Genomic DNA, 72089 nt, shown 5'->3' with positions numbered 1-72089 from the left:
GGCTAAATACGATGTTACTTTTAATGAATAATTAAATTTTATTTATATAATTACCCATTAAACATGAGATAATTATAATAAAAAAAATTCAAAAGAAAGAAAAACGGTCTTTGGCAAAAAGAATTCATGTCTATTGTATTATTATCCAAACTAGTATTACTTTTCATTAGATAAATTTCTGAATATATAATATCGAGTTAAAATTGAATTCTGAATTAAAAATAATTAAATAGTCTTGATAATTATAAGTTTATATATTAGCTATGTTTTGATAAACATAATTGATGATCTTGATGATTAATAAAAAAATTAAAATTTAGAAATAAAAACACAATCAAAATTGTATATAAAGAGATTTTTACAATGTGAAAGACTGGATCATATAAAAATAGTTTTATGTTAAATTTGTTATTGATTTTTGTAAGTGAATGACAGTAAATTATTTTGTTAGTCTTTAAATTAATAATATATTAATGGGTCAACGACTTATTTTCCCACGAGAACTATTATATAGCATCAGATCCCCACCAAACTATTATCTCGTGCCAGATTTCTCCAAATTTAAAATTGTAAACTTATTTCTCCATGAATCAATAGTTCAAAACTTATTTGCCCATAATCTATGGTTTAATCGGTTTAATGTTAATTAACCATTTTTAAACCAACTAAACCAAATAAAATCCCAATTTCTATCTCAAGATAGGATTCATCAACAAAAAAAAATTGATTCCCAAACAAAAAAAGATCCATTCTTTTCTATCTCAATGAAGCTTACATATCCTTTCCCAAGTAATCTTCGCTACTCTCTTTAACAATGCTTCACTGATTTTTGTGTGAATGAGAGTGATTTAAGATGAGCTAGAATCAACCTTTGCTTGCCTGAATTTGGAAATTACTGGTTTCAGAGTTGTCAGTTTTAATAATTGTTGCTCCGGTTTGCCTCGGGGAAGAAGAAGGGAGAAGTTAGATTGTCAATGGACCCAAAGCCATGGGAGTTGGAGTTTCCGCGGCAGCGACTACAGCTTTAACGGCTGTGATGAGCAACCAGACAATGGCGTTGGTGGATGAGAGAATGTCCACAGAAGGAAGAGGATTACCATTTGGGCTGAGCAACAACCTCTGTTTAGCTTCTCCTTCACCATCTTCGCAAGAGGGAAGTGCTCATCTGTTTAAGATGGTGTTTCTGGGCCGCCGCATCCGTTTATTCTGTTGGATCTGATGGCGGAAGGAGTGAAGTTTTCAAGCTCTAAAGCGTGAAAGAGATTCCTTTACTTACCAGAAGATTAACAATGGCTACAATCCCATGACCGGGGACAAATGATCGATGATGAATCTTTTTTTTTGTTTGGGAATCAATTTTTGTTTAATTTTTTTTTTGCTGATAAATCATTTCTTTTAGATAAAAACTGGGTTTTTATTTGGTTTAGCTGGTTTAAAAATTGTTAATTAACATTAAACCGATTAAACCATATATTATGGGCAATTGAATTTCAAACTATTAATTTGTGGAGAAATAAGTCTGTAACTTTAAATTCAGGGAGATCTGGCACGAGGTCATAGTTCGGTGGAGATCTGATGCTATATAATAGTTTTCGTGGGAAAACAGATCGTCGACCCTATATTAATTAATAAATATTAGTAAGATAATTATGTCTACATGACGGGCGAATCACTAGTGTATACAGTATTTATAAAATGATTTGGACATATGTCATCACCACATTTTTTTCACTAAAAAAGATTAGATGGCTTAAGAGAATTATGACATGGCAACACTTGATGATGACATTTATAATTTCTTTGTATAAGTGTTTATTTTTTTGGCAAGATTTTTTATATAAGGTAACAACAAAAAACTTATATATCAACCATTATATATAATTTAAACTAGATCTCAACCCGCACAACCGTGCTGGTGTTATCTTTACTTTTTATGTTTGATAATTATGATTTGTTTTAATTTTTTGTAAAATAAATTTGTTGACAACATGTGTTATTAATGTTAAGAACTAAAGTGGTATGTTAGATAAATCATTTGTTTTTTTGAATATTTATTATTTCTAAACTTACCATTTTAAAGTTTATTTATTTCCAAATCATACAATTTCTATGATTTGTATATATTAATATATATATATGTGTGCTGATAAAAAAACAAATTTTTCATTTTTTTGGTTTTTATATGCTTTCATTTATATATGTTGTAATTTATTTTATATCTTGTTTGGTTATAACACTTCTAATATTTGACTAATTTATTTTTCTAGGATAAGTCCAGCTTAAAAATCACACATGAATTAACATTGTGACTTCTATTTTCTTTTTTAATAGAATATATTATTATTTTTTTTTAAGATAGTATAGTATTTACCGTGATTCTGTTTCGAAAATATAGGAAAACATTTTAAAAGGTCACGACAACAATAAATATGTGAGCTTCATCTCCAAGCTTTAAAATAAATATGTAGGATATCCTATATTTTAGTAAAGACACGAAAATAATATATTCTCCAAAAGTAGATATTCGGTTGATTAGTTATAAGGGAATAAGTTAATAATCTTTAATTCATTTGAATTTAAATAGAATAGATGTAGATAATTCTGTTGCAACTGAATGTAGATATTCTCAAATTGTTAACGACGTAAACAGTGCACTAACTTCATCTTCTCCAAATGCATGTGTTCTGTAAATTATTAATATATTTTCAGAGCTTGCAATCAAATAAGAATATCATGGGAAATACGTATATGAATGCCAAACTTGACACATACGAAAACTGAAATAATCAAATAATATGGGAAAGACGTAAATGAATGCCAAACTTGACATGAACTTCATATTTATTACATATCAGAAACTGGCATAGGAGTTATAGAGCTATATGTCTTTCACTGAAAAACAAAAGTACTCTTGATTATTTCATATCTTTTCGTAGGCAATGTTATATATGTGAAGATGATATTAGTTCATTTGGATTTAGATTAGATATATAGTACACGTCGATCTGTATATTTAATTTTGTCTTTTATTTAATATACCCATTATTAAGTATTGAAAATGTAATGTGACCAACTCTAGTAAGTAGGTCATTTTTTAAAAAATCACACATGAAAGAGAAGTTATGACTTCTCTTTTAATAGAATAGACTAGGATAGTACCCGCGCTTAAAAGCGCGGAATTACGTTTTTTAATTTTTGGTTTGGTTCTAGTTCGGTTCTGGTTTTTGATTTCAGTTCAAAAATATAGGAACCATTCACATAACTTTGTGAGAAACCTAATAAAATTTTGAGTTCAATTTAAATGCGTGAATCTAAACAGTGTATGGAATTTTCGATTTTGATTTTTGATTAGGTTGCTATATTTTCAATAGTTTGAAAAAGTATTTACACACTTATATGGGCGATATTTGGTTTTGTATTTTCTTGGTGTTTTGTCGGCCTCAGAAAAGGGGTTAGTCGAATTTGTATGATAGCATTATTATCTTGCCTAGACAAATAAGTTATCTTTCTTTTTGAACAACGCCCAGACAAATAACTAGTATAAGATCAAGATTTATAAAAATAGAGTTAGTTCTAAAGATATAGTTTTTGGCTCCTGATAAAAAATATTACAAAACCAAATTGTGTTAGAACTCAATGATAACACAAGTAAACACTACAAAACGTAAGAACCGAAGCAAGTGTAGTTAATGAGGTGTTGGTTTGGAAAAGAAACATACGCGGTGGTTTCTTGACCAACACCTTGAGACCCTGGTGCTCTAAAATATTCTGGCTGGCTTACCAGCAAGTTGTTGAGTCCTCCTGAGGCCACCAGTTGCACCTAAGAATGCCTTGAATTGAGCAGCCATCATACTGAACCTTGTTGGGAAGCCAAAGACAAACGCATCAGCCTCGGCAAGGTCGTTGGAGGTGATAAGAGGAGCATCACTCTTTGGCGGTGCACTCATTTTAGAGAGCAGATCTTCTTGGAGCGTCCCTGGTACCTGTCAAGAACAAACTCTTAGCTCGATGCTTCTGTATGAGTGTCTTCTTGTTTCTTTGAGAGGATGCAACTTAAATTTAAGATAGCTGAAAACATGAATCTGAGATGATAAGTGTTATATTACTCAAAAGATTATCACATAGCCTAAAGAATGGTGGCAGATAAAGACATTCACAAGTAAATAAAAATATAGAGATATATTTCCTCTTTCATTCAGACATAAGAACTTATTTCTAACTTCGACACCTATTCTGTTTCAATGATTTCATTATCAGTTTATGTGTCTCATTGTAGCCTAGATTGTCAGATATGCTCCATAGAAAAGCCAGTAAGAGAGTACTGACTGACCTGCCATAGTTTGGCAACGACACCATATCAACAGAAGCAGCACCTTTCCTAATCTCTTGTGCTAGTTTCTCCACATGTCTGTACATTTAGTAGTACCTGTTACACTCCACCACACTTGTTAACAATGGATGAATGGATCTCCAGTTCAAATCAAAACTCAATCACATTTCTCCACACGTCCGTACATTGAGTAGTACATGTTACATATATTCAATAATGTAGGCATTACATGTACACTCTACAGCCATTTACCCAATCATATTTTTAAAGAATCTAATTGTCTTCCTTGTTAGATATTGAACACTGGAGAAATTCTAGGCTTTGAACCTACAAAACCAAAACCAAATCAGAAGACATCAGGGCTGTCTCCACAAATTTAAGAAATATAAAAGAAAAAACGTAAAGTGTTAATGGACTAACTCATGATGGTTGTTGAAAAGGAGATTATCATGCTATTTCTCAGAGTTTCATCTCGAGGCACAAAGACTCTTCCACTTTCTCAGCCATTATAGAAGCACTACAAGAAAACAGGCGGCTGACAAAATCGTCAGAAGTTCGTCGGAATAGGCGGATACTGACGAATTTCTGACAACAGTGGTCGTGGGTATCATTTCGTCGGAAAAAAAAATTCGTCGGAATTTCGTCAGAGTTTCCGACGACTTTCTGACGAATACCGATAAACCACATTCTGACGAACTTCCGACGACACTCCGATAACATATTCCGAGAACAGAATTCATCGGAAACACTATATTCCGACGAATTAGGTCGTCATAATATACTGACGAATTAGAGTCGTCAGAATATAGCGACAAGTAGGTTCGTCGGAATATTCCGACGACACTAATTGGTCAGTATATTCTGACGACCTGTACTCGTCGGTATATTCCGACGACTATGATTCGTCAGTATATTTCGACGAACCGGTTTGTCGGTATATTCTGACGACTCTGATTCGTCAGAATATACCATTTTTAAATATGAATAAATTTTGCATTTATAAATATTTTTTATATTAAAAATTAATATATACACAAAATCTGAAATTTGAAACTAATAATATTATAGAATTTAAATTCATAGAAACTTAAATAGAAAAAAAAACATTCATCAAGTTTTAAAATTCATAAAAAACTAAGAACCCTAAGGCAACAAACGATCTAGCTTTTCCAATATCTCGGCGTTGGTCTTCTTTTGGGATTCCAGCTGAGCAAGGATAGTGGCATTCTCAGAAAGAATAGTGGTGTTCTGCTCCTCCAATGCCACAATCCGTTCATCTTTGTTCTGTAGCTGCTCTAGAATCATGGGATCGGTATACGGAACTTGCGAAGAAGACGCCGGATACGAAGAAGCACGGCGGGCCAACCCAACTAAGCGTCCTCCTTTCCTTTTAGGAACCGCCTACAAAAATATTTAAAGTTAGTAAACTACTTTTTGAAATAAATATATTAATAAAAAATTATCTTTTCGACCATCTCATTTATTTGCAATCGGAACATGTTGGTTGAAGCTCCCGTAGAATCGCCGTCATCAGAGAGAGGCTGAGAAGATAGAAGATCTTCTTTTTGAGTTTCCACCAAGTCAACGACGGATCTGATCACGGCGTCCTGAATTTGACCCATCTTCTTGTTAGTGTGAGCCTCCTTAATAAGTTGAAGATGATCAACAGGATTACCGTCATTTGCTTCAATCTAAAAAACAGTCATTAGCCAAAGAATATATAAAAATATTTATTTAAATAAATATAAAGATAAAAAAAAATAGAACTTACAAGTTGATCCTCCTTAGAAGACATAGAGCAAGCGTCGAGGTTGTGCACATACATATCTTTCCCGCCATGTTCTTGGAGTTCTTAAGAGACGTCGCTGCAGTGTCGTCCTTCTCCCAATGGACTATCAACTGCTCCCACACCGTCCCGTTGATGTACCGTGGCCTCTTGTTCTTCTGCCATACTGTCTTCAAAGCGTTGATCTGCTTCGTATAAGAGTCCATGGCCTTTTCGTTGAATTTCTGACGGACTGTTTCTGTGAGACCAGACTCCCAATTGAACTCTTGCTACAAAACACACATAATTTAATTAGTAGATATATATAAAAAAATTTGGAAAATGCTTTAAAAAAAACTGAAGAGTTACCGCAAACTGACGAAACCACAACTCCCGGTCCTCGCCAGGAATCACACTCCACTTCGAATATCCGGTATGGAGCATGGTATACATCATATTGTTGATGCTCCCGCTAATGCCATTGCTCGACTTGTTGAACCTTTTAAAAAAATGCATGTTAGAAAGTTAATTAATGGAAAAACACTACAAATAAAATAAAAATATTAACCAAGTTGTATGTCCCGGTCGTGGGTTGGGATGGTGAACCAAGAGATGCTCTCGACCTGGTTGTTGAACCAATTGTTGAACTGACATGACCCCCGGATCCTCCTGAGCAGCTGGAGCGGGAGCGGGAGCGGGAGCGGGAGCGGGAGCGGGAGCGGGAGCGGGAGCGGGAGCGGGAGCGGGAGCGGGAACCGAGTTTTGTTCGTGAGATGATCCCGATGGACGGGAACTGCTCGCCGAACTACCTCGGCCGCCACGGGGTGCAGAACGACGGGATGCGGAATGGCGTGCTTCCTCGGACCTAAAAAATAAATGTTAATACATCAAAAGATTGTTAAATATATTAAAAAATGATTTTCTATTTAAAATGTTTTAATTTATATATTTAAATCTAAAAATGATTTATATATATATGTATGTATAAAAAAATTATAAATGTTTAAAAAAATATATAAATATAGAAATGGTTGTTAAATATATTAAAAATTATTTTTACATCTAAAAATGATTTATATATATATATATGTATGTATAAAAAAAATTATAAATGTTTTTAAAAATGTTTATAAATATAGAACTGGTTGTTAAATATATAAAAATATATATATACGTTTTTATCAATATAAACAAATATAAAATCTTTTTATCTAAAAAAAAATTTATAAAATGTTTATAAATATAGAAAAGGTTGCTAAATATAAATAAAACTTTTAAAAAACGTTTTATTATATATAATATATTACTGGAAACCCCAAAAACAATTTTAAAAATACAAAAACGTTTTCAATCCAAAAAAAATTAAAACAACAATCCAAACAACAATCCTAACTAATAGATCCTAAACTATCCATTCAATCTTAAAGCTTTCAATCAAACAACCTTAAACCCTAAGATCTAACTTCCTAAACCATAAAAAAATTTAAATACACAAAGGTTTTATAGAATCTTACATGATTTGTGGAGTGGGGGAAGAGATCTGACGGTGGGAAGAGGAATCGCCAGAGATGGGAGCTCGCAAATCGCCGGAGTCGCCGTCAAAGAGAGAGAAATCGGAGAGAGTTTAGAAAGAGAGGCGGAAATGACGAAGAAGGAAACGTCCAGGGTTTTTATCTTTAATGATTCCGACGGACACGTATCAGTCGGAATTTCGTCGGAATCATTAAATATATGTTAGCGAAAATTTTCACGCGGTTTTTTTTTCCCGGGTAATTTGATATTCCGACGGATTTCCGACGGAATTAGTAATGTCGTCGGATATTAAATCCGTCGGAATGTCGTCGGTATTTTCTGACGGATTACTGACGAGTTTTTCCTACGGAATTCCGACGACGTAGTGATTAGGGGTTGAACACAAGTTTCTAAATGCAAAATCCAAATCTTTGATAAAATATATAGTATTTGCATAAAGATTTAACTATAAAAATGTTTACATAACACGATTTTTCACAAAAACATTTTTGTAGTATAAGATCAGATGAATATGATTGTATAAGTATATGAGTGTTATGATGAGATGTTATGAAAACCATGATATACATACATAAATATTTTAATGAGTTGTTATATTTGAACGGTTACGATCTAATACTATACTAAACACTTATTATGTGTTATTTTCATAGTTTTGGTATCCAAATTTATATATATTTTGATATGAAATTTTTTTAAAACATAAGTCCTCGGAAATACCTCGGAATATACCGAGGACATTCCGACAAATTTAACGAGTTCGTCGGAATGTCCTCGGTATATTCCGAGGTATTTCCGAGGAACTTGTCCACTTAGAATGAAACCATTTTTCGTCGCTATGTCGTCGGTATATAGTGACGGAATACCGACGGACTTGGTTAAAAAAAAAAACAACTTATGTAATTACAACAACTAGTAAATAGAAGTCAAATAATAAGAATTCCTAATCAGAATTATCAGAATCTTCAGAATCTTCAGAATCTTCATCAAACTCCCCAACCTCTGCTTCGTCCTCTGAATGTACAACAGCATCAAGTCCAAACTCGGTAAAATTCTCAACGAGTTCAACATCTGCCAAATCTTCAACTGCACTCAAGTTGCTGGTAGAGTCTGGTTGTAATGGTTCATTAACAGAAGTTTCATCCACTCGTCCTCTTGGGTTGATTTGCGTTACAGTGACCCATGGATCGTCTTTGTACGTCACCCGAGGGTAACTGATGTAGCACACCTATCAATTATACAAGGTATTAGTAAAATATAAACCATTAATTATGAATAAATTGACATACCTGATCAGCTTGTGAAGCAAGAATGAAGGGATCATAATATTGAAGTTTCCACCGCGAATGAACCGATGTAACACCAAACGCATCAGTCTTCACTCCTCTATGTGGGGTGGTGTCATACCAATCACAATATAATACTACACACCGCAATCCAACCATACCAGGAAACTGGATTTCCAATATTTCTTCTATGTTGCCGTAGTAGACATCGTCACCAGAACAAGACGAAACACCATCATCATATGTTGTCCTAGAATGACCTTTCCTGTGAATGCATATCCTCCCGTACAATATTTTGGATATGATTTGACCACATAGTTTGGTCCCCGCACAAATTCGCGTATCCAATCATCGAACACAAAACCTCTGGCCAAACCATCATTCACCTATAAATTACAAACATATATATATGAGTGAAAAGTTCATTACTTTATATTAAATATAAACTAATCATATACATAGGGTAATATAATATATGACTCACATAACTAAGAAGCCATGCAGCAAATCCGTTATGTCTGAGTTGTTGAAGCTCATCTTCTGTCGCATGCCTGTGAGTCATACGCAGCTCTGCCATATAAACACTATATAAAAACATATTATCAATATAAAATAAAATTATTTTCTATTAATCAAAATTTTTTTAATGAATAACTATTTTTACCTCTCGTATTGTAGAACATCTTCACAGTTGGTGAGTAAATATGTTTGCAAATGAGCGTGCTCAGTCTCCGTAAGTCTCCGCTTCGTGGGTTTTCCACTAAGTCATCCTATTTCCATGAACATGCTTGGGACAGTAACATGATATGTTGCCCTCTCCCCTCTGTCATCATGCCGAGCAGGTCTTCGGTTTTTTGTATGCACTTCTGATGGAAAATAGTTTTCAGCAAAGATTGCAGTTTCTTCATTGATCACCTGGGCGACTATAGATCCTTCCACCTTGCTTAAATTTTTGACCTTCTTCTTCAGATGATGCATATAACGCTCAAAAAGATACATCCATCGGTACTGCACAGGACCACCAAGTTCCAGTTCTCTTGCGAGATGAATAGCAAGATGTTCCATTACATCAAAGAATGATGGAGGAAATATCTTCTCGAGGTTGCACATGCTGACTGGTATGTTTGCCTTCAGATTACTAATACCCTCTGCAGTCACTGCTCTGGTGCATAAATCGCGAAAAAACACTTATACCTGCAATTGCTTCATGAACATTACGTGGCAATAGTGCGGAAAAAGCAAACGGAAGGAGGCGCTACATAATTACATGACAATCATGACTCTTCAAGCCAGTAAACTTTCCTTCGCTTCTATCAACGCAGTTTCGCAAATTTGATGAATAACCGTCTGGAAATTTTACTCTATCTGTAATCCAATCAAAGAATTCTTCTTTTCCAGCACCATCTAGCCGATAAATGGGAAAAGAGGCCGTACCGTTCTCATCAACGTGAAGTTCAGAACGATCATAGATATCGACTAAATCCAACCTTGACTTCAAATTATCCTTCGTTTTACCTTGGATGTTAAGGATTGTGTTCATCAGATTGTCAAAAAATTTATTCTCGATATGCATGATATCTAAATTATGCCGCAATAGATGATCCTCCCAATATGGCAGATCCCAGAAAATACTCTTTTTGTGCCAGTTATGTAGCTCTCCAACCGCATCGACTCGAATGTTTTCATGTCCACCTACGTCTGGCGTCCTACCTGCACCAAAATCCCTCAACTGCTTCCACAATGTTCCCCACTAACTTCCTCAGGTGGACCATCAAACACCTGCTTGTTCTTCTTAAACAAAGTCTTACTCCTACGGTATGGATGATCAGGTGGTAGAAATCTTCTGTGAGAGTCAAACCAACACGTCTTCCTTCCGTGCTTAAGTTAGAAAGCATCTGTGTCATCTTGACAATATGGACATGATAGTCTCCCATGTGTTGTCCATCCGGATAACATACCATATGCTGGAAAGTCACTTATTGTCCACATAAGTATTGCCCGCATATAAAAGTTTTCTTTGCACGAAACATCGTATGTCTCAAAACCATGCGCCCATAGTTGTTGCAACTCATATACCATTGATTGAAGAAACACATCTAGTGATCTCTTAGGATGCTCTGGCCCGGGGACGAGAATTGAGAGGAACAAAAACTCTCGTCGCATGCACAAGCTTGGCGGTAAGTTGTACGGTGTCACAATAACTGGTCATAGAGAATACTGTCTTCCACTCTTTCCAAATGGGCTGAAACCATCAGTACATAATCCAAGATAAACATTTCTTCTCTCTTCCGCAAATTCTGGATATGTTGACTGGAAATGTTTCCAAGCCTTCGCATCTGAAGGATGTCTAATCTCACCATTTGTGGAATGCTCTGCATGCCATCTCACTGCTTTTGCTGTGCGCTAACACTGATACAACCTCTGCAATCTTTCCGTCAAAGACAAATACCACATCCTATTGAACGGGATCAGAACTCTTCCCCTCGTCTCCTGATAACGAGGTTTACTACAAAATTTGCAGTTATCCCGTTCTTTATCCGCTCCCCAGTAGATCATGCAGTTGTCAATACATACATCAATCACTTCGTACGATAGTTGAAGATCCGTAACAAGTTTCTGAATCTCGTAGTATGAACCCGGTGCAAGATTATCCTCAGGTAGAATACCTTTGACAAAATCAGTAATCGCATCCACACATTCTTCAGCCAAATTATAGTATGTCTTAATACCCATCAATCTAGTTGCAGATGATAAGGGTGAATGACCATCTCTACAAACTTTATACAAAGGTTGTTTTCCGGCATCCAACATGTCAAAAAATCTCTTAGATTCGGGATTTGGTTATTCCCCTCTATAATGATCATGTATCATCTGCACAGTACCTACACCATAATCTATATCCGATCTAGGTTCTTCTAACCTAATATCAGGCTGAGGTTCGCTAACAGGCTTAGGTTCGCTAGTACTACCATATTCATAACCAGTTTCCCCATGAAGATACCAAACTTTATAATTACGTGAAAATCCTCTCATATACAAATGAGTCCAAACATCAAATTCTCTTATAATCCTATTATTATTGCAAGTAGAGCAAGGACATCTTAACATACCAGTTTTTGCATCCGGTTGTTGTTCAACAAGCTTCATGAATTCTCCAATCCCTTGACCGTATTCTTCCGTAAGTAAATTGGTGTTGGGATCCATATGAGGTTTATCCATCCACGAACGATAATAAACTCCTGAAGACATGATTTTCTCGGAATTGTTGTGATTAGAGAGAGTGAAGAGAGAATGAGGAGTGAATGAGTTGAATGAGGAGAGGTTGTATTTATAGGAAATTGTTACAGCAGTCCGACGGAATTCCGACGACCCTAACGGTCATATCCGTCGGAATTCCGTCGGTATTTTCCTATCTCAACGGCTATAAAGCGGTCATATGTATTTGTTGGCAACGGTCAAAAGGTTCATCAGAAATTCGTCGGTATATGCCGACGAACTTCCGACGACAGCGACGGTTATATTATTGATCGCAAGGTCGTCGGAAAGTCGTCGGTATATACCGACGAATTTCGGACGAACGTAATGGTTATATATTAAATCGGAATGTCGTCGGAATTGTGTCGGTATATGCCGACACTCACTCTTTGGTCGGAAAGTCGTCGGTATATTCCAACGAATTTCTGATGAAGTTGTATTTTTTGGTTTCGTCGGAATGCCGTCGGAAAATCGTCAAATTCGTCCGACGACTTTGTTGTCCGTCAGAACGTCCGTCGGAATATAGCGTGTTTTCTTGTAGTGAAGCTCTAAGCTGTTGCCACTGCCTCTGCTGAATCCTGCAATAGATCACTAAAAATCCTAAGTCAACTTTCGTTGAAAAATGGAAGGCAAACAATATCCTAATATAAAGTTAAAACTACTATACTGAGAACTTCAAATTATTAATCAAACTGAAGAAACCCAGATCGAAAAATCGAAACATTACACGATGTTAAGTACTTTGTAAGTTTCTGAATATCATCAACTGATGTGAGCTTGTTGTTTGAGACTTCTGGTACCCGTAATTTAACCAACGTTAAATCACGGTATTAAACGTTTAAAAATACACTGGCCAATCAGAAAATTGGAATCAAGACTTCCATTAATGATTGATTCGTAAGAGGTTAACGATAGAAAACTATCATCATTTTTCAGGGATGAACTGTCACTACGGAGCTGCGTATGATGGAAAGCTTGTATTTGTGACTCGTCGCTCTATACTTTCCGGTTGCTGGGGTTAAAGCGAAATTCTTGATGAAACACCACTAACCAATCTGCATGTGTTTCTTGGCACGGGGAGTGAAGACTCGCTTACAGGTGCAGTGTATCTTATCGCCCTACGTTAAGCATATAAACATAGTTAAAGAGTGGTATTAATCAATTATAAGAACACAATAATTAGCAAATATTTTGAACACTTTCCGTTGCATCTGCGAGAATGAATTCAGGAGTGTCTCCACCACCATACGATGAGTGCTGAGTCCATGAGTGCAGTGCTTTGATTTCAACCTTCCATCCGGCCGGTTTTGAATGGCTTGACAGCTCTCAAGAGAGTAGTTCCATTACCATTAGTCGATACCATTGCTATTTGAGTGTTTGATGTTTTTCGAGGTGTGGATTGTATTATGGGGCTGAAGGTTTATTTATAGTGTAGCATAAGATTTTTAGGATCACTAGGTATATTCTTTTTTTTTTTTGCATCGACTAATCTAATCGTAAGTCAATTGTAGTTAGTTAAGATATGAAAATTTAAAATATAGCAAGGAATTTGTTAAATACCTAAATCGGAATATCAGGGATAGAATAATAGAGTAGTTAACAGATTTAAGTTGCAAATCTAAAAAGATATATACGAATAAATATTGAAAAGTTTGTATAGATTTGATCTAATCTTTACTCCTAATGGTTAGAATATTCCGGTTATCTAATTTACAAAATAGGTAATTTATATGTGCATTCTATCCTGTATTTTTATTTAATATTTTATATGATTCAAGAACAACTATAGTTATAGTCGACATTATTGATGTATTGAGGTTGCATGAATATTGAAATGAAGTAAAAATAAATTTATTTGAATATGAAATTCTTCAATCATAGTGATATATAACTGCATGAAATGGTTTATTGTACAGAATTCAGCAAATAGGTCATGCAATTTTAAGGAACGGTGAAAGTGTAGGGTAAAAACTGGAATGTGTTGGTATTGCAAGTGCAGAATGTGGTAACCAAATTAAAATAAATTTTTAACGTTGGTTTTGTCTAAGTTGGGTATGAAGTTATAACTTGTCTATTGAGACTTGGTATGGAAGTTGGTATTAAAGATAACCGAAGTAATGTGTATTTCTATGTTGGTTTAAATTAAGTTGTATTCAAGGAACCAAACACATTTACATGTCCAAACACGTGCTATTCTAAAGGAAGTCCAAAAATAAATGAGAACTTGTAAATGGTAGATAAATTTTAAGACCCTAAATTAATAGAGTAGATTCTTCTACATATAACTTGATATTCTTATCAGATATAATTTAAATTCTATCGAAGTTTAAATAAAATAAAATAAAAAATAATTAAACCAAACCAAATCAAAAGATACAAGACTACATATAATTAAATTTACTCTTTTATTTTTCCACATCTACAAAATTTAAATTAAAAATAATAATGTTCAAATATAAATCAAATATTATTTTTTAATTAAAATACATTATAATTAAATTATAAGTTCTGATGAAAAAAATGAGAGATGTCAAACTAAATCACACATCGGAAGTTTAGAAAATAATGAGAGATGTCAAACTAAGACCATCTGCAACCCAAATCTATCTTTCTCTATAACTCCCACTAAAATAGAGTAACTCTATTATAGAGTATTTTTTTCTCCAATGGTTCACTCTATAATACATTTACTCTATTATAGAGAAAAAATAGAAGGATTTCACTTTTTCACTTTATATTTGGTGGGAATTATAGACAAAATTTACTCTATAATAGAGTTACTCTATTTTAGTGGGAATTATAGAGGAAAAAATTGGTTTAGATTGGAGATGCCTTAAGTCACACATCGGAAGTTTAAACAATGAGAGATTGTCAAAAAAAAACACAATGAGAGATGTCAAACTAAGTCACACATCGGAAGTTTATAATTAAATACTAATATATTATAAGTAATCCAACTCTGATTAGTATGATGCATTTTGCGGAAGAAATCCAAAAGTAAATTTATGTGGACTTGACTCTTAGGCCCAAAATAGACAATATCAAACCGATCGACCAACAAAAAGTTGGACATGAGCTGAATAAACCCCAACAATTGGTATCAAAGCGAGATGACGAAATCTGCAAGAAGACAAAAATATTATTCGAGTAGTAATAGGAGGTATGTGGCAGAGATCGTGGAAGTTCAATTGTGGGAGGATGCCAAGATGATTCACTAGAGAAAAGGACAAAAGATAAGTGCGTCATTGGGTTGAGGGGGAAAATGAGAAATGCCAATTTAAGTCACATTGAAAATTTGGACAAATAATATCTAATATATAATAAGAAATCCAACTATGATTAGTATGATATATTTTGGAAAGGAAACCCAAAAGTAAATTCACGTGAATATGTCCTAAACTAATGGGCCGAATATAACCCAACAAACAACATGGATGTACCTTAAATTCAAAACAGTGCTTTTTATACGTCACCAACCTCTCAGCCCAACTTGATCTCAGCCCAACTTTTCTATTTTCTTATTCGGAGGATTGTTGTTATCCTCAAACAAGTCGTTATATCTTCTCTATTAAAAGAGAAGTACCATTTTTATCTACTATTTAGAAGTCTACTAGGACCATTTCATTAATCACATAATATGATATAATAATTAATAGGAATATTAATAATAAATTAATTTTAACTATAGATTTGAATTTTATTTTCAGTTATAACAAAATCTGTTGAGAAAAATCTAACAAAATCCTACTAAATTTTTAAATAATTTTATTTAATATTTGTTTAATTAATTTCGTAATTAAATAATAGAATGCTTTCATTTAAATAAATTATCATCTACCACTAAAACGGGTTCAAATTTGTTAATCATGTCAGATTTGTTTTATACAAATGAAGTTATTAACATATGTTAAAAATTTATTTCTACAGCTATATATTTTCAAAAATCATATGTTGAAGAATATTTTTTATTTGATGATTTCAAATTATGAAAACTCGAAAACGTAATAAAAAAGGTAAAATGTATAAAACAAACCCCTATATTAATAAAATAATAAGAAACTTAAACAATAAAATTAAAAAGTTATAAAATACTAAACACTAAAATATAAATTGTATATTTAAATTTATATAATAATATTAAAATTAAATATTTATAAAATGAAAATATACCCGCACTATGTGCGGGATAAACTCTAGTAGGATTTAAACTAATAATGATTCTTTTTTTTTTTTTTTTTTTTTTTGATAATCCAAGTATCCGGACCTTAGTCCGACTATCCCACCGTGTCCAACCGGAACTGGCGGGTCCTGGCGGCCAAACGAAAACCATGTAAATCTGTTGTGGCCGGGTCTCGAACTCGTGATGGCGGGCACCTCAGCCGAGGTTCCTATACCACCAGACCACGAGGCCCGGTTCTACTAATAAAGATTCTTGGTGCGACAGAATAAATATATTGAAGCATGAAAATGTGAAACATTGAGAGAACTCAATTCAAGTCCCGAAGTTTAGGCAAGAAGTGTTTAATAAATAAATAAATGTCTAACTCTAATTATTACCAGCATTTTTTGAAATGAATCCAAAAATAAATCCATGGGCTTGTCTCTTAGGCACAAAGTGGACAATATCGTAATAAACAAATTTTAAAGAGTTGGACATGAACTAAATAAATTCCAACAATTGGTATCATAGCGGAATGTCGAAAATCTGCAAGAAGACCAAAATACCATTCGAGTATAAATGAAACCTTTTAAGATGGAAACGAGGTACATGGCAAAGACTAGTCAAAAGATCCTGGAAGTTTAGTTGGGGGAAGAACATCCTCAAAGTAACCCTGCACAAAATCTGCAAAAGGACCAAAATACCTTTCGAGTAAGAATGTGACATTTTAAGATGGAAAATGAGGTACATGGCAGAGACTAGTCAGAAGATCATAGAAGTTTAGTTACGGGAAGAACATCCTCAAAGTAACCTTGTGATTGGGTGCCAAATGTCGAAGACGCGACAAGATAGGCTCTAAGGAATTTCGCTGAAGGAAAAGACACAAGATGAGTGTGGTTCTTGATTTGAAGAGGAGAATGAGAGATGTCAATTCAAGTCCCATATCGGAAGTTTAGACACGAAGTGTCTAATATATAAAGAGATGTTCAACTCTAATTAGTACGAGACTTTTTGGGAAGGAATCCAAAAATAAATCCATACGGACTTATCTCTTAGACCAAGGTAGATACTATTGTACTAAACGGACGTTAGAAAGTTGGACATGAGCTAAATAAATTCCAACAAACGTACGTATAGACAACTTTAATGGATAATGCATCCAAAGACTATTTTTTCATATGACATTTAATAAACGAGTTTGACGTAAACCTTTAAATACGTTTTAAAGAGAACTAAATTTTGACCCAAGCGCGGGTTCTTTTTTTGGATTTTAGACAATGTGTATGAATATATTTTGGATATTTGTTGGATCTTCGGATATTTTCAAGTTTCAAATTATTTTTCAGGTTTTCGGGTACTTCTAATCTTTTCAGATGTTAAATACTGAACCGACTTAGACCTATTACGTATCCAAATATTACAACTATTTTACATGTATTTGAATTATAATTCCGAACCGACCCAGATATGAAAGCAACCGGCCTAAAACGAACCAAAAATTTTCAAATATCGATTTGGGTCCAAATGTTTAGAACTCAAAGCCAAATAGAAAGGAATCGACATGAATACTGATGTCAGGAGTTTTGAGGGCTCCTAAGACAAATGTTGTAGTATAGTGATTGTCGAACCAGTTCTAAGGGATATCAAAGCAATGAGAATGCAAGTACTCACTTAATCTAAGTGCAACCGATAATTTAAGAGGTTTTTAAACTAATGATTAATGATAAATGAAATGACTTTCTTTACTAAGGGAAAAGAGAACTCATGGGCATAGGGATTAGACCTCGGGTGATCAAGTTTCGAACTAAGGATGGCAAACGATCAATCAAACTATCAACCTTAAGCCTAGACACAATTCTAAGCAAGCTCTATGTCTAGATGAATGCTCATTTGCTAACATATCTCAAACATCAAATGTCTTTGGTTGAATAATATGAAAGCAATCATTACTAACAAGTCTATTAACTATTTTAGCACCTTTAACAACAAATGTCTCTGGCAAAGTATACTAAAAGCCTAGGAGAGTTGTCTCAGGCATTTCATCAAACACCTTTTGGGTGGGAAATGTCTATTGATCAACTTTTGAGTGGCCAACTCAGAAGATGCATTATGAATACTCTACTAGCAAGGAACAAGAATGATCTACACTAAAACATCCTAGAACTAACCTAATCACCTTTGATCTCCCTAACCCATGAATTCAAAAGGTGATTACTCACTAATCTCCATGATTCCTCTTAAACTCATATTGGATTTCAGATTAATCATGTAGAGAAATAGATAAGAAATCAACAATAACACAAGAACATAACAATCAAAATTCAAGAGATGAACTTCTCAAGAGAGTTTTTGTGTATTTCTCAATAGATCAAAAGATAATCTGCCTGGTGGCTACCAAAGATGTTTAAAACATAGGTTTTAGAAATGTAAAACGTGCATAATGAAATGACCAAAAAGGCCTTAAATAAAATAGAAATCGACCCAACAATAGACGCGGAGCGACCTCGGCATGTCACTCCGACAAGTCGCTCCGGCCTTCGGGAGCGACCTCAGTGGGTCGCTCCGGGCTTCGCTTCGTGTCGTCTCGCCATAGAGACGCGAGCGACCTCGGGGTGTCGCTTTGGGAGGTCGCTCCGAGAGGGGTGTGAGATGCGAGCGACCTCGGTGCGTCGCTCTGGGAAAGTCGCTCTGGGCTTCCAACGGGATGAATATGGCGAGCGACTTCACGGGGTCGCTCCAGCTAGGTCGCTCTGAGAGGTGCTTTGGAGCAACCTCATGACGTCGCTGCGGAACCTCGCTCCCATCCTCTGCTCGTCCAATGATCACCTATTTCACCTCCTTTGAGCTCCAAATGCATCTAAATGTCCCAAAGAACTCCATGTGGCACTCCAACACCTGATAAAGACTCATGTATGCAAAATGTAACCTAAACATGGCTAAATCCTAGTCTATATGATCAAAATGCACATGGACGAATGGATAAGATAATGGAAATATGCAAGATATCAACTCCCCCAAACTTGTTCTTTTACTTGTCCACAAGTGAACTTTCTAGAACTCATAGGGAGAGAAGTTTGAAGGTGAGAGCTCATAGCCAAAAGAAACACACAAAGCACTCAAATCAACATCTAAATTCAGCATTAGTACACCCTCTCTTATTATACTCTAGCTTCTCTAGGCCTATTCAACTCTTTTCATCCCTACACTCATCATCATGCATTCACACATGCAAATCAGCCAACTCTCAAGTTCATTAAGCATAGCATCAAGTGAATTCTTGCAAATGGTCAATTGGTCCAAATCATTTGGTTGAGTAAGAGAAAGCTTTTATTCAAGTGGGTCAAAAGGTTCAAAATCCATGATCTTTTAAAGTGGTTTACTCTCAAAACAAGTAGCCTTGACATTGCACATAATATATCTAAGAAATGGATCAACTCATGCATACAATGCTAAATCTCCATTGTTCTACCATTTTCCCAATCATACAATTACACAATCATTCTCAAATGTCAAACCCAACTCACATCTCTCACCAAAAGATCCTGAGAACTTTAACTCCTTCTCTTTAAAATCTACAAGGGATTTTCCACAACCTCAAAACATTACTTAGCTCCTAACAACTTTGCTAGCCCCATTTTTCTTTCTTTTTCTTTTCTTTTTATATTTTATTTCATTTTTTTTTTTTTTTTTTTGGATGGGGTCCAAGATTTTTCATAACTTGAGCTAGAGGTATTTCTAGTTATCCCAATAAGACAATTCACTTAAACACAAAGAGTCATTTCTTTTCCTTTTTCATTGCTCCCAAATCATAATCACAACTCTCACCCCCCACCTATAGCTAGACAATAGAGTGCCCAATCTAGCAAGAATGAAGATAAAGCATTGTCGTTCCTGATACTCTCAACATTATGCACATGTAAGACTTTCCGAATAAGGCCTCACTCATCAAACAATGAAAGCTTAAAAGAAGGGAAAGGTTTTGGGAGTGGTCTACCACTAGAGTTTGTCAAAATAAGATTGGCATAAAGGATGTGACAACTCAAGTGTGTATAGCCATGACTCAGTACACAAGGGACCATGAGCAAGAAGCATTAAGTTCGTTTAGTTCAAATAAGGTTGTAGTTGGCTTCAAAGACTGAGTTTCAGCAATCAACAAGTTTCAGGAAGAGTCTTCAAGGCTCGAAGCATACAAGTGTTTTTGAGAGGTGCATAAGCTATTCAGGTGCAAAGTAATAATCTTTACAAGGCATTTCAAATCATTGCTCCCAATGCAAGTAAATGCAACCTATATGCTCTAGACTCTCCTAGAAATGCCAATGATGCAAACTAAATGATTTTTTTTTTAATGCAAATATATATGTTAATGCAATGCATGAGACTCAAAATCATCAAAGCAAACGTGATCAAATACTTGGTACCTCCCCCAAACTTAAATGACACAGTCTCTGTGTTGTCAAGGAGAGAGAGATACCCCAAAAGAGAAAACTAATATGCAAAAACGAAATGGTATATACAAGGGAAAGTAGTGGGTTACCTTCTATGGAGAATGAGTAGAGGGAGATGCTCCCTCCTCGCCGACCTCAGGTGGTAACTCTTCAAGGTGCTCATCAGTAAGAGTGCCCATCTATTCAATGTAGAAGGCTTGCCCGAACACTGTTGATTTCTTCATTTTCTCCTTGATGTCAAAGTGGAGAACATGCCCTTTACCCAAATGGAGATCAATCGTGCCCTCTTTCACCTTAACAATTGCTCCTGCAGTAGCTAAGAATGGCCTTCCAAGAATCAATGGGTCCTGAGCCTCCTCACCCATCTCAAGCACCAAAAAATCTGTAGGTATCTCATACCTTCCAATCTTCACAGGTAGGTCCTCTAAGATGCCCACAGGGTACTTCACTGAATGATCAGCTAACACCAGAGAGAGTTTAAACTTCTTGTACTGAGTGAATCCAAGCTTCTTTGCAACAGACAAAGGCATCACGCTGACACTATCTCCCAAATCGCAGAGACATTTCTCAAATACCATAGGTTCAAGAGCACAAGGTAGTGTAAAGCATCCTGGATCCTCTAACTTCTCTGGAACATCAAGCCTTTGGATGATGGCACTGCACTCATGGGTAAGAATCATCATGCTTTCCATTTCCTTCTTCTTTGCAGCTACAACATCTTTCAGGAACTTGTTGTATTGAGGAATCAACATGAAAGCATCGATGATGGGCATTGCAACCTGAGCTTCACTCATTTGCTTCTCAAACAAAGCCTTGTACTTCTCTAGCAGCTGCCTCTTGAATCTACCAGGGAATGGTAGTTTGGGTTCATAGGGAGGAGGAACAAAAGAATTTTCACTTGCTGGAGCAAAAACTTCACCATCTTTCATTGTTTTCTTCGCTTCCCCAACCTTTCCTTTACCCTTGGCTTCAACAATCTTCTCCAAGATTTCATCATTGATTTTCTCATCAACAATCACCACTTCATCATCTAAGTTGATGGCCACCTCCTCACCTAGTTTCTCAGCATCCATAGTGAGGGTTGTAGGAGGTAACTGTTTACCACTCCTAAGAGTGATAGTTTTGGCCTCCTTGGGGTTTTGGTCAGATTTTCCAGGTAGAGATCCTTGCTGGCGAGTCTGGTGAGTGTTCATGGAAGCAAACTGATTCTCTAAATTCTTGACTGTAGAAGCAAGATGTGAGAACTTGTTGTTGAGCTCATTGTAGCTCCCATCAATCTTGGAATGAAGGTTCTTCAACTCATAACCAACATGCTTCTCACTTCTAGTCTGAGACTCCAAGATTTGTTTCAGCAGGGTGTCAGTGCTGCTCTCTTGAGGAGCAGAGGAACCAGATGAGGGGTTTTGGTGAGGTTGATAGCTGCCTTGCTGGTTGTGTCGAGGCGGATAACCACTCTGTTGGTTGTTGGGATAGGATTTCTGTTGGTAGTTGTTGTACTGAAAGTTGGGCTCTTTTTTGTACCAACTACCATTGTTGTTGATGAAACACAGCTCTTCCTGACCTTCCAAACCCTCAACCTCATGGACAACAAGTGGTGTCTCTTGGCTTGGGTTACCAACAAAGTGTAGCTGCTCTTGAGTGGCTTTATCAGCAAGGAGGATGTCTATCTTATCATGTAGAGCTTTCAACTCTTTCCTCGTCTGCTTATCATCTGTTCGACTGCCTCTGTCGTGGTCTCCACTGTAGACTGCATCACTCTTTACCATGTTGTCAACCAGCTCCTCTGCATCTTCCTCAGTTCTCCCCAAGAAGAACTCATTGCTAGCTGTATCCAGTCTGGCCCTGTACTTAGGAAGAGCACCACGGTAGAATGTGCTCAGCAAGCTCTCCTTAGAAAAACCATGGTGTGAGCATTGAGCTTGGTAGCCCTTGAATCTCTCCCAGGCTTCACTGAAGCCTTCCAAGTTCTTCTGTTGAAAGCTGGAAATCTCATTTCTCAGCTTAGCAGTTCCTGAAGTAGAGAAGAACTTCTCCAAGAATGCTCTCTTACAATCATCCCAAGTGGTGATAGAGTCGCTGGGTAGAGACTTCTCCCACTGACGTGCCTTATCCCCCAAAGAGAAAGGGAATAACTTCAGCTTCAAGGCGTCCTCAGACACACCATTGGTTTTTGACAACCCACAGTAGCTGTCGAACCTATCCAAGTGATCAAATGGGTCCTCTAGAGCCAAGCCATGATACTTATTGTTCTCAATCACGTTGAGGAGTCCTGACTTGACCTCAAAGTTGTTGGCTGCCACAGCTGGTGCTCGGATTCCAAATCTATGACCATGTATGTTGGGGAGGTCGTAAGTGCCAATGGGTCGAGCTGCTCGCTGTTGGTTGTGTGGGACGTTGTTGGCATCATTTTAAGGTATTTCTCCCATATCAGTATCCAATCTCTGCAAGTGAGACTGTTGCTCTTCTTCTCGTCTCTTTCTAGCACTCTCTCTCTCTAAAGCTCTGATGTCTGCGGCTCTTGGAACTAGGTTTGATGGACCCTTGCTCCTCAAGTTCATACACCTGTAAAGTAAAGGGAGGTGAAGAAGGAGAATCAGTAACAAAAGAAAATAAAAATGACTTAGTCTCAAACAAGTGACTAAATCTCAATGTTTAAATCTACTCAGATTTAGCAACGGCGCCAATTTGATGTCAGGAGTTTTGAGGGTTCCTAAGACAAATGTTGTAGTATAGTGATTGTTGAACCAGTTCTGAGGGATATCAAAGCAATGAGAATGCAAGTACTCACTTAATCTAAGTGCAACCGATAATTTAAGAGGTTTCTAAACTAATGATTAATGATAAATGAAATGACTTTCTTTACTAAGGGAAAAGAGAACTCATGGGCATAGGGATTAGACCTCGGGTGAACAAGTTTCGAACTAAGGATGGCAAACGATCAATCAAACTATCGACTTTAAGCCTAGACACAATTCTAAGCAAGCTCTATGTCTAGATGAATGTTCATTTGCTAACATATCTCAAACATCAAATGTCTTTGGTTGAATAATATGAAAGCAATCATTACTAACAAGTCTATTAACTATTTTAGCACCTTTAACAACAAATGTCTTTGGCAAAGTATACTAAAAGCCTAGGATAGTTGTCTCAGGCATTTCATCAAACACCTTTTGGGTGGGAAATGTCTATTGATCAACTTTTGAGTGGCCAACTCAGAAGATGCATTTTGAATACTCTACTAGCAAGGAACAAGAATGATCTACACTAAAACATCCTAGAACTAACCTAATCACCCTTGATCTCCCTAACCCATGAATTCAAAAGGTGATTACTCACTAATCTCCATGATTCCTCTTAAACCCATATTGGATTTCAGATTAATCATGTAGAGAAATAGATAAGAAATCAACAATAACACAAGAACATAACAATCAAAATTCAAGAGATGAACTTCTCAAGAGAGTTTTTGTGTATTTCTCAATAGATCAAAAGATAATCTGCCTGGTGGCTACTAAAGATGTTTAAAACATAGGTTTTAGAAATGTAAAACGTGCATAATGAAATGACCAAAAGGGCCTTAAGTAAAATAGAAATCGACCCAACAATAGACGCGGAGCGACCTCGGCATGTCGCTCCGACAAGTCGCTCCGGCCCTCGGGAGCGACCTTAGTGGGTCGCTCTGAGAGGTCGCTCCGGGCTTCGCTTCGTGTCGTCTCGCCATAGAGACACGAACGACCTCGGGGTGTCGCTTTGGGAGGTCGCTCCGAGAGGGGTGTGAGATGCGAGCGACCTCGGTGCGTCGCTCTGGGCAAGTCGCTCTGGGCTTCCAACGGGATGAATATGGCGAGCGACTTCACGGGGTCGCTCCAGCTAGGTCGCTCTGAGAGGTGCTTTGGAGCGACCTCATGACGTCGCTGCGGAACCTCGCTCCCATCCTCTGCTCGTCCAATGATCACCTATTTCACCTCCTTTGAGCTCCAAATGCATCCAAATGTCCCCAAGAACTCCATGTGGCACTCCAACACCTGATAAAGACTCATGTATGCAAAATGTAACCTAAACATGGCTAAATCCTAGTCTATATGATCAAAATGCACATGGACGAATGGATAAGATAATGGAAATATGCAAGATATCAAATACCCAAACTTACTCTGGCCCAGATATGAAAGCAACCGACCTAAAACGAACCAAAAATCTTCAAATATCGATTTGGGTCCAAATGTTTAGAACTCAAAGCCAAATAGAAAGGAATCGACATGAATACCCAAACTTACTCTCTCATTATATTTTGTTTTTATCTTATAAGAGTAACATTTTTTAAATTGATATGACCAAAGATTAAATTTAAATTGGTAGATTTAATTTTGTAAATATTTGAAACTATATAATGTAAGATGACATGGTAAAATATGTTAGATTACTCATTTTAATAATTAATATATGAATATTATAGATCATGAACATAACATTATTGCTTAACAATAATTAAGTTGAGAGATATAATTAACTCAGAAAAACGTGTATCACATAAAATGAAGAGTAATAACAGAATTTTTTTTAAATAAGATTTTGAACCATGTTTTTAACTGGATGATTAATTGTATTATTAGGGGGTTCATCATGAAAATATTATATATATTTTATTAAGTCGGGTATGGAGTTCGTTTTAATCAAGAAGTATAAACAATAAAGAATTAAATAGTGTATATGGACGGGTTGCATGCTTAGGAATACACATGAGGGACCAAGTTCCAAGAAATAATAATTAGTTAATGAATAGGTCTAACAATTTTGTTTAAGTAGATTTTTCAAAATGATTCCCTTTAAACAGTAAATAGATACAATTATTGGATCATATCGAGCGGAAACCCTAATATTTGAATCTGATTTGTAAAGAAATCACTAATGTGGGTCATGGCCCATCGGCTTTTCCTTAAGCGCCCATGTAGAAGAAGTCTACGGTTCGATATCCCATACTGCATTTTCGGATTTTTTTATTTTTTTAATAAACCTAAAAAGACAATAATGTCCTCATCTTCTTCCCTGGTTATGTCGAGTAGAAACCCTAATTTTCGATTTTTTTTACTATTCTTAGCCGTTTTCACTCGTTTTCTTAGGTTTTCGCTCATTCATAATAGATTTTGAACTTAAGACATAATTTTAAACATGTAAATCAAGAACGTTTTCACTCGTTTTCTTAGCTTTTCGCTCATTCATAATAGATTTTGAACTTAAGACATAATTTTAAACATGTAAATCAAGAAAAAGTTGATTTTTTTGTAAGAAATCCATTTTTGGGCGATTTAGTGCAAAACATCACTGTTCCTTACCGATTAGCGTTTGTACGGCGAGTTAACGTCCAAATCGGCCGCATTTTAGAACCTGGGCATTATCAACTTGATGTTGGCCTTCTCTGATTAAAAATGATTGCTGTAAAACTTACGTACCATTAGTTGTAGAGTTATTCTTGGGTTCACCCCCTAGGGTGAACCTAGAGGTTCACCAGCCAATAGGAGTTCATTATTTCAAATTCGATATCTTTTAAAAAAGGAAACAAAATATTATCAAGTTATATTATGTTTTTAAAATAAAAAAAAAAAAAAAATAGCAGCTACAGAAAAAAAGAATTAAAAAAATCTTTTTAACGTCGTCAGCAAAACACTAAACCCTAAATCCTAATCCCTAAACCCTAAATCCTAAACCCTAAACCCTTGCGTAAACCTAAACCCTTGGGTAAACCCTAAACCCTTGGGTAAACTTTAAACCCTTGGGTAAATCCTAAAATCTAAATAAAAACACTAAACCCTAAAACTCTAAACCCTAAATCCTAAACCCTAAACCCTTGAGTGTTTTAGTGTTTAGTGATTTTGATTTAAAGTTTAAGATTTATCCTAGAGTTTAAGATTTATCCTAGAGTTTAGGGTTTACCCAAGGGTTTAGGGTTTAGGGTTTAGGATTTAGGGTTTAATGTTTTGCTGATGACGTTAAAAATATTTTTTTTTGTAATTACTACTATTTTTTATTTATTTTTCTTTACCTTTTAATTTTAAAAAGATAATATAAATTGACAATATTTTGTTTCCTTTTTTAAAAGATATCGAATATAAAATAACACAATCCTATTGGTTGGTGAACCTAGAGGTTTAACCTAGGGGGTGAACCCAAGAATAAGTCTTAGTTGTAACCATTAACTTTTTTTATTAGTCAAGCATATATGGTATACATTTTTTTGTCAACCGGGTTATGTTGTATAATAAATAAGGAGATTGACTAAACCATTAAATTTGATATGTGTATCAAATTACCTTGTATTGTTAAATAAATATTAAGTAAGACCAAAATATAATAAAAGCAAAGAGTCCAGATTTTTTAGGACTTCTTCCCTTTTAAATTTTTAATAGTATTGATACGTATTGACAAATTTGCTATGTATTATCTGTAATATCTGCTTCTCCCCTCTGTTTTTCTTTATCTCAAATCAGTTGTGTTCTCACAGCATGTAAAATTCAGAAAATGGTATGAATTTTAACATTTAGAACAAAAAAAAAACGATTATCACCAACTCATATATGATAACGAGTTCACGTAAATCACTATCCTACTACCGTAGTTTCGCATTAGCATAAATATCAGATCATTATAGTTTATTATATAAATGTTTACTCTTTAGGGAAGTCAGAACGCAGTTTACCCGGAGTTTCTAATGTTTCGGCGAAGGTTATAAATAGTTAACCCGGAGACGGTGTATTGGATAACCTGTAGCTGTACTCTAGATGGCCTCTTTTCAGATGAAATCAAAGCTTCGTTATTAACAAACCGTTTGTACATGATCAAGAGAGGATCAATTTGTGGAACGATTAGAGAACATAACCAAAATGCTTCTTTAAAAAGTTTCGGTTACAAAAGAAACATGAAAGGAAATAGATTGATTGCTAATAAAACCAGCAATAGGAACAAAGAGAAATAGAAAGAGGGTTTCGGTGTTGGATAGAAGACATTGATCGAAAGGATTGAGTGAAGAGATCAATTTTATCAAACAAAACCCTAAGCCCGTTTCTATCATGATTGGGAACAACAGAACAATCAATTGTGATTTTCTTTTTGTTAAATATCTTGCACGTTTTAAGAAGCTTAACTTCTTTATTTTTTACTCAGGAGGCCCAATAGTATATTGGTCACATATCCATTGAGGATTGATGTTAAAAAAATGGTTCTCTTAATCCCTGTATATAAATCCTCGAGCATTACAACATATTTTCGTACTCTCATGTCATCATTAGAATGATTCTTAGAATCATTAGAAAAATAAGTTGGTCTACATAAATATATATTATATTTTTTATTAAACTAACTATCAAATTGATTAGTAGTATAAAAAAGAATATTCTCAATTCTTTCTTTAAATAAAAACTACGGAATTACCTAATATGATTAACATATATATGATAATTAATGATTATGAATAATACATATTTAATAACAATTTTTGTATCCTCTCTCTCTCTTTTGTTTAGTTTTATATTATTAAAAAAAATTAAACAATCATTTAGATTTTTTTATTATATGTTTTATTTTGACATTTTTAAAATGACTATAAATTAGTAAAAAAGGTAAAAGTCCCACATTGAGAATTTTGTGGTCAATGGTTTAATTTTTTTTTCTTCGAACAAAATACAAATGATCATAAATTGTATGAATATGAAGACTCATTAATAAATATTCATATTATTTATATATATATATGTATATATATATATATATATCATTTAAAGTGAATTATATACTATATCTAAATATATAAATATGTTAATTTAAAAATTAGCATCGAAAATTTATTGAGATCTTAATATTTTAATTTTGAAATTTGTATTGAAAAATCTCACATTAAAAGTTTTGTGATTAACTGTTTAAATTTTTGTTACATCAAATATACAAATGTTAATAAAATCATATGAATATGAAGTGTCAATAATAAATATTTATATTAAAATATAATATATATATATATAAATATCACTAAAGTTTAATAATATACCATATAAAGTAAGTAAAATGATTATTTTGATTTATTTACCAAAAACAAATTGTAAATAAACAAAAGATATTGGTTTTAATTTATGTGTTTATTCTAAAGTATATACTTTTATGTATACAAATTATTTTTAAGTATGTGGTTTTATTTGATCCTGAAAATCCTAGAAAAACATTTTTCAAATCGAAGTGATTTTTAATATTGGAAGCACTATATATATATATATAATATTTCATTCAGATTAAATAATTTGGTCTTGATTTTTATTCGTAAAAAGATTTTAAAGAAATATCATGACAAGATTTCAATCATCTCCTTTTGAGTTTGTTCGAAAAATGAGAGATTTGATCATTCGTCTAATATTTGTTTCTCCCTAATACTCTATTTAGCTATTATAACTGGAAGAAGGAAAATTTGCCAAAACTAACTCACAACTTGATTTTAACCTTAAACCTATACCCAAACTTGAATCAAATGCAAAACTAACCTAAAAGCCTTGTGAAATTACAGTCCAGCCCCTTGTGACCAAACAAAAAAACAGAAGCTTTTTTTTACGAATATAGTCCCAGTAAGTCGTCTGAGTCATCTGAGATGTTGGAAGTCGTCCAGACGACTTCAAAGTAAGTCTTCTAGTGTAGCTGATCTTAAAACTAATTTTTAAATTTTTAAAAAATATTTTGATAAGCGAAAAATTAAAATCATGTAATTATAAACAGTTTTAAGTGATATAAATTAAAATATAACAAAATTGAATTGTTTTCAACATAAATGAGTGTAGGTAGTGAATCATGGTATTCTTTGGTCTAGGGTTTGGCAACATATGTTGTAGTATTGTATGTATTCTTAGGGTTAGATTTTGGAAAGCTTGAGTGTTTTAAATTTTTACCTATACGTGTTTATTTTTGTGTATAGTAAACACTTTTGAAGTTTAATTTGATTTTATTAAGTGTTTATTTAGTGAATTAAGTTTAGGAGTTATGCTTAGAGTCTGGACGACTTACATTTCAGTCGTCTGGTGAAGAAATTAAAACAGACGACTTACATGTAAGTCGTCCAAATATTTCCGCCTAAAATTTTTTTAAAAATTATTTTTCCGCTTAAATAATTTAAACCAGATGACTTATTTGTAAGTCTCTGGGAAGTCTTCTATTTTAGTTTCCCGCTAAAAATATTTTAATTTCCCGCTAAAATATTAAAGTCTTCTGGACGACTTAAGTCGCCTAGGAAGTCGTCTGAATAAAAAATATTTAACCTAATAGGATTTTTTGTCTCCCTATATAAAGAAAATTTTACACATTCTCTCTCTTTATCTCAAATGGCTGCAACAAAAAAGTAATGTTCATCATTCTAAAACTCTTCAACCTCTCTCTAATCTCTTTGACTTGAAAACACCAAACTTTATATGAATTTTTCAGTTTTGTCTCATGTTTTTCTTACTAATCTATCTTTTTTTGCAGGTTTTTAATCAGATGGTACACATCTTCCACTCATTTAAAGGCAGATCTATTTATTTTAGATATGTATTTTTGTGTATTCTATAAAGGTAGATTTATCTAATCTTCCACTCATTTTCTCTGTTTTTAAGCCATTTGAACGTTTTTGGATATGCAGGTTTTTCAGATATGGATTTGATATGCAGGTTTTTCAGATCTGGAAGACTTCTGGGACGACTTACCTGTTAGTCGTCTAAAATATAATGCACTAGAAGACTTCCAGGAAGTCTTCCAGACGACTTCCATTTCAGTCGTCTGGACTTCCTGGAAGTCTTTAGACGAAGTCTCCCTTTCATAATAGATCTGAGTGTTTTGGTAAGTTTTTATGTCTGATTTTTCTTCATTTGGTAACTTCTTGTTGTATAAAGTTCTTATTTTTTTCTCAAACTAAAACTCTCCAAACCCACTCTAATCTCTTTGACTTGAAAACACCAAACTTTATATGAATTTTTCAGTTTTGTCTCATTTCTTTCTTACTAATCTATCTTTTTTGCAGGTTTTTAATCAGATGGTACTCATCTTCCACTATTTTAAAGGTAGATCTATTAATTTTAGATATGTATTTCTGTGTATTTAATAAAGGTAGATTTATCTAATCTTCCACTTATTTTTTCTGTTTTTAAGCCATTTGAACGTTTTTGGATATGCAGATTTTTCAGATCTGGATTTGATATGCAGGTTTTTCAGATCTGGAAGACTTCTGGGACGACTTACATGTTAGTCGTCTAAAATATAATGCACTAGAAGACTTCCATTTCAGTCATCTGGACTTCCTGGAAGTCGTTTGGAAGTCATCTGAACTTCCTGGAAGTCGTCTGGACTTCCTGGAAGTCGTCTGGACTTCCTGGAAGTCTTCTAACGAAGGTTTCTTCCATATCAAGTGGAATCCAAGCTTGTCTTTATAGAGGAATGATCTATAATAGTTTTCTTTGTGGTCTGTTTTGTGATTTGCATGTCTACTCTTTTAGTTGTGAATTTTTTGTAAAATCAGTAATAATGTTTCCCAAGATGTAATACATGTGCTAACAATGTGTTTACACATTTACAAATCAATGAAATAATAGACTTCAATAGCTTTTTTCTTATCTTTGAATCTCTCATATGCAATAATAAACTCCAGTGGCCTTTTTATCATCTTAATAAACAAGAATGTTAGTAGCTTCATATTGATACAACATTTTAAGAAGCATTTTAACCATTCTTCCAACTCATAACAATAATCATCATTAGTGTCTATAAAAATAATACTTAAGAGATGGAAACAAACAATAGTAACTAGTCAAAGCATATCATATTTTTTATAAGTTTGTGTTGAAAAACTTAGTCAAATTTAGTAAAACTAAGGGAGAAAACATATTTTGAAAATATGAGTTTTACATATCTTGAAGTTACTTATCACTCTTAAAAATACAAGTTATTCAAAAACTAGCGTAGAAGACTTAAAAACTAGCGTAGAAGACTTTTACGGAAGTCTTCTCGGATCAGTTAGAAACTTTAGTTAATGTGAATGTTGGTAACCTCATAAATATCACCAATTAAGTTATAAATTTCATTCAGTAGCCCACATATTCATTAATAAACATGAATTAACAAGAAAATATTAAAAAATCTTTATAGTTTTAGAGAAAATGCAAGTTTATTAAACATTGACGCAGACGACATCCAAGGATGTCGTCTAGTAGACTTCCAGAGAAGTCGTCCATTTAGGTCGACGCAGACGACTTCAATCTAAGTCTTCAGACGACCAAAATATAAGTCGTCTGGTCAACGCAGAGGTTATTTTTGCAATTGACTATGAAATCTGTTATCTGAGACGGCTGAAAAATAAATCGTCTACTTTTGTTTGGTATAAAAAAACTCCAAAAAAGCTAGATGACTTACATTTCAGTCGTCATAGGTTAGTTTTTCATTTGACTGGATTATTTCACAAGTTTGACTTTCCTGGACGACTTACATTTCAGTCCTCTGGTGAAAAATTGAAATATCAATAATTTATTAAAACTCGACGACTTACAATTAAGTCATCATAGGTTAGTTTTGCAATTGAAAAATAAAACTTCAATATTTAATTATACCCAGACAACTTACAATTCAGTCGTCCGCCCGACGACTTACATGTAAGTCGTCCAGAATTTTATTCTGAGATTCTGGTCAAGCCTCGTAAATCCTGGACGACTTACATGTAAGTCGTCGGGCGGACGACTGAATTGTAAGTTGTATGGGTATAATTAAATATTAAAGTTTTTTTTTCAATTGCAAAACTAACATACGACGACTTACATGTAGGTCGTCGGGTTTTAATAAAATATTTATATTTCAATTTTTCACCAGATGACTGAAATGTAAGCCGTCCAGGAAAGTCAAACTTGTGAAATAATCCAGTCAAATGCAAAACTAACCTATGACGACTTACATGTAAGTTGTCTAGGTTCTTTGGAGATTATTTTGTAACCAAACAAAAGCAGATGACTTATATTTCAGTCGTCTCAGAAAACAGATTTCAAAGTCAATTGCAAAAATAACCTCTGCATTGACCAGACGACTTCAAGGTAAGTCGTCTACAGCCAGACGACTTACCTGTAAGTCGTCTGGACGAACATATCTGAAAAAAAAAACTCGATTTTATACCTTAAATTGGTGAGATAACTTCCTTAGCACACATAAGGCTTCTCCAAGAACACAAAATCTCAAACGAAAGTGACCCACCCAGAATAGTTAGCCTCTATGACTCTATGAACCGTAAAAAATGTAGAATCAAAATCTTGGGTTTTTTTATCTTAATGTGGAGAGAAAGTGAGAGAGATGTTGTGTTTAGTTCAAAAGAATGGAGAAAGAAGAAGGGTAAATCGATTTTGGGAGCATTAAGAGCTTCAAATTGGTTGTTCATGGTGGTTAGGATATTGATGACAATGACAATCTTGTAATTACTTGAAGATGATGAGGGTGAGAGAGTAAAAATGTTATTTTCGAAAAATAAAAAATAAAAAAAAATTGATGGCATTTTCGTGAATTATATGAACTTGTGGGGCAAAAAAAATGAGGTTAGTTTTGTGTTTGACTTTGAGTTGTAGGTCAATTTTGCAAAAAACCTTTGTAAGAATGAGATATTTGAACTATTTATTATAATTTTTCTGGTTTATTGTTTTGTAAATCAAAGAATTCTTAGTTTATAGTTTACATATACTAAAATGGTAAAGTATTATATATATATATTTATTTATTTTTTATGGGTATACTCTTAAGTAACTAAACCTGAAAAGCGTAGGTTAATAAAATAAGTAATTTTTTGTTGTTCTAGAATTAGATGATTTTTAGACCAAAATTGTGAGTGTATACTAGACAAACATTTATATTTCGAGTATGTACTTATATTCTATAACAGCTTGATATAAATGATTTGGACACCAACTTGTGAATAGGATGATCCTTAGAATCCTTAAAAAATAGCATGGTTCAACTAAGCATATATTATATTTTTTATTAAACTAACTATAAAATTGATTAGTAGGAATGTACACTACAAAAAAAGAAGTAGATTGTATCACTTAAATTGAATCACAAAAATAAGTGATTTTATTTTAAATTACTTATTTACAAATGATACAAAAATATATAACTTAAAATCAATTATTATAATTGATGTTATTATTAGCTGATTTAACATCATTTCATTAAAATGATATACTTTTTATTATTTTGTATCATTTTGACAGAAATGATATTATTATATACATTTATATCAATTATATAATTGATACAACTATATTTGTGGTTAACACCATTTATTAAATTGATACAAAACTTACATCAATAATAAACTGATACTAACAAAAAAATATGTAACTAAACTTTTTTTTTGCATTAATTTAATAAAAGCGATATTATTTTATTTTAATTTGCTTCGTTTAAACAGTTTTTTAATATCAAATTTATCTTAAAAATCACCCTATATTTACGAGATGTAGTTTCTATTTTTGTGGCTTTAACTTCTTCTTTTTGTGGTTTTAATTAAGTTTGCCCATGATCTTTTGTAACTGTTTTATATTAACATGTTAAGAGCGTATTATTCTCTACCAAATTTTTCATTCTTCCGTCCATCTTCCTCTCAGTTTTTTTTTTTTTTTTTTTTGTATCTGATCTTCCTCTCAGTTTTTTCAAGTTTTTTATCAGTTCAAAATTTATAGTTCTAGGCTATTTGATTTATGAACAAAAAACAACAAGAATCAAGCTTTTTTTTTTATGAATGATGATTGTGCTGTTTTTTCTTATGTAGGATTTGGAAGGAAAGTAGGGTATCCTGGTCAAACGAATCTGATAAATTATAGTCCTCGTCTTCCTCGTCAGGCTGCTGAAAGAAGAATACGCATAACAGTTTTCTGAGTTTCTTATGGCGGAAGTTAGTGGAAAAACAGTGTACTGTTTGGTGTTTCAAGAGGATAACTGCTGCAAAATCTCTTGGAGAGGATATTTTCTGTTAGAATTCATACTACCAGAATCTCTTGCAAGTGTAGAAGAGTAGAAGTCTATGAGAAAAGCAGCATTCTTCGATGAATTTCATCAGTATTGAATTCATTCAACTGAAGATTGAATATAAAAGCAAAGGAACTTTTTTTATTTGTTTTTAATATTTTTCTCTATGAATCCATCTTTCTTTTGTTTCCTGTTTTTTTTTTGTTCTTCTGATTCTATCACCAGTGTAAAGAAAAAGAAAAAGAGTTAATGAAAAATGTTCTAATTAATTATGTACGTAAATTTAATCAAATATACAAATGAAAAAAAAATAAATAATTATTTTAAATTTTAAAATTCTTAAAATTAATTTATAAATTAATATTAATCTTACTTCAGTAGTTCAGTTATTGATAAATGATATAAAATTTTGAAATCAATTATTTTAATTGATACTAAACTAACATCATTTACAAAACAGATGTGAATGTTAATATCATTTTCTTATAATTGATACATATTGACATCACTTATAGTAACTAATGTCAATATTTGATATATTTGTATCATTTAGTAATAAAATGATGTAAATTATTTGCATCACCACTTTCAGAGTCATTTATTTAAGTGATGCAAATTTATTTTACATCATTTATAAATAATGCAAATATTAAAAACAAATGATGCTAAACAGTGTTTTTTTTGTAGTGGTAGGATACAAAAGAATATTACTCATTATTTTCTTAAATAAAAACTAAAGAATTACATAATATTATTAACATATATATGGCAATTAATTATTATGAATAAAAAAAATTGATGAGAATTTTTGTATTCTCCCTCTTTTGTTTAATTTTATATTATTAAAATGAATTAAATAATCACATTAATCATATAATTAAAAAATTAGTTTTTTCTTATATGTTATGTTTTGAATTTTTTTAAACGGCTATAAATTACTAAAAATTTTAAGTCACACATTGAAACATTAAAAATTTTATGATTAATGGTTTACCTTTTTATTGTTATAACAAAATATAAATGATCATAAAATCATATGAATACGAAGTCTCATTTAACAGATATTCATATAATCATATTAAACACACACACACACACACATATATATATATATATATATTAATATAATTTAAATTAAACTATATACCACATAAAATACATAAATATTTTATTTTGGAATTTGCTTTGAAAAAGTATTGTGAGCTTAATATTTTAATTTTGAAATTTGCAATGGAAAAATATCAGATTAAAAATTTTGTGATTAATGGTTTAATTTTTTTTTGTTACATCAAATATAAAAATTGTAATAAAATCATATGAGTGTAAAGTATAAAGTATCAATAATAAATATTTACTAGATTCAAACCGCTAAAGGGTGGAATAATTTTTATTTTAAAGTTGAAAATGCTAATAATATTCACAAAAGTAGAATGATCATTTCTTGATATGAAACTAAAAATGTTAGAGATGAATTAGTAAATGATGTTAATCAAAAATTCTTTAAATAAATAACAAAAAGTGTGTTTTGTCTTGTTTTTTCCCACAGTTCCATTTTCTCACACCAACATTTTCAGTAAACACCATTATCTCATATGCTACAATTACCGTCACTGTTAGAATCATCAGATCAAGGGGATTAGATTTGAAATGCATATGGCTTCAGTTTTCCTCCGTCAATTTAATTAGTTTTTGTTGGAGAGAAAGATAGCTCAGAATGATGAGAACACACCTTATCTTGGAGAGACTGAACACAACATCGAACATATAAAACTCAAAGATTTAACTAAATCTGAGGATTATATTTTTTGTAAGATATTGGAGAACAGTTTGTAGCTTCCACATATGATCTTTAAAAAACCTGAAAAGAAGAAAGTTTGAAAGTTAAAAATCGGCGTAAGAATAATGGTGAGTCTACTTTGTATAGAGAATGTTATAATGGTGAGTCTGGAAATACTGGGACAAATATTTTTTTTTAGTTGATTAAGGTTTCTTGCAGATTCAGTTCATTAACAGAAGAGAAGGAGTAAACAACCATTTACGTCCAATTATATTTAGTAGTCAAGCCATAATAACAGAAGAGAAGATAAACTGATTTATAAGCAGGCATGTCAGCTCTGTTTATATTAACTAGGTCTGTGTCCGCGCGCACTTTAATTTTGAAAAAATGTATTATATTTGATGAAGAATAGAATGACGATAGATCTTAGTTTTCATTTTTAACATCTACGTAAATCAGTTATCCTGGCGTAAAATTTCCATTTGTGGTTTAACTTTGGTAGATATCAAAAAGGCATCTAGCTTCACCCTTACAATTCTATACTATTATTAATGAAGTGAATTTGTTGATTTGTCATGTTTTCCATAATGTTAGGTTTAGTCATATTTTATGCCAATTATTAATTTTAATTAATAATTTAAATGATTTAGCTAATAATTTATCATTTATCATGAGAATAATTAAAAAACATATAATGATACTATCATATTTAAATTATATTATATTTACTTTAGTAATATTAAAATAATATATATATTTTTATATTATATTTGATTTGTAATATTAAACTGGCTCTATTTCAATATATTTTTATATTATATTTGATTTGTAAAAAAATTAAAAATTACCAACAAACATAAAACAGTTTGGACTGTGGACAATGTGCCTGCCTTACACATCCAACACTCGTCTTCTTCGCCAGTCTTTTCATTAAAATTCTAGACAATTACATAATCTATGTAAATACTATCTGCTTGAGATATATTAATGCTTCCGAGAATTTTGATCTCTTCTTGTGCTGATTCCAATAGATCCTGCAATATATAAGAGGATTCAAAATCTTGAGAAATTAAATACTCAATCCAGCAAGCTAAATGATTTTGAAAAATCAAAACAGTCGACACAAATAAAATAGATAGTTAAATCTAAAAAACCCAAAGAATTTATGAACCATGCACACCATTGTTATATGTCTTTATGAAAATGTTAAGGCTATGTGTTTGAAGAATTCCATTCATTTAGAAGCACTTTCAAATCTCGGAGCATATTTTTCATTAGAATTTGAAACCATAACCATACTCCTGCGCCACAATTTAACACAACCCAACAACTTAATAAGCTAAAGACAGTTGATAATGTCTTGCTATTTTTATCAAGATAAGAGTGGGAAAGGAGGCAGAATACCAATAAAAATTTAATTGGAAGATATGTAGAAAAGAAAACATGAACAGCTTCTCAATTGTATGATCTAAGGTGAATATGGTATGATCTAAGGTGAATATGGTGTACTTGGGCTAAAGAGTTTCAATATTTTCGGGCCAATTACATAAGTCTTGTTCAAGCCCAACAACATATTGAAATGGCCTACGATTTGCACCAGAAATAAAGGTGATGTGGCACTTTGATTGGATAGGAATATTTATGCTGACGTGTCACCCCTTAAAAACCTCCAATTTAGCTGCTTTTATATAATAGAGATGAAGTGAATATTTAACAAACGGTTTTGTGTTCGGTCGGTTTAGAATAATTACATCGGTTATCATTTTGGTTTATTTTAATACGTAGGTCCAAAACATTATATGTAAAAGTAGCGCGTGATTTTAAGTGATGACTTATTGAATAGGTCCAATTAAAAGATAGATATCAAAATATAATGTATATCTATGTTATTAATATCATTGAAATTTAATCACATACCCTATAAAATAAATAAAATAATTGTTTGATTTATTTACCAAAAAAGTTATTGTAAATAAACAAAAGTATTGTTTTGATTTATGTACTTCTTCTAATTTAATTATATACATAATACGTAAATTAATACAAAATAAATAATAATATATAAAATTTATTTCGATACATATTGTTCATTCCATGCAAGACGCGGATATCTTAAGCTAGTCTCTTGTTTAATAGCGGCCGTAGGTACAAGAGAAGGAAGCGTGTGTTTTCTAGCCCTTCATAGAATATGAAATATGTCGGCCTTCTTTTTACAAAATCTTTGGTAGAGTAGTTTGTTTGTGGTTAAGATTAGTGTGTTCGAGGTGTTGGGTTTGAGTACAACCAACTACTATTTTCTATTTTTTATATGTAACCAGCCCAAAATATTTTTTTGCTTCCAGCCCGTATTTGTTTTGGGCCGGGCCTGATCTTGTTACATTTGTCAAACCAATAATCTAACCAACTATTCACCCTACACCCACGGCAGATTACTACCTAGTGTAAATTAAGATCCAACCAAATTATGATAAGTGAGATTTGCACAGAACTCTTTCCACTTTGCTCCAATTTAAATACAGCGACTTCCATTTTTTTCTCTCCCAGTCACATACAAAATTAGGAATCTTAAAACATAATAAGAACCAAAGTTCACATCCTAAACCATACGGATAAATATTTCAGATATGCATATCAATCAGGACCAAGCCTGAAGCCTAAGCCGGCCTTGAACATATATGAGAAATATCTCACGTGCACTTGATCTTGAACAAATTCTTGTATATATGCAATTTAGTCATATTTGTATAGACTTTACAACAATAAACTTTGAAAAAGTTCACATTAGTGCTCTAGTGATACTTTATTTTTGACTCTATAATAGAGTAAAAAAATGAGTTTACTCTATATATTGAGTACGTTGTTTTTTTGTTCATCACTCTATTTTTCATTCTAAAATAAAATACCATCGGAGTATAACTCAACTTTATTATAGAATTAATAGAGTGAACTATAGGAGATGGTTATAGTCTCTTAGACAAATAATAGTATGGATTGCCATTATTCTTTGGTATTCTTCATTTACGCAAAAGGTCTCGAGTTCGATGGACGACAGCATCATTATCTATTTTTTTGTTCTAACTTTTTTTACAAACCTAAAAACAGTTTGTTCCTGCGTCACACACACACTGCTCTACCTCTCTCTCTCTCTCCATCGTCAAATTCAAAACCCATTTTCACAACCCAATGTCTTTAAATCGATTTTGGATTTAATTACTTTGCCGTAAACCCTTAATTCGCATTGAAAGAAAAGTATCCATCTTTGTGCCTTTTGTTTGTCTTTAAATCGAAAAACTGAGTCTTTGTAGTAATATTGAAATCTTAATTCCAGAATCAAGATGACTACTTCTGCTGAAATTTAGGCTCTTTTGGGTGAGAGTTTAGTTTGCTTGGTACGACCTTGTACTTTCAGTTTACAACTATCTTTTTCTCAGTCCTGCATATGCTTTTTTCTACTATCTTTTGATGCATTCTGATCTGTTTCGTTGAAGGCTCTAACTTGAATTTACTCTGTAGCTGAAATTTTTAGAAGTATAAAGATGTTTGGTTTTAGAAGTATAAAGATGATAAATTTTCTTAACTCAAATTTTTTAAAATCGATTAATATTTTGATTTGGAAAACTCATACAGATCATAAGAAAAATTATTTTACATCGGCCCATTTAATACCCAAGTATTCTTGCGCAAAATTATCCCGAACTAATTGTAGACTACACAAAATTGGACATGAAATAGTCAACCGTTAAAAATTGGACGTAAATCGTTAGTTTTTCATTTATACTTTAACAGTTGACTATTTCATGTCAAATTTTGCACAATCAACAATATAGTTGGAATATAATTTTGCGCAAGCAAAAATTGAATATTAAATATATTGATTCAAATAATTGGGGAATAAAACACCCATTTCCCGGTTTTCTAGATACATTTTTTAAGCAATCTATGATACCTATAAATCCTTATGTACCACATGCCACATTTTAATAACGGTTTTAATTTCTCACGAATAAAAAAAATGTTTATTCGATGGTATGCATCGACATTTGAAGAATTAAAAGATTTTGTCTAATTTTTAAAGATATAATATTCATGTTAAAAAGTGGTAATTGTTACAACAAACTAAATAATTTTATTATAATTTCAAATATTTTGATAAAATTTTGGTTAAAGTAATTGGACACACATATATAAATAATGTTGAGAATAATCTAAAGTGATATGGAGACAAAGGATATTGTTGTTGGAGATCATATGACAAATTTTATAGAAAATATCTTAGATATGTTATGAACAAATCAAAATAATTTCACTAAATCATTTTAGCTTTGTTTATATATTGTATTTATATATTTTGTGTTTTGATTTCCTGCTTGTATTTTTTTTAATATATGATCTGCAATTTTTAAAGTACTTTTATCATTGATGTCAAAAAAAGAAGAATTATTTTTATCATTTAAAATTATAATAAATTGTTTGATCTATTTGATCTGCATCTATCAATAATCTATTTGATTTATTTCATTTGATCTTATATAATCGATGAAAAAAAAATCTACATTATCTTCACCTTTTCAACAGCTTTTAGGTCAACGTTTTCGGAACCTAATTTTTTTTCAAACGTCAACGTTTTCAAGACAAGTGAATAAAAGATTGTCACGTCACAAAGATATGTCTGCCATTTCCTGAGAAATTAAATAATGTAAACCCAACTAAGGAATCTTTTGACAATCCGAGCACACCTTCTTTGAATATAAACATAGCCCACTGAAGTTAACTGGGTCATTTTTATCGAAGTGTATAAAAGAACAAGTTACTTCGTTGGCGAAAAAAAGAAAAAAGAATAGACATCCATATCCATTTTGAAGCCTGCTGATTGTTTGTTTTCTCTCTTGTATGCTGCAGGGATGGGAGTTTCAAAACTAAGCCCTGCGATTTCTTATATTTCGTTTATAGCCCTATATTTTTCTTTCTACACAGTAGCATCAACTTCTTCAAACTCCTTACAAGATGACTTCATCAATTGTCTCCACCAAAACACAAATGTCGATTTTCCACTCGAGAAAACATTCTTCACTCCTCAAAGTAATGCTTCGCTCTTCATTGAAGTCCTTAAATCTACGGCTCAAAATCAACGATACTTGACCAAATCAATGCCTAAACCGGAATTCATATTCAAACCGGTCCACGAGTCTCACGTCCAAGCTTCCATCATATGTTCAAAGAAACTGGGAATTCATCACCACGTTAGAAGCGGCGGTCACGATTATGAAGGCTTGTCCTATGTTTCACATATAGAAACACCGTTTATAATTATTGATCTGTCGAAACTAAGACAGATTAATGTTGATATTGAAGACAATAGTGTTTGGGTTCAAGCTGGTGCTACAGTTGGTGAGCTTTACTACAGGTATGTCTCGTTCTGTTTTAAACACCAACTAGATTCTTATCGGCTTTGAAAGCGGATGATATTTTGATTATTTTAAATTATTTGAAGGTTTAATTTCTTTTTGTATAATCAAAGAAAATTATATTTTTAGTATTTGTTTATTTAAAATATTTAAATTTTACGATAAATAATATATTAAACATATCATTTTATTTTATTATATTTAATTTTTTTTTGTCTTTATTGTATATTTGTGAATATAAACTGAAAAGGTATTTTAAAATGTTTAACATATTAATTCTAAATTTCAAAAGTTCATTATAGCACATATTATGTTCTAACTTCAACACAAGTTTTAAATTCAAAATCATAATTTAAAATAATATATAATATTTTAAATTTAAAAATAGTAATTATAAAATATATGTTATGCAAGTTTAATGTATATTTTATTTCAAAGAAATAAAATATACACCTAAAAATATTAAAATTATTATTTTTTATTAAATTATACAAAACTTTAGTATTGGTTAAATAGTTGGACTATATGTATTAAAATCTACTGAATTATATAACTCAATCTCTAAGAAAGTTTGATATATAAAATTATAATGAGTTAAAATGATTTTCTTGGACCATGTAATAAAAATGGAGCAAAATAGAATTATAACAAATGAACACATCTCACAAAAAAAAAAAATGAACATACTTGCAAGGAACCGGGCCTCGTGGTCTGGTGGTAAAGGAACCTCGGCTGAGGTGTCCGCCATCACGACTTCGAGCCCCGGCCACAGCGTATTTAACATCCCTTCCGCTGGGGCGCTGGACCCCCTACGGGGGATAGTCGGGACTGTGGCTGCCCAGATACCAGAGTTATAAAAAAAAAAAAAAAAAAAAAACATACTTGCAAGGCTTTATTGGCTCACTTCTCAAAACAATGGATCACGTGGAACAGATCTAAGTCACTATAGTGATTAGTGTTTCATTTAGTTAAACTTGGTTAAGGATAATAATTTGATCCGTTTCATTTAGTTAAACTTGGTTAAGGATAATAATTTGATCCGTAAATTTCAGTTACGTTTGTTAGAGTCATTTTGTAAATATATTTTGATATATACTAAATTTAAGAATATCTGAGTTATATTATATTAGCCAATAATAAGGAATGCTATAATTATTTTAAAGAGCTGTGAATAGGTCCAAATTTAAATAATAATATTTTTAAATAAATAAGAAATAAGACTTTAAGTTAATAGAGTAAATCTATTTATGTTTTTTTGGTAATTAAATTTATTTATGTATTTGCGTTTATATACAATGAAAAATTTCTACACATTATACAGATATTATATTCATGAATTATTGAAAAAAGGTTTATCTAAGACCGGTCTTACCCATCAAAACTTTGGATTATCATTGATCATTGGTTAATATCAAATATTTTGCAACTCATATATATATATATATATATATATATATATATATATATATATATATATATATATATATCTATTTATATTTGTACTATTATTTACAGAGTAATTTTTCTCATCTAAATTCTAAAGTTGAAAGTTAGACTAATTAATATCATTTATACTTTTAATAAATAATAACTAATAAAACTCTTTTAGATAATTGTTTATAAATTATATATATTGGCTAAAATAAAACAAAACGTATTAAAAATATAATTCATATATAGTATGTTTTAATCCAAAAAGATAATTTATAATTGTAGAAAATAAAAATTAAGAAATAAAATATTTAAAAACATTAATTAAGTAAAGATATATTCAGATTTTATAATTTTATAACGAATTAATTTTAAATATTACTAAAGATTGATCCGCGCACCCGCGCGGTATTGTTTCTTAAATTTTTATATATTGATATTTACTTTTCATAATTAGTGTTATATATTTCAGATAAGTCGTAATATAACTAATTGTATTCAAAAGACCAGGACCGAATTGGGTAATATCTTTTTTTTTACAAATATCTGAACCCGTTTCAAATACATTTGTTATTTGAAAAATTGTCAAAAATACAACATTCATAATACCATTTTTCATTTTTACACTACCCACTTTTACCCTCACTTTTAGTGAAGGGTAAAATATATTTATAACTCTAGGGTTAACTAATCTAGACTTATGGTTTAGAGTTGATGAGTGAGATAGAGTTTTTGGGACGTGAAATTTAGGATTTTAATAAATATATAAATAATTATTTAAAAAATATTTAAAAAATTTAAAAATAGTTTCAAACATAATTTTTCCATTTTCAAAAAGAAATTTTGAAAAAAAAATCGAAAAAAAAAATTTTAAAAAAGAAGAAAATTTATCAAAAAAAAAATTCGAATTTGAAAAAGTATAACTCGAAAGCATAAAAAAAGTATTATTTTTTAGTTTTTTATTTAAATAATTATTTATTATATATAGAGAACAAATATATAAGAGTCTTTTGCCACTTAATGAAGAAAATATTTTTGAAAATGTCCCTTTAGTGGTGGTAAAGATGAATAATAGTACCATAAAAGTGGTAAACATGAAAAATTTTCTTGTTATTTAGATAATTTTAGGTTCCTATATATCAGAATCAAACTCATCCATGCCTAGAAGAATCCAATTTAAAACCCACGCATAAATTTATAATATTTAAGCGGGGCCTAGTTTTACAAAAAAAAAATGATTCCCAAAAAAACAACTCTACCTAAATGGATAGCCAATGTTCATGCCTAACTGGTTTTTTTAACTAATAAAAAAAACTATTTCTATGTGTTTAGCTAATTTAAGTGAAATAGAAAGAATTTTTTATTTATTAAAATGATTATATGTAGTGAAAAATTAAGTGGCGGTAAATGTAATACATTTATATTATTTTGATTTAATTTATTATTTTATTCACAATACATGTCTTTGAATTATGTTTTTCGCAACGTAATTTTTCATCGATTGAAACTAAAATTAAAAAAAGGCTTTAGTAAACCGAACGTTGAACAATATGCAAAACCCAGTTATTTTACATTTTTTATTTTATAATTGGTACAAAATTAATGTTGATTAACTAATAAATAAAAATATGCACTATTATTATTATGGTAATATAATTATTGATGTGTTGTATTGTTAAGATACCATAGAGTGTGATTGGTACTTTTTAGAGTAACCGAGTGAAATTCAAAAAGTAGAAATAGGTGGAAATAAAAAAGTGACAGAGAGAGGAAAACAAAGAGAAACAAGTTACGCCGATAAAACCTACAGTAATGTTTAGTGTATATTTTCGTTTGTTTCAACAGTGAGTGGACTAAATAAAAGAAAATAAGTTTTACATAATTGGTAATATTTCAGCGTTAATAGGAGTAACAACATAAATAGTGTAATCTGTTACGCTAGAACAACCATACAGTCACATCCATAATTAATAAAACTATTAAACAGAGTGAAATATGGAAAATAATTAATGTAAATATATTAATAAAATTAATTAAAAGATATTATACTTTTTTTTATACAGCTATCCATGTTTCCAAAAAATTATCATTTATATTATTATACATGTTTTCAAACAGTACCAAAATGTACTTCAGTTTTAATAATACGTATAATAAATATTTGTAACATGATTATGTCTACATGCATGTGTAAAACACCTAATCTATAATATTATTTGAGAAATTAATTTGCTTATTTTTCATGCTCTCCATAATTTTAGGTTTAGTCATATTTTTTGTTCAATTATTTTTTTAGTAAATAATTTTAGTGATTTAGGTGATAAATTATAATTATCTTTAGAATAATTAAAAAAATATAACAACAATATCATAGTTAAATATAAATTGTATTTAATTTAGTATTATAAAATATTATATATATATATATATATATATATGTTTATATTATATTTGGTTCGGTAATATTAAACTGACTCTATTTTAATATATATATATATATATGATATAATGAATAATCTATCTTTCTTAGAACAATCAAAATCATTCATTGTGATAATTTCTAACAAAAAGTTGGCAAAAATTAAAAAAAAATTATACTACTATTTGCGAAGTGATTTTTTCGTTCCCACATTAAAAGGTAGAGCACTTAGCGTCTTTATTACCTTTAATAAATAATTAGATTAGATTTGTTAATATATAACTACACATAAATTAAAAACAGATTTTATTAATTTTATAATCATCATTATTTAAAAAAGATTATATATTATGTTATCAAAAATTCATGTATATAGCTTTTTGTATATATGAATGTTTTCAAGTTTATTTTATGTAATAAAGCTTTATTTAATATAAAAAATTAATATTTAACTAATTATTAAATATTTCAAAAACATGAAAATAATTCATTCTAATATTTTTGGATTAATAATATATCTATTTACAAAATTTTGTAAAACCATTAAGCCTCCGTGTGCCGACAAAACACTTATTGTTTTAAACACGTAGCGAAAATCTTGTGCTATCTCGATATTACATTGATAAACTAAAGGTTGAAGTCAGATCTGGTTTTTAAAAAAGAAATTGGAAAAAAATATAGTAAAAAATAGAAAAACTCAAACATAGGGTGCATTATATTATTTTAACGTTTTCTAAATATTTAAAAGTTAAAACCATATGTTTGACTTCACAATATGCAATGACAAACATAACTGCATACAAGAGAACAATATCTGACTATTGAATTGTTAACTGTAGAATTTCAGAGAAGAGCAAGATTCATGGATGCCCTGCTGGTATATACCCGAGCTTAGGCATAGGTGGGCATATAACAGGCGGTGCATACGGTTCCTTGATGAGAAAGTATGGTCTTGCTGCTGATAACGTTCTAGACGCAAAGATTGTTGACGCTAACGGCAAGTTACTCGACAGAACCGCGATGGGAGAGGATATGTTTTGGGCTATTAGAGGAGGCGCTGGAGGGAGTTTCGGAATAATTTTGTCATGGAAGATCAATCTTGTTCCAGTTCCTCAAACCCTAACTGTCTTCACGGTCACCAAAACACTAGACCAAGACGCAGGATTCAAGATTCTTTCAAAGTGGCAACAAGTTGCGGACAAGCTCGTTGAAGAACTCTTCTTACGCGTGTTCTTCACCATAGCTGGAAACAATGAAAACAAAACTGTGGCCATGTCATACATAGGTCAGTTTCTTGGCGATAAAGGCAACTTGATGGAGGTAATGAACAAGGGTTTTCCAGAACTAGGGCTAAGTATGAAGGATTGTATAGAAATGAACTGGATCGAATCCATCATGTACAGCTCTGGATTCTCAACTACCACTCCTCCTCCTCCTGAGGTTTTGCTTCAAGCAAAGTCACCTATTGGAGAAGTTTACTTCAAAGCGAAATCAGATTTTGCCAAAGAACCTATTCCTATTTTAGGTCTTAAAGGGATGATCAAGAAGTTTCTTGAAGAAAACGCTGCGTTGATGATATGGACTCCTTACGGTGGGATGATGGATAAAAATCCCTGAATCTGAGATCCCGTTTCCGCATAGAAGCGGAACCAGCTTCATGATTCAGTATTATAGGAGCTGGTCAGACACCGAGAAGAGACCTGACTTGCGTATCAAATGGATCAGAGAGCTGTACAGTTACATGACTCCTTATGTCTCAAGCAATCCAAGACAAGCATATGTGAACTACAGAGATCTAGACCTGGGACAGAACAACAACTTAAAGACAAGCTTCAAACAAGCTCAGGTATGGGGAGCAAAGTATTTCAAAGACAATTTCAATAGATTGGTGAAGATTAAAACAAAGGTTGATCCAGAGAACTTCTTCAGACACGAACAAAGCATCCCACCTCTTTAAACATGTATGATTATACAGCAAACTCGAATAAATCGAACTATGTTTCTTCTTTTTTTTGGTAAATTGTGAAATCGAACAATCCTTTTTTTTTTGGTTAATTGTTAAATCGAACAATGCTTCTTGGTAAAAAAAAAAAAACAATGCTTCTTTTTTTTTGGTAAATGACTAAATGTTAAATCGAACAATGCTTTTTTTTGATAAAATGTTAAATCCAACAAGGCTTCTTCTTTTTTCTTTCTTTCTTTCTTTCTTTCAGACAATCTTGAATAGATATGATGGATGTACCTTAAAATTCAAAACAGTGCTTTTTATAAGTCACCAAAGTGATCTCAACCCAACTTTCTGTTTTCTTGTTTGGAGGATATTTGTTATCCCCAAACTAGCCGTAATATGGGAATTAAACTAATAACTAGATCTAGATCCGCGCGACTGCGCGAGTATTAATTTTTTGTTTTATTTTTTTGTTTGTACCAAAATGATGCATTTGTAAAAGTTAGTCGTATTACTTTGATTATTTTTTCTGTGTTCATAATCTATTGCATCACTGATATTTAGTATCATATAAGCAAATCAAACATGTATATATAATTAGATTTATTTATACGATATATAGAAAACAGTTTTTTTTTTAATTAAGAAAATATCAGATCTCAAGAAGAATGAGTTAGTATGGTATACAAAAATTGATAAATTCGTTATAGCATTTCTAAGAAAAGATTATAATTCAAATTTTCAAAAAAAAAAAACTAATATATAAACATTTAGATTACAATTTGAACAATAATAAAAATGACTTAGGAGCTTAATTTTGTATTAAGATACATAATAGTTTGGGCAATCTTTAATGGTTCGAGGCCTAAAATTTTAAAGCTCATGTCTAACTTGAGCATTAAAATACCTAAAAATCTAATATTAAAAAGATTTTGAAATAATTGAATAAAATACTTCCAAGTCTATTGGTAAAAGTATTACTAAATTTATATTACATAGGATTTTAGAAATTATGATAGATATACAAAACACTTTACTGAATTAAAATCATAAGAAATAGAAAACTATCTGTTTGTATGTGTAAAAAAATTATTTAACATATAACAAACTATTTTGGGCTTATGTTTTATAAAAAGAAAGTTATTGCTGGGATACAAATTACTCAAAAAAATCTTGAATTTACTGTTGACTCTTCCGCTAGTCAAGGAATGAAAAATTGATTTGGAAACAATTTATAGATAATATATTATATACATAAATATAATAGATAACGAAAATTTAGGCCATAGTTTCTATATTTTACTAGGTGATAAACCGCGCTCTGCGCGGAATTATGTATTAAAAAAATTATAACTTTAAAATTACACTTCTTAATTTATCGGTGTAATTTAAATATATTTGAATAAAAAAAAACTGTGAAAGTAAGCAAAGACTTATATAAATTTATTATGAGTTTAAGACAAAACAAAACATAAGCAATAGAATTATTGTCTTCATAATATAAATTATGAATATAAAATAAGAAAAACATAGACAATAAAACAATAAAATACTAAAGAAACAAATTATAAAAAAGAAATTAAATTCATAATTTTGAGAAGGAGACTGTAGTGAAGAATTTGTTTTGAGAAAGAGACGGCCTAGTATTTATATATGCAATGCGCTGGTCTACGGTATGTTTGCATAACTAATCGTCCTCATAATTTTCGAAATTCAAATTAATATTAAATTTTGAGAACTTACCTTATTCCCTCCCTGTTCGTCGAATCACATGGAATATTAAAGGAAACAAAGAGTTAATATGGTCAACTAAATTAAATTTTAAATCAATCAATTTTGATCAAAAATGCGTATTTTTATATCTTTTATTTTAGGAAAGCTTGTATATATATTGCTACCACTTTAAAAATATGAAATAGGACGATATTGAGCCTATATGACAATTCTGCGAATTTGATTCCTAGATTGGAGTTCTATAACCAGAATGAATTATATTCAAAGACGTATATTGTTGCTAATATTAATAGCATGATTATGCTGTTATGATAGTAATTATTGTGATGAGTGATTGTCAAAGTAAATATATGCCTATGGCTGGCAGATGTTTTGCAGTTTCCTGTTCGGACAATATTTATATTAATGAGTTATTGTCAATCAATATTTATGCCAATTACTGGCATCTTTTTTTAATAAATATTTATTAATATATTCATCCGTTAGATCTCGTTTTGATATACATGTATCATGCGTGAGTATATCTTATGTGATTATATGATATAATATATAGTAACCGGTTTTGATATAGTGTAATAAAAAACTATTCACGAAAGTAACATTAAAATAAATGTTCTTTACGTATTCTCAGAAAACGTTCTTGTTCGAACCGGTTTTAAATAACATCTTCGTTTAGATCGCTAATTACCAATTAGTATGATTAAAACATTATGTTAAGCTCTACTATTTATATCAACACAGAGCGTAGGTTTTTACTCTCCACGCCAAATTCAATCGAAGAAACCAATATTAATGCTCCTCCTTTAATACCGTATATACCACTTACCTAATTTTGTTATTGAGTGATGCGTTTTCGTGAAATAGATATTATAAGATCCGTGATGGCCACGCCAAAAATATATCAGAAATATTCCCCTATCGATTAAGGTAAGTATTTCGATTCTTTGAATTTTGTTTCCTTTTATACGTTAACAATATTATTGTATTTCCTTAATATTTTGACCAATTAAGCGTAGGTTATAAATTGGAATATCGAGTTTGCATCGAGTATATTGAAATTCAATTGTGTTTCCTTTTTATTTTGACCAAATAACCAAAATATATCTGATATCTGTAACGTATAATTTTTTTTTTCAACGTTGACAAAAATTTTGCCTTTTACAAAAGAGTTAATATTGCATTATAATTAACGTTGACAAAAATGTTCATAAAACGTTCGATTATAATACGTGTTCCTAAAATAAGCATAAAATTGTTCATAAAATTAGTCCCGTTTCTTTAGTTGCATTATAAAGAAATTTGATATTAGTTTAAAAATGTTCATAAAATGTTGCATAAAAATGTTCATAAAATGTTGATTCGGTTTCAAAAAGGTTCATAAAACGTTGCATTATAATACGATTTGATATTAGTTTAAAAATGTTCATAAAATGCTGCATTATAATTAACGTAAACAAAAATGTTCATAAAACGATTTGATAGATGTCGAACCTATTTTGTTGCCTTTACCAAAAGAGTTAATATTCTGCCTGTCATAAATTTTCGTTTTTTTTTTCAAATCGGATTGTAATCATATAGTATAATGTATATGACCAATGGCATTTGGTTGTAATTATTCTAGTTTACAAAGGGTTTTTTTAAAAAGTTAGTGAGAGTGAATGAGGTGATGACACATAGGAAATGACACTCATGTAATAAACACATGACACTCATGTAATAAACACTCAGGGATACTCTTCCCTTGACTTTTGTTGAACATAACTCTCTGTAAATGCATTAAATTACAAAAACAATTTATTTGTAATTTTTATTCTTCCGAGCTAATGTGTATGCATTAAATTTTCAAAACAAGCTTAACAAATTAAAATCAATTTGATTATTTCTGATACTCCGTTTTGATATCTGTTATGTAATTCAAATTATGTCGTATTAACACTTCTCGTGTGCTTAATGTTTGATAAAGTCTCTTGTGTAGTAATTATTTGTAAACTTTAGCTAATAAAATGATTAAGATAGAAGTTTTAGGAAAAGACGAAGAAGAGAAAGAGTCTAAGAGCTCTTTCTCCAACTGGTTCTACTTTGTGATCAACGTTGGTGCAATGATCGCTTCTCCTGTTCTCGTTTGGATTTAGATGAATGTTGCCATGTTGGTTGGGATTTGGCCGTGGCTGCCCTCTTGTTCTTCGCGGGAAGCAACTTCTACAGGCTTTAGAAACCAGGAGGAAGTCCCATCACAAGAATGCTTCAAGTCATTGTTTGCTTCATTTCAGAAAATTCAAAGTGAAAAGTCCCTGAAGCACCTGATGCTATGAGGAGTCTTTGCTCGGCATTGTCGCTGACGACGGTGGCATTAGGGAACTATCTAAGCACATTTCTGGCGACGGTTGTTACAAAAGTGACGACTACTGGTGGAAGACCAGGGTGGATAGCTGATAACCTGACCAGAGGTCATCTTGATTACTACTACTATTGGTTATTGGCTGTTTTTGAGTTTCTTGAATTTCTTCGCCTACCTTTGGATTGCTAAATGGTGTACTTACAAGAAAGCTACGGGGCATACGTACGAAAACTTCACGACGTCTGCAATTCTTATAGAGAGATCCTATGATTCCTTTTCGGTTTGGCTCTGTTTCATGATGATATATCTTACTTTTTTCATATCTTAACTAACGTATATGCAGTAATGCATTGCATTTTTCACTAACAAAATCATATTTGATTTTTCATGAACTCACACAATAGCAGTCAGTAACATGAACATATACAAAGGTGATTTTGTAGTGAAACTATATATATTAAGATTAGTAGATCGTCTTGTTCCACTCGCTGGAACTGGTTATCTCGCATTGCAACTTGAACAATACTCCACTTGCAAGCTCTCAAGGAACCTGCAGGATTTAACAGATTAGAGATGAGAACGATGCTAAGTTGTTTGAACTAAACTAACCAGTTTTATGGGAGAGAGTGAGAAACTAAGTGAGGGTGAACATATAGCAATGATTAATAGACCCAAGTTTTGAAACTTATAACTTGCTTGATATGTCATGCTAACTTTGCTTTTGCATCTATAGACACATCTCTCCTCAGTGGTGTTAACTCAAACCACCAAGACCAATGTGGATGCTTTATGTGTATATTTGAAAAGCAGCAGCAGCGATGTTTGTTTCAAGCTCTACTTAAAATTTAAGAATAAAGATTCCACCTTTATGAACTCTTTGATAAATACAGAGAAAATACCTCAAACTCTCAAGACTAAAATTAGGAGAAAGATTCACAACTCATGAATCACGGCCAAGCTTTAGACACATATTCAGTTAGTTGTTCCAAAGTCCGAAAGCTTTCTTGAACTGCTTCTTCTTTTTCTTCGACGGCGGCGGAGGGAGCGAGTGTGTTAGGTTGTTGTGATATAATAATATATAAACCAAACCCAACCACTTAAAATCTCGAAAACGAACCAATTTAAATTTTGTCCGGTTCGATACGGTTCATTTAGAGATATGATCAGTTTGGTTTAGATCCCTTATATATTAACCATGTGCATAATGTTCTTATAGATATTTATCGTTCATAACTATTAAATCAAAACCAACATAATAAATTATTAATTATGTTTTTAAAAAGATAAATGAAACACTAAACTTTATATTTTATAATAAAAATAAATATTTTCAGATAAAACACAACATATTTAGGAATTATCTTATGTTTTAAAAATATATTTTATTTTTGAGAATTTTTCTTATATTTAGTTATAGTCAATTATCTAATATAACATATAAATAAAATATTGTTAATATATATTCATTATTTTTTATCAATATATATATATATATATATATATGTGCTTATTGTTGTGTTAAATTTTAAAAACATTCACATATTAGAAATATTTTAGAAAATATATTTATTTGTTTGATTAGAATTTAATTATAAACTGTTTTATATCTAACTATAAATTTTATAATAAAATTTTATTTTCAGATAACAACAGAATATATCTAAGAATTATTTTATTGTTTTAAAACATTTTTTTTATTTTTTTTATTTTTTTTATATTTATTTATTGTCAATTATCTAATATAATATATAAATAAAATATTAAATATATATTCATTAGTTTTTATCAAAATATATAAATGGTTATTGCTGTGTTAAATTTTAGAAACATGAACATATTATAAATATTTTAGAAAATAATTAGCATTTAATTATAATTTTTTTTATATCTAACTATAAAATTTATAATAAAATATGATTTTCAGATAACAACATAATATATCTAAGAATTATCTTATGTTTTAAAACATGCTTTTATTTTTGAAAATTTTATTATATTTATTTATAGTCAATTATCTAATATAATATATAAATATAATAGTATTAATAGAAATTCGTTTATAATTATTTATATTTTAGATAATTCTTATTATTATTAATTTTAATAACTTATTTAATCAGAAAATTTTATTATATTTATTTATAGTCAATTATCAAATATAATATATAAATATAATAGTATTAATAGAAATTCGTTTATAATTATTTATATTTTAGATAATTCTTATTATTATTAATTTTAATAACTTATTTAATCAGATATATTTTAAATTTTTTTTTATTTTTGACTAATTTATATATTATATTTATTAAGGGTATAAACGAATTATTATTAATTTTAATCACTTTTAATCAGATAGATTTGAAATTCGTTTTTATTTTTTGACTAATTTAGATAATTTATTCGTTAAAGATATAAACGATATTAACCGATCTAACTTTTAACGTGAGAGCTCCGTAAAAAAAAATTACTTCTAATTTATATAATAGATTTATTAAGGGTTTAAACGATTTATTATTAATTTTAATGACTTTTTAATCAGATAGATTTGAAATTCGTTTTTATTCTTTGACTAATTTAGATAATTTACTCATTAAGGGTATAAACGATATTAACCGCTCTAACTAATTTATATATTAGATTTATTAAGGGTATAAACGAATTATTATTAATTTTAATCACTTTTAATCAGATAGATTTGAAATTCGTTTTTATTTTTTGACTAATTTAGATAATTTATTCGTTAAAGATATAAACGATATTAACCGATCTAACTTTTAACGTGAGAGCTCCGTAACAAAAATTTACTTCTAATTTATATAATAGATTTATTAAGGGTATAAACGATTTATTATTAATTTTAATGACTTTTTAATCAGATAGATTTGAAATTCGTTTTTATTCTTTGACTAATTTAGATAATTTACTCATTAAGGGTATAAACGATATTAACCGCTCTAACTTTTAACGTGAGAGCTTCGTTGCAAAAATTTACTTCGCAAATAATAGTATAGATAGGTATAATAAAGATTCTGACATTGATTATAGGTTTGGATAGACTAATAAAAGATATTCTGTTTTAATTCTGAATTTATTGATTTGATTTGTTTAGAAAGATTAAAAAATCGATTTGTATAGATGATTTGAATTTTATTCATAAAGAAACAAATATGTATCTATCTCAGTTATAGGTTACAATAATATGATACCAATTAGAACGTGATTGAACATTGGACTTGTGGAGGAATAATTATTAATATATGTATGATAGCAATGAAGACTCGAAGTCATGATTTTTGTTTTAAAAAAACTAAAGTTATGTTCCATTGCTCAGTATACAGAACAGGTTCATGAGGTATAGGTGAAGAAGAAAGCTGTAGGTTTTAGTTCGGAGGAAAACGATTTCATTTTCTTGAGATTTTTCGAACTGTAGTTTAGTTAATAAAAACAGATTACGTTCAATTAATTGTTTCAGTTTTTGTAGGTACGAATTAGAATTAGGAAAATGCATTTATTAATTGGAAAAGACAACATTAATTAAAGTAAATATTATTTATAATTTCAATGACATTGCAGTGTAAATAACTTGTAAAACTAAAGGTTAATTTATTTTTGTACTTCTATTTTAATAATATAGATAATTCTTGGTGCGACAAAATAACTAGATTGAATCATGAAGATCTGCAACCTACGAATAGACAATTTTAGTGGATAACGCATCCAAAGACTATTTCTTTTTATGTGTTTAACAACGCTAATGTAAATTAAGATCCAACCAAATTATGATAAGGGAGACTTGCACACAACTCCCTAAGTATTTTCTCCCAATCATATACAACGAAGGAATCTTTGAACATAATACAGAACCAAAGTTCACACCCTAAACCATACGGAATAAATAAGTATTTGCAGTTAACACTATTATTACCCAATTATCTAGTGTGCAATTTAAACCTTCTTATATGTATATTGAGTCTATATCTTATATATTAAAACAGAAGTCACAACCTTGATTCATGTGAGATTTTTTTAAAAATGGACCTAATGGACTTAATCTTACAAAATAATATTACATTTAGTATTTAATCTTATCATTTAAATTTTGGGCCTACTAGAAATTTTATTGGGCTATCAATAATTGGATTTAAACAATAGATGATCCATTGGATTTATAGATAGTATAAATTAAATAGATATAATTTAATATTGTAATACTATACCTTTATATGCTAAATATTTAAATATTTGTCGATATTAACTATTAAAATTATAAAGATTTTTTTTTAAAATAACAAAAAATCATATTATCTAACAATGATTAATCTTTACTACTTTAAACCAATAAAAGCAAATTTTAAACTATATAGTTTATTTTAAAAATTAAACATAAAACTAAATGTTTAATTATTTACTCAATAATATAAATCTGTGAAGCGAAAAGTTTAATTTTTTAAAAACTTTTTAAATTTGTGAAATGTTACAATATCTTTGAATATGACAATAAAACAATATTAGACTAATCTTTATATATATAGTTACAACTTTAATAATGAAATAATAATCCAAAATATATATATATATATATATATATAAAAAAATACAAATACATATGAAAGTTTGAAACAATCTATTCAATGAAAAAATATACAGTAAACTTATTATGTTTTAAAAATTGATAGACACATATATTATAATATATACCAATTTAGAATTGAAAAAAAAATATATAAAAATAATTGAAAACAAAAATTCGCGCGGTTGCGTGGGTCGAGATCTAGTATACTATTAAAAGAAAAAGATTCTTAAAAAATCTACTTCAACAAGGGTGTTAGATCATTTCATTAGATTTAACTATTTTTTTGGTCTTACCTTATATTTTTATAACTATATAAATACTTTACATAATTTAAATGAGCTCATTTATTATTTTCTCATAATCTATTATATAATTACTCTAACAATAAATTTTCATGAATATATGACAGATTATTCAGACATGTTTACACATGACGTGATCATTATCACATATAGTTCCATTAATTAATAGTATAATAGGTTGTAAAGGAGAATCCTCTGGTGTATAACAATTTTTTTTTTCATTTTTAGGTGAATTGGAAACTAAAAGCCTTAATATCAACTATTTTTTTTTTTTACAGCAAAAAGCTAAGAAACTAAGAAGATCTCTCGTTCGAGAGCCACCTCGGGGAAACTGAATCAACATAAACCATAGCAGATGGCGAAGTCCTATCACCTCGTGCCAGCTTGTCCGCCAGAGTATTTAGCGCCCTTGGGATATGTTGGATAGTAAAGTTGAGAGAGAACTCCTTACATCGCAGAAACTCCTCCATATGTGTAGTGAACGCCGGCCATTCTGTTGGTGTAGACACCATCTTCACCAATTGAGAGCAGTCAATTGCAAACACCACCTCTAAAACTTGTAGGGTCTTCATGCACTCCATCGCCCATATCAAAGCTTCACATTCAGCATGTAAAGGTGATAGACTCGTGCGGATAGACATTGCACCCATCATAGTATCAGTGGATCCATTTTTCCTATAGACCCATCCTTGTCCCGTATAAGGATCATGTTCTTTCCATGCTCCATCAATATAACACTTGTCGATGCCATGTGGCAGAGCTTTTCCTACAACATCTAGGGGTCCACGATTTATACACGCATCTTTCTGAGCTTCAGCCCACAAGACACCTTCTATCTCCGCAGTCCTGAGAATGTCAAAAGGGGTTCTTATATGATTCTTAAAAACTTTAGTGTTTCGATTCTTCCAAATATACCACATTATCCATGGAAAATAATTCAAGTCTGGTTCCTTGGGTAACTGCCAGAAAAGATAGTCCATATTTGTGAAAAGAGACGTGGTGGGGAAAACTCCCGGACATGAGGGAATATTGGATAAGGCCCAAGTTTGTAATGCCAACGAACATTCAAACAACACATGATTAATGGATTCTTCCTCATCTCCACATACTTGACACTGCGTATCACATCTTATCCCTCGGTAACGAAGATTCTTAGTTACCGGTAGACTACCCGATAATATTTGCCAAACAAAATGTTGCAGCTTTGGTGAACATTGAAGCTTCCAAGAATGAGCCAAGAGTGATTTAGTATTTGGTCCCAAAAAACTATCCTGAGCTCCACTATCCGGAAATAACGTTTCTGTTCGATAACCTGATTTAACCGTATATCTACCATGGTCCGTAAAATGCCAACCATATGAATCCGGTTTTGGATTACGACTAATAGCTAAACTCCGTATAATATCCACATCATCCTGATGTATATAAGCTTTGAGCAAATTCAGATTCCAAGAAAGATCTTCTTGATTAATTAAATCTTCCACCTTAAGTAATGGATTCAAATATTGATTCGGAAATTTTTGTATTGCTGACCTCGGGCGAGGAGCAGGGATCCAAGGATCATTCCAGACTGAAATGCTTGAACCAGTTCTCAATTCTTTTAATTACTCTAACAATAAATTTTCATGAATATATGACAGATTATTCAGACATGTTTACACATGACGTGATCATTATCACATATAGTTCCATTAATTAATAGTATAATAGGTTGTAAAGGAGAATCCTCTGGTGTATAACAATTTTTTTTTTCATTTTTAGGTGAATTGGAAACTAAAAGCCTTAATATCAACTATTTTTTTTTTACAGCAAAAAGCTAAGAAACTAAGAAGATCTCTGGTCCGAGAGCCACCTCGGGGAAACTGAATCAACATAAACCATAGCAGATGGCGAAGTCCTATCACCTCGTGCCAGCTTGTCCGCCAGAGTATTTAGCGCCCTTGGGATATGTTGGATAGTAAAGTTGAGAAAGAACTCCTTACATCGCAGAAACTCCTCCATATGTGTAGTGAACGCCGGCCATTCTGTTGGTGTAGACACCATCTTCACCAATTGAGAGCAGTCAGTTGCAAACACCACCTCTAAAACTTGTAGGGTCTTCATGCACTCCATCGCCCATATCAAAGCTTCACATTCAGCATGTAAAGGTGATAGACTCGTGCGGATAGACATTGCACCCATCATAGTATCAGTGGATCCATTTTTCCTATAGACCCATCCTTGTCCCGTATAAGGATCATGTTCTTTCCATGCTCCATCAATATAACACTTGTCGATGCCATGTGGCAGAGCTTTTCCTACAACATCTAGGGGTCCACGATTTATACACGCATCTTTCTGAGCTTCAGCCCACAAGACACCTTCTATCTCCGCAGTCCTGAGAATGGCAAAAGGGGTTCTTATCTGATTCTTAAAAACTTTAGTGTTTCGATTCTTCCAAATATACCACATTATCCTTGGAAAATAATTCAAGTCTGGTTCCTTGGGTAACTGCCAGAAAAGATAGTCCATATTTGTGAAAAGAGACGTGGTGGGGAAAACTCCCGGACATGAGGGAATATTGGATAAGGCCCAAGTTTGTAATGCCAACGAACATTCAAACAACACATGATTAATGGATTCTTCCTCATCTCCACATACTTGACACTGCGTATCACATCTTATCCCTCGGTAACGAAGATTCTTAGTTACCGGTAGACTACCCGATAATATTTGCCAAACAAAATGTTGCAGCTTTGGTGAACATTGAAGCTTCCAAGAATGAGCCAAGAGTGATTTAGTATTTGGTCCCAAAAAACTATCCTGAGCTCCACTATCCGGAAATAACGTTTATGTTCGATAACCTGATTTAACCGTATATCTACCATGGTCCGTAAAATGCCAACCATATGAATCTGGTTTTGGATTACGACTAATAGCTAAACTCCGTATAATATCCACATCATCCTGATGTATATAAGCTTTGAGCAAATTCAGATTCCAAGAAAGATCTTCTTGTATTGCTGACCTCGGGCGAGGAGCAGGGATCCAAGGATCATTCCAGACTGAAATGCTTGAACCAGTTATCGTTCTTTTGATTAACCCTTTATTAACCAGAGATCTAGCTGATGTAATACTTCTCCACCCGTATGAGGGAGAATATGATCTGATTGGGTCCAAAGGATCAGATTTCCTATAGTATCTTCCTTTAAAAACTCTTGCGAAAAGAGAATCAGGTTTATCTATTGAGCTCCATAGCTGTTTCGCTAATAACGCCGTATTAAAATTTTGAATATCTCTAAAACCAATACCACCATCCACTTTATCTTTGCGCATTTTATCCCATGAAAACCAATGCATACCTTTTGTATTGCCACTGCCACTCCACCAAAAATGGGAAACAGTACTGGTAAGTTTTTTCGTAATCGTTTTTGGTAAACGAAAACATGACATAACATGAGTTGGCATAGGTGATGCCACTGCTTTAACTAAAACTTCCTTTCCTCCTTTCGTAATGAATCGTATTGTCCAAATATTAACTTTATTACTAACCCTTTCATTAAGAAAACCAAAAACCTGTGTTTTGGATCCCCCAAGACTCTCAGGTATTCCCAAATATGTTCCCATACCACCAATTGTAGTGATTCCCAAAATCTGTTGTACCTCTAGACGAACTGCGTCCGGAACCTTATGGCCAAACTGTAAGGAAGATTTCAGAAAATTAATATGTTGTCCCGACGCTCTTTCATAGTCTTTCAAGATCTGTAGGATAGTTTCACATTCTTGCCTATTGGCTTTGCAGAAAAAAAGACTGTCATCCGCAAATAATGGATGTGAAATCATCGGACTACCACGTGCAATTTTTAGCCCCGTTAGTAACTTTTCCTCCTCCTTTTTCCTTATATTCGCTATTAGTGCCTCAGTACATAAAATAAACAAATAAGGTGATAACGGATCACCCTGACGAAGACCTCGGTTTGGTACAATATGTCCTTTTGGTTGACCATTAATCAGAACTTTATATTGTACCGATGTAATGCAAGACATTATCCGAGATACCCACCTTTGTGCAAATCCCAGCTTTAGCAGCATCGCCTCAATAAAAGGCCATTCAACTCTATCATACGCCTTGCTCATATCTGTCTTTATAGCCAAAAATTTCTCCTTACATGAATTATTCGTTCTTAATCCATGAAACATCTCCTGCGCAATCAAATTATTATCTGAAATTAATCTCCCAGTGACAAAAGTTGATTGTGTTTCTGAGACTAGTCGTGGCAATATTCTTTTCAATCGTTGGCAAAACACTTTCGAAATAATCTTATATCCCACATTACAAAGACTGATGGGCCGCAATTCCGTCATTCTACTCGGTCACACCGTCTTTGGAATGAGGCAAATATTGGTCATATTTATCCTCTCATCCAAATATCCAGTCCTAAAAAACTCGTTAACCATACATATGATGTCTGATTTTATAAACAACCAGGACTGTTGGAAGAATAAAGCCGTCATTCCATCCGGTCCTGGAGCCTTTTCTGGATGCATCATAAATAAAGCTGATTGTACTTCCTCCTCTGATGCCCAAGAAGTTAGAGATCTATTCTGATCCTCCGTGATCAGGGTGGGTATCTCTTTTAAAAATTCATCATACCCCGATGGTGATGTCGTCGCAAAAAAATCATTAAAATAATCTATCGCCACACCTTCTACTTCAGATTCCGATGTAACCCAATTACCGTCCCTATTATGCAAGCCCACAATCTTATATTGTATCCGTCTCTGTTTAGTCAAAGCGTGGTAGAATTTTGTATTTCAATCGCCTTTTGCGTGCCAAGTCGTTCTACATTTTTGTTCCCAATATAATTCTTCATCCCTATAAGCTTCTTTCAATTTCCTGGATACATCTAACACTTCCTCATATGTCTTAGTGTTATCACACTGAATTTCCTCCAAAGCCTTCTGAAGAGAAATAATCTTTTCCTTCCCATATGGAGGATTATTCTTCCTCCAAGCCGAAATTTCATGTCTACAGCTGATAATTTTGTCAACAATAACCGAATTATGTCTTGGTCTTTCTGTAGACCAACCTTTCGAAATGGAGTCCATAAGGCCATCCATTCCAATCCATCTCTTATCAAACCTAAATTGCCTTCTTGTCCTTACTAGCTTTTCATCTAGACTCGTCACTATAGGCCTATGATCCGATCCTACCATTCCCAAATACTCCACGAAGGAGGACGGGAATAAATTGTGCCATTCCACATTCCCTAAAGCCCGATCAAGTCTACATCGTACCGGTTGTTTATTCCTCGTCCCGCTCCATGACATAGTATTCCCCAAAGACGGGAATTCCAAAATCCCACAATTATCAATCATATTATTAAAATCTACAAAGGTGGACGCGTGTCTTAACACTCCCCCTTCCTTCTCATGATTACCTGTTATTTCGTTTAGATCCCCAATAATAAACCACGGCTCCAATCTATTTATCCCAATTCGAGTAAGATGTTCCCAGACTTGGTCCCGAAGACCCTGAACAGGGTCCCCATATACAAAAGAAATAAAAATTATTTTTCCTTTATAACTTGTTTCAACGTCTATAATTCTATTACTTGAATAGATAATAGTAACCGGTGAATCATGGTTATGATAAAGGGCCAGTCCTCCACTCCTCCCAATTGGATCCACAGTATGTAGATGTTTATAACCAAAATGAAATTGAAAATTCTGGACAAAACTAAACTGTTGTTTTGTTTCCGACAAGAAAAGAAACGTAGGTTTATGCTTATACCATTTCTCTCTCAGATAACTGATCGTATATTTACTCTTCATTCCTCTACAATTCCAACTCAATATCTTCATAACTAATTTCCTTATATTATTTTAAATATCAAAAATAAACCACACTCCGATAATTGTAACCTTTTACAAAAATCGCCTTCATGCCACTAGGCCTGGGCGTTCGGGTATCCGTTGGCATTCAGGTCGGGTTTTTTAGGTTTTCGGATTTTTGGGTTTACGCTTCTAGGTCCCATACCAAAATTTTATTAGTATGGGTCGGGTTCGGATAATAACCCTTTGGGTTTGGTTCAAAATTGTATTGCATCATAAAACCCATAAAGTAATCATATATCGTACGGATTCGGGTTATATCGGTTCGGTTCGGATATAACCAAAATAAAAACAAAATTTTTGAAGTAAAACATAAAGAAAAACATCTAAATTAAATAAAAATTAATCTATCACATATAAAATTGATAAAATAACAATAAAATGTTAAATCAAGCATGAAAACAAACATTATTTGTAAACAATATGTATTGCCTTATAGAGAGTAGACTTTTTATTTCAATGAGTAAATTATAAAATACTTATTTATAACTAATTGTGTACTTAAAGCATTTATTAGAATTTTAATATTTATTATTATATATAATATTACCACAAATATTGAATTTAATAATTGGAATACTTATATATATTTCAAAATATTTATATTGACTATTAATTTTGGATTTTTCGGGTTACCCGTTCGGGTTCGGTTAATAAAACTTCGGGTTCGGATATTTTTTGTACCACCCTACAAGACCCGTTCGGATATTTTTACGTTTTGGGTCGGATAACGGATCAGATTTTTCGGTTCGGGTTCGGTTCGGATTTCGGGTTCCAGATTTTATGCCCAGACCTACATGCCACAATTGTGAATATAAACCATTAAAAACCACACCAAGCATAGTCAATTAATCTTGTAATCATATTCCCCATACTTTCTAATATGCTATTTTGATTAAACTTTCGAATCTCTGCATACTGTGATATACCCTTCCCGAAGACCATTGTATATGAGCCGGAATCAGCTCGGTTAAACCATCCCCTTATCTGACCAATTGCATTAGCCCATCTCCTTAACCAATAGCACAGCATTAAACATGAGCGAAGCAATAATTCCACATAACCAAATGACACCCAAACACAAGTTACCATATATAAAATATCCTAATAAACAAAGTATTCTAGTTCCTGAAAAAAACCAGTTCCTGAAAAAAACCTCTATGTAAATCCATTACACAAACCAACTTAACATCCATAAACTTTACTTGAGGAAATACAAATTTCCTCAAAGCCGATAGAGTTAACATTGTCATGCCTAACATCCCAACAAACAAAAGTAACAACCGAGACTCTCGTCCTATCTTCCTGACCTCTTATTAGCTTGTTTCTGTTAACTTGAAGAGAAGAAGTGGAGAAGCAAAGGTGATGAGTTGAGTTGGTGCTTGTGCAAAGATAGGGCAAGTCCTTCAGGGATTGTCTACTAAGGTTTCAGGAAGGTCTGAGGGTGTCCAGAAGTGATCTGATGGTTGTGCAAAGATAGGGCCAAGTCAGGAGAGGCTTAGGAGTATCTTTGGGAGCAGGTGGTCGAGTGTGCAAACTTAGGGCGAGGCCGTACAGATTTGGTACGGACGTGTACGGACCGTACGGACCTGTCCCGACCCGAAAGTTCATAACTCGACCATTTCAGAAGTTATGAAGTTGGTGCAAAAATAGGGCGTAGGTCAGCTCTTAAAAGAAGAAGACAAAATAAGCTCTTAAGAGAAGAAGACAAAGAAGATAAGGTGCTGTGATATGATTGGAGAGTTTGGTCATGGGACAGGCTGGCTTGGACTGTAAAGGCAAGGGGAGCCACGACCATGAACCTAGACTGATCTGTGGACAGATTAGGAGGAGCTTAAGGAGAGCCAATCACAGCACAGCCCTGGTTTGAATTAAAGAGAGGCGCCAGCTGCTTCAGCCAATCAGATTCAGAATAACAAGATCAACTCATCCTCACCATCCATTCCTCTTCAGTTATTTCTATCCATTAGATATAGGTTTATGAGTTTGCAAAGTGTAAAGGCATATATAAGCCTATCATTGTCGATTTGTAACTCTTAAGAGAGTTAGGGGGAATTCCCCTTCTCCTTCATAATAGAAAAGTGTTCTTGGATCAGAATCCCTTAATCTCTCCCTTTCTTAGTCTCTAATCTCCTAATCTCTCAAAGTCTTTTGTTTCTGATCTGAGTAAACACTTAATCACTCATAAACACTGCCACTAATCTATCTCTCTCTAAATCACCTAAATCAAACTCTCTCTCTGCCCTATTGGGTTTCACACAAACACACAGCCTGAGATCTCTGAAAATCTCACATGGTATCAGAGCCAGGTTCATCTGATCTGGTTCTTAGCTTCCGCAAAAGCTCACAAGCTCCTCTCATGTCGTTTTGAAACCAAGACCAAGCTTAGATGATCCAGCCGGCTGTTCAACATCTCAAGTGGAAGATGGGTTCATCCCTGGTGTCCAGAAGCTGTATGTGGTCGTTTCTCACCCTCTCATGACGCCCATGAAGAAAGAAGGCTCTTGGAAACAAGGCAGGAAGTGGTCTGATCAACCAAGCTTCAAAGCTTTATCCATGCTGTTTCTTATTCACTGTCCAAGAAGAATGGTGATAGCTTTCATCTGGTACTGGTGTGGCTAGTGTAACATGAAGAAAGGTGGGGTCTTTGACATGGAGAGTTGAAGAGAAAGGTCCTTGGAAGAAGGAGAAGTTGGGGTCGACACCAACAGCTCACTGTCTTGCCATGTTCTATGGAGTTTCAAGGAACTAACACTAGTTCCTTGGCTGTAAGAAACCTCTTTCTCTTGGTTAAAGCTTGTGTATGTGAACTGAATGATGTATTAAACAGGTTGTGATGTTGTGATGTGATTGAAAACCTGAGGATGTGTGTAAAGATTGCTACATATGAAATGTTTAGAATCTGTCCCAGGATGCTTAAAGAGTTGTTGATTGGTGACTGAGAGTTGTTGCTTAAAATCCGGTTCATAATGACTGTCTGTTAGGGAGTTAGTAGTATTGTCTAAACCTGATTACTTTCATGAATGGAAACCGAGCTTAAAGTGGAGTGTAGAGTGTTGTTGCTGCCTTAGGTTGATGCACTTTGATTTAAGTCTAAGATGCAGTTAAGGCAGAAGTTAAAATTGCCTAAGTAGCTTGTATTAAATCTGTTATGATCATGCTTGTGCTTAGAGAGTTTGCTTGCAAAGATTTGAACTTGATAATGCTTGTTTCAATCTGTTGCATAGCTTGTGACATTGGAGATCAAACTTGATGATTAGTCAAAGATTGATCCCAATGCTTGTGTCTTATCTTTGCTGGAGTTTGAGTGATGTTTCAGGTTCACATGATGTGCTCTCTGTCCATCATCAATCCGAGTAGAAGAGGAAGACTTTACCCATTGGGAATGGTCGCTGGGGTGTATGTGGATACACAAGGCGAGTGGTCATCACCTAAGTCTGGAGGAGACCGGTGGCCAGTAGGCATTGGAGATAATGGGAAGGGTTGATCAGTGGTTGAAGCGCACTCTATGAGATGTTGCGCTCCTGATCTTAAGGCTCACTGAGACTCACTTCAACCTTGGATCTATACTCAATCCAAGCTTGAGGAGGGGAGCTAAGTGAGCCACCTGATGATCCTGTTGCTCAATGACCTGTGTTACTCAAGGCCATTGCAAGCTGATCATGGAGTGATCCAGCCGAAGTGGAGGGAAGAAGAAAGTCACTCAACAAGCTAGTGTAAGATGCTTGGAGAGTGGGCTGAGGTATCTCCTCAGTGCAATGGTGATGTGGTGGAGGCTTCAAGCATCAAGTCTGAAAGAGATGGAGGTGCTCTCCACAAGGCTTATCATGGAGCTATCATGCGCTCACCATCAAGCTTGGATCTTCTCTATACTCGGTCTCAAGCTTGAGGGGGAGTGTGGATGAGCTTGCATGATAAGAGAAGGAGCTGTTAAGCTCAGCAAGTGAGGGATTCAAGTGGCGTGTGAAGAGCAACCACTCCTCACCATTTATACAAGGGAGTAAACCTGATCTCTATCTCTTTATATACATTCATGATAGGTTTATCTCTTGAGAACTGATACACTTGTGGAATGATGTATCAGGTACTTGTATCTATCAAGGAAGATCTGGTGTGTCCAAACACTTCAACCTAACAAGAAGTTAGGTGAAAGGGGGAGAGACCAAGATCTGTCTGAAGAAGAGTACAAGAAGTGTTGATGATGATCAAGAAGAGTGGGTTCTATCTTGTATCACATGAGGGCCATGATCCAGAGTCTTTGTGTCCCTTACATTGTTGGTAAGGCACAAAGACTCACTGGCCAATCCCTAGGCCTTGAAGACTTTACTCTTTTTCCCTCATCAAGGTTTTGTCCCAAAGGGTTTTCCTTGGTAAGGTTTTTAATGAGGAAGTTCTTCAAGGTTCCAAGCTTGACTTAGGATCAACTAAAGTCAAGCTTGAGGGGGAGTGTTAACTTGAAGAGAAGAAGTGGAGAAGCAAAGGTGATGAGTTGAGTTGGTGCTTGTGCAAAGATAGGGCAAGTCCTTCAGGGATTGTCTACTAAGGCTTCAGGAGGGTCTGAGGGTGTCCAGAAGTGATCTGATGGTTGTGCAAAGATAGGGCCAAGTCAGGAGAGGCTTAGGAGTATCTTTGGGAACAGGTGGTCGAGTGTGCAAACTTAGGGCGAGGCCGTACGGATTTGGTACGGACGTGTACGGACCTGTCCCGACCCGAAAGTTCATAACTCGACCATTTCAGAAGTTATGAAGTTGGTGCAAAAATAGAGCGTAGGTCAGCTCTTAAGAGAAGAAGACAAAAGAAGCTCTTAAGAGAAGAAGACAAAGAAGATAAGGTGCTGTGATATAATTGGAGAGTTTGGTCATGGGACAGGCTGGCTTGGACTGTAAAGGCAAAGGGAGCCACGACCATGAACCTAGACTGATCTGTGGACAGATTAGGAGGAGCCTAAGGAGAGCCAATCACAGCACAGCCCTGGTTTGAATTAAAGAGAGGCGCCAGCTGCTTCAGCCAATCAGATTCAGAATAACAAGATCAACTCATCCTCACCATCCATTCCTCTTCAGTTATTTCTATCCATTAGATATAGGTTTATGAGTTTGCAAAGTGTAAAGGCATATATAAGCCTATCATTGTCGATTTGTAACTCTTAAGAGAGTTAGGGGGATTTCCCCTTCTCCTTCATAATAAAAAAGTGTTCTTGGATCAGAATCCCTTAATCTCTCCCTTTCTTAGTCTCTAATCTCCTAATCTCTCAAAGTTTTTTGTTTCTGATCTGAGTAAACACTTAATCACTCATAAACACTGCCACTAATCTATCTCTCTCTAAATCACCTAAATCAAACTCTCTCTCTGCCCTATTGGGTTTCACACAAACACACAGCCTGAGATCTCTGAAAATCTCACAGTTTCTTAGTGGGAAAACCCATCGCCGTATCACATTGTTTGTGAAAGTATATCACTACCAATATCGCTCCATTCCATAGCCACCCACCTCGTATGTAACGATCTGTATAGTTCCCTCCACGTACCAAAACACAACACACCAGAAGCATAAACGCCAAGCCCCTGCCAAGTAAAGAAACACCAATGGAACCCCACATATTGACAAGCCAAATTACCTGTTCCAAACAACATAGCGTTACTAATCAGCATTTCTACAAGCAAACCATTACACCCACAGCTTGTAACGCTTGTAATCAGTACACATGACTTTTCCAAATCAGCTTGTAAAAATTGCATCTACTCAACAGACTCCATATCAACCTCAATGGCAAAATGCTGATTCCAAATAGCACTCTCCTCATTACTTGTCCCCATTACTCTACTCCCAATAAACAAAGACCAAAACACAATGTATCTCCTAACCAGATAAAAGAAAAAACTCCAATAACTGACCAGATATAATAGTCCCCGAGAAGGCTTAATCCTACACAAATCTAACCACCACCCATACTCATAAGATCTCAATACGAAAGAAAAACACTCAAATTTATTATTCCAACTCCCTGAAAACCTCAGAGGAAACTCATAGCAAAGATTGAAAACAAAATCAAAACGAAATTCAAAGGGAATACTAGATCTTTCCCTACACTTATTCATTAAATTTTAGAGAACTTGATAACTCTTTAATCCTGATCAGGATCTGCCTTAACTGAAGCCTTCTTTGGGGGTAATATACCCTTCTCCCCCATCTTACTCCCCTGCCTAGCCGTGTGTTTCTTCCTTGGAGAGACGACGCTCTGCACCAGCCGCTTCTTGAGCGTACCTCCCATCACAGCACCACTTGCTGTCCCCAGCTTCTTCTTATTAGCCTGACGTTCTTTTCCTTCATTAACATTTGCAGCCTCCTGAGTTTCTGTCTCCATCAGTTGATCCTCCTCCTCCACATCAAGATCTGCTTCAGTGAGGATCACGTCTCCCAACTGATCAGGGCCCCCTCCTCTGCTACCTCGGTAAAGACCACATCCTCAGCTAGCTCCGACGCCGCACCATCAGTCACCGCACCTTCAATCATGCCCTCCTTCTCCCCTTCCTTCTCTCCCTCACGCTCTCTTGTATTGGAAAGTGTCATCGCCTACGCATCAGCAACACCAAGGTGCTCAGAGGGAAGGGTTGTCTCCTGTAGATCCTTAGCCTCAGCCTCTTCCATATTCTCATCTTCATCTCCCGCCAATCCTTTCGAAGCCGTTCCTGAGGAGTTTCCTTCAAAGGTGAGAGTTTTCGAGCCTTAGAAGCTGAAATATGGTTCCTCTCTCCACTCTTTCCACTCCTAAATGCATCAAGCATAAGCTTTTATTGGTCATCCAAATGTTGCCCCACGTCTTGAGAGTCGAGCTTGTTCAAACCGCTAGTGTCCATAGCATGCCTCGCTGGAGCCTCTGCAGGGGGAAGACGACCACTCTGCCTCATGTTCCTTGAATAAGCCCCATCTTGATCTCCATAAGACCTCTTGAATCCCGGTTTTTTAAAATCCTCATAGTTGTTGTTATCATGTGCAATGCCTTTTCCTTTGTAATCCTTGTTCTGCGTGACTTGTTGGCCATGTCTCCGATTATTACCATCACCAGCAGCACCAGACTCTCTTCCTTGCGATTCCACTGCACCCTTGTAACTTAACATGGATGGATCCTGATCCGGTCTTGGTGGTTGTGCCTCCTTCTCCTCCTCTGTAGTCTTCATCACCGTCGGGCATTTAGACTGGTCATGCCTCAAACTTGAGCAAATGCGGCAAAACCCATGTAATTTCTCATACCTCAAAGCAATGGTAGACTCCTCACCACTATGGAACTCTGCCGTGACCGAAAAGACTAGAGGCTTGAACGCATCAATGATGACCCTGACCTTTCCTTCATCAATGTCAATGTCATCCTCTCCTCGAACCTCTCCCAAAGCCTCACCAATACTTTTGAAAGTTGGCGCAGCCCAAAAGTGGAGAGGTACACCAATGACACGCGCCCAGAATGTTATTTTAGAGGGATAGTTCTCCTCCACAACCGGCTCCCACCGGACAATAGACATCATCCAATTATCGAAATGGAAAGGCTCGTTTTTCATCACCTCAACAATATCATCCTCCTGGTCAAAGTCGAACTGGAACCGCCCTAGTCCCAAGTCTGCTCCCACCACTCTCTCATCCACATTCCAGATCTTCGGGAGGTGGTACAGCAACGCCTTCATCACCTGCTTGGAAGGATTCATGCAACGCCCTATCATTATTTTTGAGTACTCCGCAATAAGATTGGAGTTATCAAACTTTGGAATCGAGATCTTCAAGCCCAGACTTGGGGTCTGAACCTTCTTGCCGCCAGACTTGACTAACCACTGACCCTGAGACATAACGCTCCAAAGACAAAAGAGAACAAGAGACCAAAAAGAATGTGAGAAAATGTCGAGAATGAGAATGATGAAAACACATCACATCTTCTTTAGTATATATATACTCAGAAGCACAATCAATATCGAATTCCATTCTAAAAGTATTGATATATCACAAATCACTATTAAAAGCGAATCTCCATTTTGAAAAAGCATATCCTCAGAAATCATAGCCCAAATTTCCCGAGATTCTTGTAGAGAAGAGAAATAGCTAATCACTGATTTGATAAACTTCCCGAAATTAAAATCCAAATTCGAATATACCCATATACCATATCTCCTCATTGATGCTGACTCCAACAAAACCACGATGATTAAGTTAAAATGACAAATCCGAAGATTTCCCCAAATTATTCCAATTTTCCAGATCCGAGAACTCGTACCTTGCGTAATCATACGAATCCCTCTCGATATTTACAGTAACTCCACCTTCCTTGTCTGGATCTTGATGATACCATTGAGTGACCTCTCGTTCCTTTCTCCATAGCGCCAAAAAAATCCCGATCCCCCCATGACCACGATCTGATCTCCTCCTTAGCGCCACAATCCCTAATTTCCCCATCATTAGCTTCCCAAAAACCTCTGATCTCAGAACTCGATCCAATCTTCATCTTGTCTAAAAAATCGCACACACCATCGCCTTTTTGTTGAGATAAATTATTTTATAAAGATTAATTAAACATTAATTTAATCAATTATTAAGATTTTATCTTACATTCATATATACGAATTAAATGATTAATTTTATCATAAAAATACCAAATGGAACTAAACTGGTTAGAGATTTAAATGGAATTAATAAAAAAATTGGTTTAAATAAAACATGTTTATTTACTTTACAAATTCTAAAAATGCATATATGTGTTTTATTAAATTTTCACAAGTGTAGAATATCTTTCGCTTTAAATCGGATTGTCTAAGTTATTTGGAAAAAATGATAAGTGAGACTTGGACCCACGGAAAAGGTCTACAGTTCGATTCTTGGCAGCACCATTATTATCTCCTTCTTTTTTTTTCCCTTTACAGACCTAAAACAGCTCTTTCCTGCGTCAGCAGACACACCCGAACTAGTGGTCGCTCTATCGAGAAAACAGCTTATTCATACCCGAACTAGTGGTCGCTGAGAAAATACATACCCCAACTTTTACTGCATGTCAAAACATACCTTCACTAATCAAAAATTTGAAATTCATGCCTGAACTAGGGATCGATAAAAAATACATACCCCAACTCTTATTGCATGGCAAAACATACCTTAACTAATCAAAAATTTGAAATTTATGTCTAGTCTTTAGAAGTCAACGCTAATCTCAATCTATACTAATATTTGCGAAATAATTTTTCGCAACGGAACTCTCAGGTTAAAAATTAGAGTGGTTGAAGTCTATGTTATCCTTAATGAATTTGTATATATATTCTATTATATAATAAAACAAATTTTATATCAAAAATCTTATATATTTTTTAAAAAATAATTATGTGATTCTTATATATTGTGTTGTTATCTTAAAATAATATTTTACTATTATAAATATAATATTGTAAAAATCACTTCTTTTAATTTTTTTTTACTTTTATAATAGTAAAATATTATTTTAAGATAACAACATAATCTATAAGAATCATCATAACTATTTTT

The 72089-nt window shown here is 33.0% G+C and overlaps 1 protein-coding gene, 1 long non-coding RNA gene, 1 other non-coding gene and 3 pseudogenes across 3 annotated transcripts; 3 read left to right on the top strand and 3 right to left on the bottom strand.

Annotated features, from left to right (window-relative positions):
• The window catches only part of LOC106417732, a 3866-nt pseudogene extending 2368 nt beyond the window's left edge, over nt 1-1498 (top strand).
• A 2069-nt stretch (nt 1499-3567) lies between these two features.
• LOC111210091 lies at nt 3568-6322 on the bottom strand (annotated as a pseudogene).
• Nucleotides 6323-22669: 16347 nt separating this feature from the next.
• LOC125593540 lies at nt 22670-22776 on the top strand. Its single transcript, XR_007329444.1, has one exon. It is a non-coding gene; the product is annotated as a small nucleolar RNA R71 (small nucleolar RNA).
• Nucleotides 22777-41321: 18545 nt separating this feature from the next.
• LOC106416753 lies at nt 41322-47858 on the top strand (annotated as a pseudogene).
• A 4264-nt stretch (nt 47859-52122) lies between these two features.
• On the bottom strand, nt 52123-53177 carry LOC106454145. Its single transcript, XR_007328418.1, has 2 exons — nt 52723-53177; nt 52123-52373 (listed from the first exon to the last, which is right to left on the bottom strand). It is a non-coding gene; the product is annotated as an uncharacterized LOC106454145 (long non-coding RNA).
• A 5348-nt stretch (nt 53178-58525) lies between these two features.
• Nucleotides 58526-59212, bottom strand: LOC125592528. The gene is made up of 2 exons (XM_048767746.1): nt 59148-59212; nt 58526-59078 (listed from the first exon to the last, which is right to left on the bottom strand). The coding sequence occupies exons 1-2, from the start codon at nt 59210-59212 to the stop codon at nt 58526-58528; spliced, it is 618 nt and encodes a 205-aa protein (XP_048623703.1).
• Nucleotides 59213-72089: the final 12877 nt, after the last annotated feature.

The sequence above is a fragment of the Brassica napus genome, chromosome C9 (genome assembly GCF_020379485.1).
Source record: "Brassica napus cultivar Da-Ae chromosome C9, Da-Ae, whole genome shotgun sequence".
Lineage (NCBI taxonomy): Eukaryota > Viridiplantae > Streptophyta > Magnoliopsida > Brassicales > Brassicaceae > Brassica > Brassica napus.
The sequence above is the reverse complement of the archived record's forward strand: the minus strand, read 5'-3'. Positions and strand labels throughout refer to the sequence as shown.

Excerpts from the sequence above, each read along its gene's own strand:
- LOC125592528 (XM_048767746.1), bottom strand. The coding sequence starts at position 59,212 with ATGGACTATCTTTTCTGGCAGTTACCCAAGGAACCAGACTTGAATTAT. Across the intron at positions 59,079-59,147 it reads TATTTTCCAAGGATAATGTG|GACTGCGGAGATAGAAGGTG; the intron begins GTATATTTGGAA and ends TGCCATTCTCAG.